Raw genomic sequence first — 72089 nt, forward strand, 5'->3', positions numbered from 1 at the left:
GCGGACCGCCGAAGAACAAACGCCGACGGACCGCCGAAGAAAAACCACGCCGGCGGGCCGCCGAAGAAACAACGCCGGCGGACCGCCGAAGAAACAACGCCGGCGGACCGCCGCACCAACCGCCGGCGAACCGCCGAAGTCCAACGGAGGCGGACCGCGGCAAACAAACGCCGGCGGACCGCCGCAAACAAACGCCGGCGGACCGCCGCGCCGCATAAAAAATGCCGGCGAACCGAAAGGAACGCCGGCAACTAGAGCCAACAGGCAGAAGCCTGCAAGAAACAAGGGGGGGGGGGGACAGGCAAAGGGATAGAGGTCCCCCGAGCGCCCGGCCCGACAGGGAGCACGGGACACCAAGCCCAGGTAAGGAAACCGGGGACCACACAATAAAACTAGATAAACGGAAAATGAGTATAAAAAGAGATAAATAAATAAATACAAGTATAATATGAGAAAGTAATAAAGATCAGGAATACTTATCTGCTGTCTGGGAGCAGCAAAGAAAGAGGAGGATTTTGGGATGTGTGTCCCTTTTATGGGATGCATGTTATGTGGGAGGGGTTATTATGTGTACACTCCTACTGGTTTTTTCTTTTTACTGTTGTATGTTTTCTTTGCTGCTGTGTGGGAGTAAAGAAAGGGTTAATGCACAATATGAGTCTCCGTGTCTTGATTTAAAATTAAGGATTAGCTGAACAAAATAAAAAATATATTACATATGAATTTCCAAAGTCTACTGAATAACACAGTACCACATGTAATTAACATTACATAGTCACAGGGTCACAAAATGTTTTGGGTGTGCAAATCGGTTTCAAGCCAAGAAGTTTTTACAGTTGAACTAAAAACATGCATATTGTGATTTGGGGGATATAATATCAAAATATTCTTAAATATCAAAATATTCACTCTACTTACCCATTTAGGTCACCCATTTTTCTCATGTTCCAGGCATATTTGAGGATGAATGCTGTACCCTGGCCTACCTAGAACAAGACAGAAAACACAAATAAAATCTCCCAAGCACATATGTGTGGTAAGTTAGCATGACATGTTCAAGAAATACCCCAAATTATGAGTGCTTGAAGGTTTTAAGCACAGGTGAATAAAAAATACCCATCTCTTGATTTTAAGGGGGGTAACTACCCCTAAACACCAAAATAACACCCACAAACTGAAACTACATCGCCTGAGGATATCAAAGGTTCCTTTCTATGTGGCCCACCACAGACACAATTCTACAGGGGCAAACTGGCCCAGGGGGCAGGGGGGTAGTTACCCCCTGAGCCAGCCCTTTGAATTTTTGACCAGCCTAGACAGGCAGGGACACAATGTGGTCAAGTATGTTATGTGACCCCGCAGTAAAATTAAGGCTGCTTGCACACTGTGAAAGGAAGAAAGCTGTGGGTGATATAAGGGGGTGAGGGATGTAGTTAATATGTATGTTAGAGTGAGCAAATCTAACGGGAATACAGAATTTCTGTTTTTTGTTGAACATTTACATATGTCAGGCAAGTTTTGTGATGGATGTTGCATGCTGGGCTACCTGGAATAACAAATAAAACAAAAAAGATGAATCTACCATTTCTCCTGAGCACATAGATACTACATACATGTGGTATGTCAGCATTACATGGTCACAAGAGACCCCCAATTTGTGAGAGTGAATAGTGGTTTTACTTTTTTACAGCTGAATCCAGTAAGTCACACCTCATGCTTTTGAGAGTAAGACTACCCCTAAACTCCAAAATAACCCAATAATCTAAATGTTCCTTTAAAGCATATCACCTGATAATTTCAGAGACACCCTACTTAGCTTTCTATGTGGCCCACCGCAAACACAAATCTAACGGGGACAGAGAATTTCACGTCATGCAAACTTTGGGATGGATGCTGCAAGCAGGGAACATGTAACAAGAAAGAAAACCAAAGGGTCACTAATAAATGATTACATAGTAATAAACAATGTAATAAAATATAAATATATTAAATATAAAAAGTACTCACAGAGTACTTGAATCTGCATTCAAGTGTGTGTTAGACTACCACTTTAACAATCAAACACATTATCAAAACTTTATATAACACTTCTTGGTTTTAGCTAGAGTTCTTTTTGATTTTTCTTCCGGCGTAAATTCCATCTTTAACTATATCATTTATCTGTCTGCCATTAACCTTCCACATTCTTCTAACACTGACCAAATTAATTTACAACTAACTTAGATTAGCGGGATCTATATCTTCTTGGTTTGTTTTTCTTGACCCTTACGCTGCCATAAATGTCTTACTTTAAATGTTTTGTGTTTATTGTTACTTTGTATATTATACTAAAAATAAAATGTTTATTATTAAAATGTATTATCACAAGCTACAATACTCATTTTTCAACCTACTTATTTATTATTGGTTGGTTTGGTCAAATTTTTCTAAGCGGAGAAATGAGGTAATCCTAACACAGAAAATTATTTAAATAACGCTGGTGGCTTCATATTTAGAAATCTCAAAGTGTCATGAGCAGACTAAAATAATGATTAATATAAATCAATTGAATAAATCATAATATTATACAGAAGAAAGCACAAACAGCAATTTGTAGGGTAAGACTTGGGATAGTATTTATTATTTTGGTGTGCTCTGGACATTTTATGAGATGTTTATCTTCACTGTAGTTGGACAACCAATAGTCTATTGAGCATCATTTTCTGATTTATGGTGATCCACTTAAGATAATGGTGTGGGTTCTGTCTTTTGATATTGTCTAATTACACCTCATTTAGTAACAGGTCAGTTTTCCTGAGGTAAACGAAATATCTCCATAACAACGATACAAGTTACAATTAATTATTCGTTGTGCTAAAAGGCAACAGTTTCCCGTTAGAGAGTTTAAATGCAGCTCATTTGCAATCTCACGATCCAGTGATGAAACCTAATAGACTTATGCTAAATTTTTAGTTGGATACATCTTACGACTCTGTGGGTCAATGTCCTGCTGATATGTAAATTTCCTTCACAGTTCCCAACCGAGTCTTAACTGACACAAACAGGTTTTCTTTGGAGATCCACCTGTACTTTGCCCTGTATTTTCTTCCTTCTTGTCTTCCTTCTCACTCAGACTGGGTTGCCATTGGAATGAAGGCTACAACTGCAATCTAGGCCAACAATTACATTTTTCTGTACAATTTTACAAAATTTTAAAAATGAACCCCTCTGTTAGCCCTCACTAAAATTTTCCTTCACCTTCTTAAACCCCCTCTACAAATGACACAAAACTTTGCAGATTAGGAAGTAATAAGTGTGGTGTTTAACTGAGGAAATGGAGGGAAAATATATTTAACCAAAGGGGTCAAGGACTAGTTTGGGCCTTTGTGCAGGGTGTTATCAGGACCCTACTGGAGATGTTTCTGACCTTTCAACTTAAAGCAGGAAGTGAAAGGGAGTTGCTTGCCACCTGCTAACATTCTGTTCAGTATGGAGTACTGAATGTGCCTACATTTTCTTTGATATATATGTATGCATTGTTCATATTATATTCTGTTTTCTGTGACTGCACTTGAGAGATAAAAAAAGTGTATTTTTATTCTAAAATTATGTTAGAAATACATACAAATGGTATACATTTACATTGGAATCTCCTTGTTGTGCTACATACTTCTGTGGTCAATGGATGTCACTTATGTCTTTACCTCAAACTAGTTGTCATGTTGTGGTGACATGAGTGCTCTTCTACCAACCCATTTAAAAATGGCCAAGGATATGACTTTTTCCTTTACCAAATACGGTAATAGACTTTATATGGCACACAATCACCACCTTACCTGCATTACTTGATTTTTTTTAGTTTCTCTATTGAGCGCACTATTTATCCAGCTATGGGATTTCCTCCATACCCTGAACACAAAATCCAGTTGTCTCCATCACCAACAACCGCTGTCTATAAAGATCCAAAGTCTGTATCAGTTTTTTTGTTCTTTATTATTATCTCTGAGCCACCAACTTACTTTACCTTCCTCGATGATCAGTGTTTTCGGTTCAGGTCTCGATACTTCTTTTTAATCATGCGAAGGGAGGATCTTGTTCTAAGACAGTAGTACATTTCAAAATATACTGAAGTAGGCAGGTTGATAGTGCCAAAGTTACAAAGGGAGTTAGATGGCTGTTAAACCTAATGGTGGTGTCAGGATAGTTTGTGAATGAGATCAAAATAAGAGAAAGAAAAATAAGGAGGTAGGATGGATGTAAAATTCTGTCAAAGCAGATGTTTCACAGTGAAACCTAGGAATCATTTTGGAAGGCGAAGAGGTAAAAAGGGAACAGTGGAACCTCAGTTGAGAAGCACCTAAGTGACAGGACAAGAGGGAATCGTGGAATCCTGTTTCAACATTTGGTTTAAACATGGGGTTTCAGATTTGTCTTAAAGTAGAAAGTACTTGTAAAGTGAGCTTCTGTACAATAATACATATTCCGCACATTGTTCTGCTGTAAAAACTCTGAATATTTTATTATTCTATGCTTAAATAGATATTTTTTCTGTCATTTTTGTATACAAAATAATAAGAAAAAAAAAACACAATTCTTAAAACTTTTCACAACACACAGCCAATTCTGCCTAAAAACGCACTAGCCTTGCCCCTTCTGTGCAGGGAGAGGAGCCTGCAAAGTGTTGCATTTTTTAAACTCACAATCGCACACACATAAAAATGCAATAATTTACTTTCTTTCCCTTAAATAAAACTAGAATTAGCGTTTGACAGCTCCCCCAGCAAGGGAACAAATGGTAAGGGGAAGATAGAGTAGAAAGTGAAGGGAGTCCAGATAGCATGGACAGGCTCAGCCAGTCCCAGAAAAACTGATTACATTTGATTTTAACTCGCATGAGAAAGTAATTTAATGTGATGTTTAAGTGCATGTTTTGTTTTCGAACAGCCTACAATATACTAGAGGAAAAATATAAGCAGCAATACAGGCACAAGGATCACTGCCTAAACAGGGCCACCCTTTGCAGTAAGTAACCTGTTAGGTCACACAATGTTCTGTCTCAAGAGGGTATCACACTTTTGGGTGTCTAACAACTGGAACAACTAATATAGTAATGAAATGCATCTCTCAAATGTTCAAATTTGAATTAGTAGCAATTATATCCAAATGGAGGTAGCCAGCAATAAAGGGGTAACGTTATGTGATGCCATTGTCTGCATTAGTTAGTGTGATTAAAGGTACATTCCAGCATATGCTTATGTGTTTAGGGATTATACAAGTGCATTGTTTACCTGCAGCCAATCTCACTGATTTACAGGAGATGCATTTGGCCAAATGCAAATCCTGCTTGCCAGTGAACATGCATGGATACTCACTACCAGCCAGCACTGGCTTGTATGAGATTTACAGGGGTAACATCCCCCCAACATGCATGGACAATGGCAAATGCCAGTAATAGGCAGCCAAAAATGGTGTATATTGGAGGAGGTGTCTTCAATACGTAGCAAATCTACGAATGCATACTTTAATATGCATTCATCGCTGGTGAGGCTGTTAGGTATAGGATATCGACCCTTAATACGGTGGAAGTTTTCCTTCACTACAAAATTTACATATATTTGTATGCATTTTTTCATAATACCAAGATTATATATATATTATACCTTGGGATGGTCCTGTATAAACCCCTGCTCTATCATAGTGAGTATATGTTACTTTGGAACACGGTATAGTGAAGCAATAAGAAACCGTTGTTGAGGTTTACGGTAAAAAATGTTTGAGGTTTCAGAATCCAGCTGGGGGAATGTAAATAAGGGACAATCATCAGTAACGTCTTTCTCCTTTATATGAAGTTATGGGGTTGAGTTTTTCATTGTGTCACAATTTAACACTCCAGGATCTTATTATTGTTAAGGTTAGGGTCTTTTCTTCCCAGAGCTGGGTAAATCTCCTGGATGGCAGCGGCTCCTCTGATTTGGGATAAAGTCTCCTGATTTTTGGGATCACAGGAAGAGCTCGGCTCCAGGCCCTGTCTCCCCACCTGCTCCCAGCACATCTGCCCCTGCCCCGCCTCCAGTAGCACTCAGTAGTTTCTCATAACGAGCCCTCCAACCATCCCTCTCACGGGTAACCCGAGCCACTTCTTGCTGGAGTTGCTGAAGCTGACGTGAGAGCTGACACTTCTCTGTCTCCAGGACATGGCGCTGCTGCACCCGCTTGTATCTACAGGATTGGGCATATCCTCTGTTCTTTAATGTGCGGCGACGTTGCTTCAGCCGCAAAGCTTCTTCCTTGCTGAATCCGCGGAGTTGGCGATTCAATTCCCTCACAGACATTCCTACTAACTGCTCATCAGAGAATCGTTCCGACAACGGAGAGAGCTGGGGAATGAGAATATAATGTTACAGCTGATAACAGTAAAATCGCACTATGATACAGTTCTCTACATGGGTACCATATTGGTAATTAAAAGATCTATGATAGCCAAGTGCTACAGGCCAATGACCCTAGCTAGTCCAGCCATGTTTATGAACAAAGAAAGAGTTCAAGCCAAAGCCAACCTATTGTGACCAAATAACCATGGAGCTTTCATTGTCATATGTAGGATTTCTCACTCAACATCATACGTGCAACAAAAATGTCACTAGGCTTAACAAAAATGTCCAATGTGAAAATGATATTCATTGATTGAGGGTAATAACAACAATACTCTGTTTTGGGTTTTGTACTCTGGTTTTGTTTTTTAGGTTTTTTTTGGGGGGGTTGCATTTTGTAAGGTTTAAGGTACACAACTACAGGCATATCCTAAATAAACATACGCAATGGGATCTAGAGCATGTATGTAAAATAAAAATATACTTAAAGTGAATCCATGTACTCATTCAAATGTATCATTTCCAACACAAAACATGAAATGCTCAAAAGACGCTAGAAAGACAAAATTACATGCTGGCGTCATGCTGTTATGTGTGCTATATCCTTACTTGTGAGTGTCCTTAAAGTGAATGTCCTTAAAGCAGGGTATGCCTGTATTTAGGGACACTTTTTGCATAGATGTGCAGATTATGTAATGCCAAACACTTGTTAATGTTGCTAAAAATATCTATGAAGCGTGAGGATGAAAGCAAAAGTCTCAGATATCTTGACTCTCAACCTCTTCTTCATTTTTCTGCTAATTGTGCTTCATCCCTACCACCCATTTTCCCTTCATTATTTATCTCCTTCCAATGCCCCTTCCCTCTCCCTCTTTTCAATCTCTTGATATTAGCAGATTAAGTGATCAGTGACATGTCCGGCTTTGCGGCTATAACTGTACTGACAAATCCTGTCACATAAAGTGTGACACATGCCCTGTAGATAAACACATACTCACATGGTTCCAGATCACAACTCTTTACACCCCTGTGGTCACACACGCTAATTACCTACACAATATATGTGCAAAGTCCAAATTTAGTGTGCTAGTTGTGTTGAAAACCAGTTAGTTTCTTCCTACACTATGGCAGGTTATACGCTTAGAAGAAAACCCACAGTGTAGGAACCATAGTGGTTTGTGCCATATACACACTTATTCTTAAATAGTTTAATTTCTATGGTTGTTTGTTCCATACTTGATGTTGTGTGATATACAAACTAACAATAATGAAACACAGACAACACACACCTTATACGTAAACAATGAAAAGTAGCACCAATAAAGATCAGCCAAGGGTTCTTCGCTGAAAGATGGACCAGTAAACCAATTATGGAATATCCCATGGTGGTCTGTGTGTCAAAAAGTTGTGAGGACCCATGTGGTTATGACTCTTCTGGCACATCTGTGAGTCATACTGACTGTACCATTAGAGCACCTAGATCACTACATAGGACACTACATATCTGGTTTAATACACTATGTTTAATCAAAGAAGAGTTTTATTGTCCTTTCAATTTGTTTTGAGTATACTTAGCACAAAGCGGTGAATCTGGCAACAACATGGTACCTACAGTTTTAAGCAAAGAACTTTTCTTTACTTCATTTCCATGATATATTCCTGTCCATTTGCACCAATGTTCAGTCTCACTTTTCAGCACTTGTCACAGTTTTCCAACATCTCCCAAATAATCATAGAATTGGATACCAGGTAACACCTAGTGGCCCATCTACACATATATGTAAATAATAATTATTTCAAAAACATAATTCCTACCCTTCCCTCTCCTTACCACTCTCCTTACTCACCTGGTGCTGCTGTGCATTCATTTCCTCTGGACTTAAAAGATAAGCAGAAGGGTGAGAATTATGTGGGTGCGGCCCTGCTGTCCTGTACCCACCATCCATCCCTGGAAGAGTAGGTGCTCCTCCACCTCCCATTAGAACCTCCACAGCATCTTCAGGAGTAAGTGGCAGTCCCTCCCCACCCATCTGCTGCTGCAAAGCTGCCATCCAGTACAGCTCCTCCAAGCTGGGACGAGGGGGTCCCGCAGACTCTGGAGGGTCACTGAAGGTGGGTGAAGGAGGCACTGAACTGCAGGGTGTAGAGCCAAGGGAGGGAGGAGGGACCATTCTGGTGGCCCTGGGTTCAGGGGGCTCCCGCTTCACCTCAAACTTCATTAGGTCAAAATCATTGAGGTATTCAAGGGCCAAGGGTGTGCTGGGGAGATCAGAGAGTGCCATCTGTGGAGACAAAACATAAGAGTAAATCAGTATATTCTTCATGTACATTCAGTATAAGAGAGCACCTAAGAACAAGGAATGTTATCAAAGTAGCATGGAACTGTTCATAGTCATGAGAAATTCAAATTCATGTCAATTGAGAACGTACAAGGAGAACTATAGAAATAGGTGGGAATTTACTACATTAACAGTTGTTTGAAAATAACCCATGGGGGTACAAACTGTTTCATAGGTAACACAAAGGCAATCTAAGAAGGGGAACAGAGCATAAGAGAATTGTGCAGCGCAAATGATTATTACAGTGATCTATGAACGAGATAAGGAGCAACAGTAGGAGTGTGAAGATATCTCTTTCCAACATTTTTATCTCGGAAAGATAGAAGAAAGAGGGATAAAGGAATTGTGAAAATTCAAAGAGTAAAACAAAAGTAACCAAGGCAATAGCAGGTCATGGGACACAACTTGAGCGTTAGAAAGAAATCAACAAATACAATTGTAAAGTGAAAGCAATAACTGGAACAAACATCAACTAATAAGGTGTGTTAGATATGCAAGATAATCCGGTGTTATCACGAAGGTCTATATATTTTCAGTCTATGTTTTGAGGTAAGAGAGACACAAATTATTAAACTAAATAAAGACCGCAAGGCCTCTTCGTATGTAAAACTAAACTTTAGACTCCAACGCTTTTAGCATCTAGATAAAGACCTCTTGAGTTTGAACCATCAACTGTTCCATTCCAGGGAGGCACAAAAACTATCAAGGTAGACAATGTAAAAGAGCTGTGGTCTTGTTTTTTAGCATCAGACCCTCTTTGCTTTACTCTGAAATTATTGTTTGGTGCACACTGCCATTTTTCTGATTTTATTCCACAGAGTAGCTGTGGCAATCGAGAAGTTTCTCGCATGTCACCACATCTCAAAGATGCTTAGCTCATTGCCCCTTTTACTCTGTCTTTGAAAGCAATGTGACTGAAGAGAACTAAACTGTGATAAGTTCCTTTGCAGGGATAGACACTGTTACAATATAAAACAAATCATACCCATTGAATTCTATTAAAAAAGCACCCATTTAAGGCATAAATATTGGGGATTCTGTCACACTATATAGCCATATATGGCTTAGCCCGCCATTTCAAAGTACCTGAAATTTGGCGAGTCCTATAGAATTCTTCATGGCTATATTTACCAAGGAGCTGAATCAGTGGGATTGCACTGCATTTTAACCCAAATGAGACACTCAAGCAACTTTAAGACTTCTCTGGACACCATTAATGTCAGAAACTGCAAATACGCACAGCCAAAAAATATACAAGAAAGGGAGCACCCAACCTAGAAAAGCATAAAAGGCATAATGATCATGTTACAATATGTTACAAAAAGTTCCAATATGTATAGAAGAAACATTATTTTCAGAATCTAATGCTGGTTACAGGAATCTGAGATAAATGTGCAAATATAATTAGATGAAAAATATCTCATGTGACATTAGACCAAGTCATTCTAACACCAGGTTATATGGGGTGGCGTAGGTCAACACCTCGTTAATACACAAATGTGTTCGTACTTTGAGTGGATCGTGTAAGTTCAATGCTCATACTGCGATACATTTCCAAAGACCTCTCTTGTCCCATAAAGTGGAGATAATTCTGTCTCTGAGCTCTGTCTTATCCTGGATTTATCGCTCAGCTTTGAGTGATACTGTCTGACAACTCCAGCTACCCCTACCTTGCCAGATCCCACAACTTATACTTCTTGAGCGGACAGAGATAAGAGGCAAATGCAGGTAAGGCTAGAGAATCGGAAGGAGAATAGTATTATCAAGGTGCAGGGAGAAACAGCTAATGCGCTTCTTCGATATGACAAGTGGTAGGTTAAGGAGGACATCTTGCCCTGGACCCCCCAGTGGGTGTGACTAAAACTCTTATATTTCAAGGAATAGGCGTAGCACATAATATCCATATATATATATATATATATATATATATATATACAGTATATATATATATACAGTATATATATATATATCATTTAGAAGTTTAGGGTCACTTAGAAATTACCTTATTTTTTTATTTAATTTTGTCTATTAAATTTACATGAAATATATCAGAAATACAGTGTAGATATTGTTAATATCTACACTGTAGATATTGTTAATATTGTAAATGAATATTTTTGCTGGAAACAGCAATTGTTTTAATGGAATAACTTCATAGGTGTACAAAGGCCCTTTATCAGCAACCATCACTCCTGTGTTCCAATGGCACGTTGAGTTCGCTAATCTATGTATAAATTTAAAAAAGGTTAATTGATAATTTGTATATATATATATATACGACCCCTTTTGCAATCTCCTATTTTTTGCCCTAAAATCAAACCAATTTATTTTCATTCACAAATTCAAAAAATGAATCGATTGGCAATAATCATCTATCATATTAAGAAACTGAAAAAGACCGGCACATTAGAATTAACCCCGATGTGTTTAAATAAATTCATAATCCAACCAGTATATGTGTAGCTCTAATTCATACACTTTAGATGTAAAAGGTAGGCATTTGACTTGTTGATTCACAAAGCTTTTTCGTGAATGGCATTTCTATGTTAACATAGCTAAGGGTCTTTTCTCCAATCGATGGCTATGTAGGGGATTCAAGTACAGATTCCACCTATGCAGTAGGTAAGGGTATAGCGAGCACATTATATAAAGTAACAAAGTTCACAGCAGGAGGCGTATAAAAGGCACAAACTGGATGATAACTTACTCTGAGAGTGTTTAACTGAGGTCAGCTCCTTCTCTGCTCTCCCCTATCACAGATCCCCATACGAGTTCTGGGCAAAGCCTGCTCTGCCCTCGTTTGACAAATACCGATCTACCTGGCCTTGTGTCTTCCTCTCTGCCACTGAGTGCTGCTTGTGCCCTGGGTGCAGGGGTTAAATAGCGGGCCTGTGAGCTCACACTTATCTCATTATGGGCTCTCCAATGGCTGCAGCCAGGGGATAGATGGGGAGGGTGAGGGCAGAGGGCAGGTGGGGGGGGGAGGGTTTAGAAAATTATTCACAGAGTGTTGGATCTGTCAGAGCCAGGGCTAAATCTCTCCAATAAGGTTGCTGAAGAGGGGGGCGAGGGGGCAGAATGTACGAGTTAGGGGGTGGGGAGCTTGGCACAGCCTCTGCCCATTATACATTAGTGTTCTGCCCAGTAACAAAGTATAGATAGATAGATACACATACAGACAGACATTACAATACAGATGTAGATGGATAGATGAATTGAGACAGAGTGATTAACGATAAGTACAAACAAAATTACAAACAGACATAGATAGAGACACAGTGAATGACAGGCATAAAAACAAAAATTGAGTTGAGTTGCTTCTTTCATGAAAACGTGCGCAAGCCACACAAAAAGGTGTAGTTAACTTGACTTCTCTGCCCAATATGACAGCCAAGTCCAGATGAGTTAGGAGAAAAATATTAACCACCAAATGGCAGCTGCACTGAAAAGAGGTGTTTAGGTAAAAAATTAAATGCAGAAGGGCCCAGCCTAATGCCTCTTCTGAATATATAGGCCTGGCAGTACACCAAGTCCCCTGAACTAGTAGAAATAAAATGGACCAAGCCAAGGGCCTAATCTATCACACAAAGGCACATCATCTGAATGTTAAAATAAAAGTAAAATTAATGACCATACTTACTAACGCAACCTCTAACAAGAACAGATAACGAGGACCAGGCTCATTCATCCTGTGAAATAGCATCATTTGATTGTCAGGTAGGGAACTGTAAAAAAAAAAAAAAAAAAAAGGATCCCGATCTTAAATTTTCAAACAGTCAAGAATCAGTCAAGAATCTTGAAGTTTAAACACATCTTGCATTTGAGTATAAATCAGAGCTCATTTATAATCACATATCAGACTGCCATCAATTTATGTTTGGTACAGCTATATATATATTATATGTTTGTTGAGTTTTCTCATTATTTATTTGGTGTTGCTTTTTTTAGATGGCTCCTTTCCTTAAGCTAAAAATGAGGATTCAAAGGTGTGGTTTCACAAGATCAACATACAGTGTATGGATGCTTTACAGGCTGTACCTTTGTGTAATAAAATGTGGACTGTGATTTTCTACCCACAGTAAAAAGGATGAAAAAAGAGTGAGTGGGTGGAGGAACCCCGGAACCCTCATTCTGTATATTAACTCTAATATGTGACAGGTTCACATCTGGTTAATATATCTGGTTTATTTTTTAATTATCATTATTATTATTATTAGTCAGTGTTCTGCATAAATCCATGCAGGGCAATAAGCATATAAAATAATTACTGTCTATCTGAATATCACATGACTGAGCTTAATGACCCATTGCTATTAAACATTGGTGCCATGGATTTGATTAGCCAATATCAAACACTATAGCTCTTTATGTCTATTTTGACTTAATAAATGTAGCAAGAAGGTTAAAAAAAAATGGTTAGTAGAATTTGTGTCTTCCACACTCATAATGGCCCATAACAGGAGCAGAGTTCTTAGATGCTTATTTGTTTCTAGGAGCATCTTATTAAAATTAACTAAAAATTCTAATAAATTAGTAGATTTTTTACTACACAGTTATCAGTCAGGGTGGATGGATAGATAGACAGACAGAAAGACAAACAGGCAAATCTGGTGACCTTCCTAACTGCAGTTCTAGTTGCTCTCCCTGATATCCTGTGTATATGCTTTGTACAAACATATTGCAACACTGCTAGCCATGCATAGCATTGCATGTATATAAGATACTATACTATTCTTTATCCTTGCTGTACAGGTGTTTAGTTTTTTATACCCTATATGTACTCTTCTATATTCTTAGACTAGACGTACATGCTATTGATGTCTTGCTCCCTATAAGGGCATAATATCACTTTCGTGATGCAATTAATTAGCATTTATACTAATTAGGAAACTAATGTTTGCGGATGGCCCATTCATTTTCATATTCATGGATCTTTGTCTTTGTATTTATTTTCTTAACTAATCTTGGTAGGACTTATATACATTTCACATGTACAGCGCTACCTTATTGGGGAAGTAACTCACAAAAGTGGATTAGTTACTTAATTACACATCCCGCGTACTGCAAGGTAGCACATTACATGTCCTGGTCATCAACATGTAAAATGTTTATGGTTATCCCAGAAAATGGCAATATGGTTGCCCTAGTCTGACTAGGAGCTTCAATGAGCATTAATCTGGCACTAATACGTAGTTTACCCTCCAATAAATAAACAGTGTACTTAACAAGAAAAACGTTAATGATGAAATTAGCCTAAGTGTTCTCTATGTTTCTCAAGAGCTAGGAAAATCTCCTGCTGATGTTGTAAACTTAATCCCCTCTAGCAATTCTGCTGGAAAGATATACGGGTTGTTTCCTAAGTGAACTTCTCTGCCATTTGATCCTACAGCTGGTATTAAAAAAAAAAAAGTGATTTTCTTGAATCTGCCATATTTGTTGTGCATCAAGCATCAGAGTACCAGAGGAGTGAACTTTTTATAGATAAAGCAGTTCACAACCAAAGAAAATCAGCACAGTGAACAAGACTCAAAACATGTACATCTAATATGTCCAACATGGAAAGAGGGAGTATGTGTTGGCAATCAGTGTACATGTGACGTAGTACACTAATTTATTTACGATACATACACAGAAACAAACTATTTGAAACCGGTGCTCTAGGTGTTTGCCTTGTCACGGTGTGTTATATGTGTGGGTTTGTCATAGTGTTTAATAGTTGTCATTGTGTGTCTATGTGTGTGTGTGCGCGAATTCACCTCTAATCCCCCTGTCACAGTGTGTTAGTAACAGACATTGCTTCTATTGTTGAGTTAGTACGGTTACTCTGGGGTCACACTGGCTAAACCCCCCCTTCGCCATGATGTAATGGTGCCTGCTCACTCCCCCCACCCTGTACCTCGTTCTCCGGATAATTAGCAGAATGAAGTGTTAAAGGGATTACACAAAACAATCCTTTAAAGAGAGATAGGATTAAACACACGCAGTGACACACAGACTGTGTATATACTGAAGGGGGGGAGGAGGATACAAGAGGGGGAGAAAAGAAGAAGAGGCAGAGAATGAAAGAGGGAGGAGAGGCAGACAGAAATAAAAATACACATTGTAGGGTAATATCGTGCCTGAGTAGAGATTGATGTCAGGTGAAAGACAGCAGGACAATGTAAAATTTATCAGCAGAAGAATTCAGCATATAAAGTTGATGGAATGTGAACATGTTAATATTTGGAAGGAGAGCAACATTACGGATAGTACCAGTGCAATATCTGCTTAATGCAGAATTCAAAATGTTGCCAACCTGCAGGCATTGTCACATGATCTCAACATCCAACAGCCTGCATCTGTATGATAAGAAAGGTGTGTGTTGTCTGACGCTACACTCATTCTGAAAAAAGTACTGCGTTAGCCGTAAAAAGAAAAAGACCAAATCTGGTAATAATATAATTATATTTAAAAGCTAATAATATATCAAATATAATAATAGTATAATATACCTGAAAAAGAGACCAAGATAGTCTATTATACTTCAGTTAGCTAATAATGGAATTCAGGGCCAGACTTGGGATAATGAGGCACTGGCACTTTAAGGCCAGAAGCCACCTATTGATGTAAGTTTGGCCAGCGACTTCATGTGACAACCCGTAGATTACATTTTTATGCTTACGTAGGTGGCCACACCAACAATTTTGGGCAGTGTGCCAGATGGCAAGTTCAGGCCTGATGATATCATTTTTTCCATAGTGGAAAGAGTTTACATGTAAACATCTGTTAAAAATAAAAACATACAATCACATATCCTAATAACATATATTATATGGGGTTTTATTTAAATATTACACAAAAACAAACAAGAACACGCTATTTCAAAGGCAACAAGAATACAAACAAATATTAATTGAAAATGCCCTAAAAAACAGAGTGGCTTCAAAATGCTTGCCCCAGTGACAGAATTGGTCAGGTAGGGTATTGGTCATATGTAGGGTTAATATAAATACATAAAGGAGTATTTAAAACCATTCATTTAAATTGTGTCATTATGTGTGTTTGAGTTATGGTATCAACTGAATTACTGGTAGTATGTTTGATACTCCTATAAAAAAAAAATAATCATTAAAAATTAATTATATCCGATTTGGATTTTGCAGAGGATTTTGGGAATAGTAGGATACAAATGGAAACTGAAGCAGTAAAGGTGCAAAAGCATTGCAACCTTTAATTGGTTAAACCCAATTGAACAATTCTGTGCTCTTCTGGGATATTTATTATTATGAACTAAAGACAGTAACACAAGTTATGCAATAGCCTTTCGCACTCTGTGACTCTCGGGTTAGTCTGGCTGGTTTGTTCTGGAAAACGATTCATTCGAGGGTGATCCCACCCCCTCATACACACCACATGCGAGGGAGAAACTTCTGTAAAGAATAAAAGGCATGACCCTCACAATGATCCTCATGCCGTAACACTCATACGGACTCAAAAAAATGAAATAAAGGGGTGTATAGCGCACAATGTGCTGGATATTCAAAGAGACACGCACCCAGTATTATAGTATGACTGCCGGACTGAGGTGATGAAAGGCACAATGTCCAAGTTTAAAGGGGAACATCACCACCACAGCTTTAGAGAAGACCTCCTACCACACAATTTTGTTATTACTAGTATAACATTAAAAGTAAGTTTTCGAAAATAGTGGTAAACAATAAAGTGGCATGGTCTTAATCACCTAGTCGGACTAATGAAAGTCAATGGAGGTATGGACTTCATTAGAATTTCCTCAAGGTCTACACATAGAGAAAGTTTATTGGAACAAAACAAGATAAATTTGGGTTCTTAACAATGAATTTCATGCTCAAGGAAAAGATTTCCCCCATGGCACTGGAGCCATAAGTAAATAAACTACCTAAACTAAAACTGCCTATATTCTTTGTTTGTCAACTTAGTTTACAAATTCACCCATGGAAGCTGAGATTGACAACAGCCTGATTGAAAGAACTACGGTTGTACTAAAGAGTATCGCTTTGCATATATTGTGAAACCAAATCATACTTTTTTTTTATTCTGCTTGCACACTACGAGAGAACATAAAGTCTTTTGGCAAAGTGGTCATCCACACCATATTTTTTGGAGTCAAGAAAGGTTGGTTAAGTCAAGAGGGTGATATTGCACACCACAAATCTAACTCATAGCCCACATATCCCTATCAGTATTTTTTTGCCTGGAGACCTGTTGATGAAAATGTCATAATTTATTTATTAAAAAGCATATATTACAAGGACAGAGGCTGTTATTACTTATTTGATGCCTACTATACATTGCCATCCGCCAGCACTGCTATAAGCAAGATTCTCAATATGAGATATGTGTACTCCACCTGGGACTTAAGAGTGGGCCGGAGGATACTTAAGTACCTGTGTGGTCTGTGAAACGAATGATTTGGTTGGCTGGAGGTGTGCCTAGGGGGGAGGTTTCAAAAACACTTTTTATATAACTTTGTGACCTACTGATAGCTATTTATGTAATCAGTGTATTTTGAAATAGGATATATTTTACATATATATTCCCTTTCGTGGGGTAATTGGAGAACAGACTGAAAATCTACGCTGGGTTTGAAGATCAAATCCAAGATCCTGATGAAGCCTGTAACAGGTCCAGGAGATTGACATTTAAAGTCTTTCAGGCCATAGAATCAGGGAGGCTTTTTGGGGAAGAGGACGTTCCTCTGAGCTATATGGCAAGGAGGGGTGCCAAAAAAGATAACTGAGATAACTAAGGTATTAGCTGCTTGCATTTGTGTGTGCGCTATCAGCCATAACATCATGACCACCTACCTAATATGGCGTAGGTCCTCTTTTGTCGCCAAAATAGCCCTGACCCATTGATGCATGACCTCTGAAGGTGTGCTGTGGTATCTGCTTCTCCAGGTAAGAGACGCACACATACCCAGCTATTCACATGATGTAAACGAAAATGTGATTCATCAGACCAGGCCACCTTCTTCCATTACTCCTTGCTCCAGTTCTTAAGCTCACGTGCCCATTGTAGACACTTTCAGCAGTGGACAGGGGTTAGCATGGGCACCCTGACTGGTCTGTTACGCAGCCCCATACGCAACAAACTGCGATGCACTTTGTGCTCTGACAACTTTCTATCAGAACCAGCATTAACTTTTTCAGCAAGCTGAGCTGCATTAGCTTGTCTGTTGGATCCACATGGCCAGCCCTCGCCGCTTATGTGCATCAATGAGCCTTGGCCACCCATGACTCTGTCGTCGGTGCCATACTTTTCCTTCCTTGGACCACTTTTGATAGGTACTGACCACTACAGACTGGAAACACCGCACAAGAGCTGCAGTTCTGGAGATGCTCTGACCCAGTCATCTAGCCATCACAATTTGGCCCTTGTCAAAGTAGCTCGGATCCTTATGCTTGCCATTTTTTTCTGCTTATAAAATATCAACTTTGAGGATGAAATGTTCACTTGCTGCCTAATATATTCCACTGACAGGTGCCATAATAACAAGATTATCAGTGTTATTCACTTCATCTGTCAGTGGTCATAATGTTATGGCTGATCCGTGTAGGCCACATATGGCTCCAATGAGAGTTAGGCTTTTATTTTATATGCCTGAGGCCACTCAATGTGGTCCATGAGAATTGATGAGAGATTTTCAGAAACTTTTAAGCCATGGAAAAATATGTTTTTCAAGCAGAAGTAAAAACATGGCAGCATTTGGCATTGGTAGGGACCATAACAAAATATATTTGACCCCCATTCAAAAAAGAGACACCCTTCCCTTATCTTCTCTGGGAAAGAGCGATCTTCATTCATGGTAGTCTACAAAATGGATCAGTAGATCCATGGCGCCATCTGTACAGAAATATTTAACCTTGCTCCCTTGTCTAGTGTAGATTATGAAGATAGAGAGTACTGGTGCTCATTATACTCTGAAGACCTATAGCACACATTGAGCACCTTTAATTTTTTCTATTTAAGAAGAGGGATACGTTATATATTTAGGAGTGGTGCAAGGTAACCCTCTGGAATGAAAGTTGTCAATCGACCCTTGCCATCTTTGTGATTTCTATGCCCCATGACATTGTGTCCTCCACTACTCCCACGTGAATTTCTTCATCCCATTTTCTCTTTCGCCTTCCATTGCGGTTTTCCCATCCAAATCTCTTCCAGAGCCAGTTTACAACTATTTCTTCCCATACAGCAAGGGATTCCCATAACTGGAACTTTTCAGCGTAGGCTGACCAAAGCTATCCCTCTTCTTGTGGAACGGTTTCATAAGGGGTAGGGTAACTACATGTGGGGCCAGGGCAGGGCTAGCTACAGAAATGTTTTTAAATATTTTGATTTTTTTCCTTGTATTTCCCAAACTCTCTACTGGATTATTTGGAGGTTATGGCTATGCACATTAATTCAATTCATTAAGTAGCAGTCTGCATTCAAATGGATAGCAAACCATCCATTATATCGCAAACCCAGGGATAAATGTGAAAAAATTACCTGTCAAACACAAGATGTAACTGTAACTGACGAAACAATATTTTCCTGTGTTTTTTGAGGGGACATTCACGCCTAATTTGTTTTCAGGGAACAGTGATGCAAACTAAATTTACATATCATGCAAGCAGCATCTGACAGGCGCATTCACTCACTCACAAATTGAAGAGGTTTCATAATATTAGTTAATACTCCTGGCAAGAAAGCCAATGACCTTAAAAAGTGAGATTTATGTTCAGAAGTTCAAACACAGGCAACAAAAATAAGGTATTAATCCAAATAAGTTAAAATATTACGATTTATTGGCCACATCAATATATAACGTGTGTTTAACATAATGAAGTATTTTGTTAATGGTTATTCGTTCGCTTGTTAATGAATAGTTATTAACAGATTTACACACTTGTTTACAACACTTTCACCTTGGTATATTCTTGACCATTTGTGGAAAAGTGCTTTAAGTGAAAGAATACACTAGGTGAGGTTAATAATAACAGAGTGCAATGTATGTAAAATTGGAGAACAAATCTTACACCAAATAGGGTAAGAGGGGCATGGCTGGTAACAATGCACCCTGCTCAGAATATTTTTTCTTTATTGTTGATGGCTCATTTAGATTATCTGCAACACCTCAACAACCCATACATGCCAAATTGAAGAGCAAGGGAGTCTTGGCATCCCAGTTATTTTGTTGTTGTTAACTTTAAAGAAGATTGTTCATCATGTTTAACATTCAGGTAGTTACAGACCAATTGTGGCTTATAAAGGGAAAATGCATTCCTTGTAAAAAAATTAAAATAAATCAACCAGCTCACATTTAGAGGTCCACTCTACAAAAAAACCCAAAAAACATTTTGCTGCTTTCTTCAAGTCTAAATGGATGGCCTTTTTGTCTTTTATGCGGTCATTTAAATAAATAGTCCAGTAGAGGAATCACACCAAAAAATCTTCAGAAGATAACATTGGAGACAAGTTCTTCAGGACACCTCACTTGAACCCTTCATACAGTCATTCTCTGTTTGTTGTAGCCATATTTTGCAGAACATGCCACACAGGCAAAGGCGATACAAGACTTTAAACTAATTGTTTAAGCTGCAAATTATTTCCGTAGGGTTTCTTCTGAGTATGATCCATAGGGTCATTAAAATAAGAGGATCCCTCCACCAAATGATGGTTCTCTTAGTGACTTTAGCCTCTGCCACATAAACATCAAGACCCAGACATCATGTATGCTGCATCAAGAGGAAAATGATTCCTGGTTCTCTTGAAGAGAGGGAGTTGTGAACTGGGAAGGTCTTCCTGGAATACCCATGAAAAGGATCCTCAGATTTAGCATAGGTTTTTGCCTTACAGGCTGCAGATACTAAATAAGTTAGCTTGCCACTATGTCGTCTTCTTCAGAATGTAAAGCTTTAAATGACAAAGCATCAGTTCCCGAAATGTGGAGTTGTATGGAACACGGATGACTATAAGAAGACACCAATATACTGGTACTTATTTTTAATCTGATACAAGTAATAATAACATGGTGAGTGTTCAAGCTTAAATGCTCATTTAGTGTCATCTCCCTAATTCAACTTGGGATAGCCCAATCCGTTCATGATTAGAGAATATGTGCTACATATTTAATATACCTCTTCCTTGTCTCTACAGGTTTTAATTTTTATTATTTAAATAAAAGTGCTGTGCATATTATCACTGAATATTTGTTTGTTTGTTTTTTACTTTGCAGCCTCACACAAGTAGTTACAAAAGTACCCGCACACTATCTTACATACGCTTCAAATTTCTAACAAAGGACATAAAGATCAGATTAGTGGAAAAGATGCCTTAACTCTTATGATGTTGTCGAACATTTGAAGCAGCGCATTTAATGTATATAAACTAAACTTTATTTAATTTTGCTCTACTTGGAATTTCGTGTACTGTGACTGATGCACATACTATATGTGTTTTTGTCTTTAGTATGTGTTGAAATAACCCTTTCACAGTCTTTTCTGTTGCTTTCTTCTCTGTTCTCTGTCCCTCCTTTGTTTTCACGCTCTCTACCCTTTCATGTGCTGCTCACCTTCTCTGTGCCCGCACCCCCACCCCATGTTCACGCTCTCTGCCCCTCTTTCTGCATCTTGTCGTTAAATTCCTAGGATACAGAACCAAACTTAACAACGGTCTCCTTGGTCTCTTCGTTCTGTATCGGAGATAGTGGCAGCCAGCTGTTTCTGGAAGTGTTTTTATGTACTTGGATAGGTAGTGCATTGATAATTGAGTTTGAGTGAATGTCTGACATGAGGAATCATCTGATGAGTGGACATCTCTTGAACAAACTACTAATCTCTGCAGTTTTGAACAGCAGAACTTCTAGTGTATAGTTGTCTCTCGGGCACCTAAACTGACTTTACACTGTTTAGTCACCTGGACTACTTTCACCCTGTTTTCAGGCTGCCTTTCCCATGCACTACTACCTCTTCAGTTTGTGCTTATCTGTGGTCGCATGTTTTTGCTCCTGTATCTGCATCCATGATTCTGTACAGAGAGAGACCACAGTGGTGTCTCCTCCAGCCTCCTTTCATCATGTTTCCAGACTGCATGCCCGTGATGCCCCACTGGTTTCTCGTCTTCCTCTTAGGATCACCCCCTGGTATCTTCCAGGTGAAAGTGCGCTCATCACCCCAACACAGAGCAAAAAACTTCAGGCGGCAATGAAAGAAGTGACTAAGATTGTCTCCAGCATACTGTCAGGTAAGAGATTGGTTGATAATCCATTGATTAAAGATGCCCAGGGGTACATCAAAAGCATTCAGTAAATCACTTTAAATATGTTGGTGCATGATTAGTAAATACTGCCATACTGTGCTTGACAAAGATTCTCCGGCAGGATGTAGATTTCAGAAGTGTCCAGTTTTAAATAGTTGATTTGTCTGCCTTTTTAGTGCGGAGGGTGGGTGGTCCGCTCCTTCTGAACCGAGATACTGAGAGATTTTGTCATTCTATATGGCGGAACAGCACACTTCCAAACTACAACAAGTAAGATATTATCCAAGAACTTTTTATAACTCGTTAATATGAAGTTATGTTTTGCTCTTAACTCTGTAATCCTTTTCAAGGTGTGGGTCTTTGGATAAGTCTTACCGTGGAGAAACCTGCCTTGATGTCACAGTAAGTTGAATGTAAACAGAATGTGTCCCGTTCCCTGGTTACCCCTGTCATCAATTTAACTATAAATGATTTTCTAGATACCGGATTCCCACCTGCGTGGATTTGAAGTGTGGGCAGAGTTGGGACAAGAGCCAAGTCATGTGACATCAGATGGAGAAGGTGTTCCAGATACAGACTTCTTGCTGTATGTGAGGGTGGCGCAAACAGAAAGGTGTGCAGCACAGGTAAGAAAGAAGCTGTCACAATTGGCAAATATATTATTGAGCTTGTGTTGGGATAGGGTCCAGTGCGCAATACGTATTTGTAAAGTGGTCCACAGAATAAGAATAAAAACAAACGCTATAGAGAACCATTTATAGAAGATGTTCCGGTATGTAAAATCAATGAGATGGAAATTTGTCAGTGTGGAAAAGTGCAATCAGTACACAGAAAAAAAGGCAAATGAGAACTAAGTGAGAAGTTTTGGGACTAATCTGATTGGACAGCCGGAACCGTTAACCTCATGAGAATGCACTAATATTGACAAATTAAAAACGCAACCAATAACATCTGCAATAGCATCGTCTGCAATGGGGAAAACATTTACATTATATTATAATACAGTTTGTATATGTAGAAACGCCGGATGTAGAAAATGCTGAACAGCCTTTAGGGACCCAAATACATTAGCTGAGCTCTTGATGCATTCAAGAGATATATAACACTTTGCACAGCTATGTACCTCTGAGACACAGACAGTATGTTCAATAGTTGCTGCTTCTGCGCATAACTTTAAAGAAAATGTGTTATTTATGTGACCAGAAAAGCAGCATTTGTACATATTCTGATTATCAAATAATACTGGAATACAACACACTAAGACATATACATAGCATTTCTTGCTAGCCCCCAGTAAGACATGGGGATTGTACCTGATGTATAATTATCATCACTTCACCAATACCAGGTAACTTTACAGATGTTGCCAGAGTACAACTTCCCTTGATTTTTAGCAGCCCAGGATGGCAGATTGTATTATGGGGGGGGGGGGTGTACGGTAGTTTAACAGCTGCTGAGGAGCTACCCTACGTCTGTGCTAATCTAAACCATTACATTTTACGATATTAATTAAACATGGATGGCTTAAGAGATTAATGTATATTTAATTTTATTCTTCGCTACATTCTCACAGACATATGCCTACGATAAAATATGCGAGACAACTTTGCCTCTCAGTATCGTTTAAAACACAGACTATATGCCTATAAAGGAATGAGTGATTTGGGAATCATAAACACATTTTAAAATGAGGTCAGAGGAATAGTACGACATAGAGAAAAGGGGTGGGCCGGAGGGCAAATTAGAGTTTATACGTACGGTCCCCTAGCATGATGTGGAGAAAAGTAGGGGATGCAGATAAGATTTTATACACATGATCTCTTTTGCCAAAGTTACTTATTTAGAGGATCATAAACATGATTATATGGTAATTGTAATGACCAAGAATGAACATGTTTTAACCAACTTATCTTATGAACTATCTTCTCATCTTGGATATGTGCATATACGCACATTCTTGCTTCATCAAGCACATTGATATAAATATACTCCAAAATTTGATTTCTCCACAATAATATTGTACCTCCATTTTTTTCAAAGTAACGTATGTTTTGTAATCTGATAATCCAAGCCTCGCACTCAAAAGTTAGAGTCCTCTGTCCTTAAAGAATCAATTATAGATACAAAATTCTCCCCTTTCAATTAGCATGTAAATGTATGTATTTTTATTTAATTCTGTTATATCTTCCAATATTATTATTTACTGTTTTATATCACACCATATAATTCTGGAGCGCTGTACAAAAGGTAGAAAGGACATAACAATTAGTATTTCAAATAAGCAAGATGACCTACAGAAACAACAGGTGAGGAGGGTCCTGCTCAAAGGAGCTTACAATACTAGGCTTATATATATCAAGGTTACAGTAGTAATTGCATGATGATTGCCGTCATTGTTTGTGCTAGAATTCCAGTAATCACATATTTAAATTTGATTACATCAACTTAATTAGCTGTGCAACGCATTTCTCAAGCTACCATAGAGAAAATTACATTTTATTTTGCGTCTTCTTTCATTGCCTTGTTGATGTATTGCTTCAAATCAGGAAAACATCAAAACACCAAATCTTAATTTACTTCAAGCATGGACATAAATCTATAGCAGCGTCAATGCTTTATCTTAATTATGGTTAATTGCAGTGTTCTCTTAGTGATGTAAAGAGACGCAGAGAACTGGAAAGGAGGCAAGTGGGCAGTAACCCCTAACGCCAATGTTACAGATACTGGGTCACTATCTGAAGCTTTCACTTCTGAGCTTTCTGCAATTCCACATTTATCCACTGGGGTATCTAACGTAAAAATGTAAAGGACATTTATGTGATAACTGGATCCTTTCCTTTGATTCTTTTAGTTCCTTTATGTAAATACATTCAGACAGGAATCCATTGTGCACAAGAGCTTGTCCTCTGGGCTTAATGTAACCAGCCATCTAGTGGTGAATAACCAAGTATTTGTCTACACTCTTGATGTACATTTTTGTTAATGCATACATTTACAACAAAATAAAAAATACAAACATAAAAACTTTGAATAAATAACAGCAAAAATATCCTTTAGTACACAATATTTGGTGTATAATTCATCTCAGAGCTGTTATTGTATATGTACTTGTATAACCTTTGGTTTATTCACTAGTACACATTACAAAAGCCCATCCCCAATAAGCCCTTGGCTGGCCCTGTATAATGTACAGTTAAATCAAAGATATTTTTACAAAGTCTCCCCGCTGTGACAGTGTAAACCCCAGGGAGATGCTTAGTGTGGCATTTGGGTACAGGTGCTATCCAGATCGTAAATATGGGTTCCTGGGGTGCAGCAATTGGAGAGCAGGGTGGGCCAATGCTCCGTTTCCCCATTTTGTGGAAATTCCATGCCGGGTTTTCCAGGAGGCAAGAAGTCCGCAGGATCCGGTCCGGGATTACTATGGGGCCGGGGTCAGGCACAGGTGCTGGGCATTAAAAACCCCTGGATACTCAGAGAGACTGTTGGGGGAAGAGGAAGCTTCCCTGTGCTCCCAGGCTGGTGTTCCCGACTCTGATTGCCCTAGAGGACTGTGCTTAGGACCCCTAAATGTGACATGTATGGCCCTCATGCAACAGGGTTTGTCACATATGGTGGTAAAAAAGTCTGATGTTTCACTCCAGGAAAATTCAGCAGAATCTCTCCATGTCTTTGCAAGAGGGACAACATGGAAATTTGAAGAGAGCACTAAGCTGTCAATGCCATTAAAGAGCATATGATGGCTGTAGTGTCCCTTTGAAGCCACAACTCTCCATTTAGTGAATAGACCATTTTGGTGCAAATATCCAAGTGCAGTTGTATATGTGTGACACAGGAAACTTACCATGCCAATGTCATTGTCTTCAAGACATCAGTAGTCGCTTATGCCTCCTACTGTCAGCTGGACCATTCTGGGCGGCCACTTGCTGGAGTTATTGTGTTTTGTCCGGAGCATCTAAAGGAGGGAGAGTATCAGCACAGTCTCGTTGTACAGGTGAGATCTCTTAGTCATCTTTCCTCTATTACAGCCTAGTGGTTAAGTGCACCATCATCTAGTATGTCAGTATCTTTATTTAATAATAGGTGTCCCTACATGAGCTACTCCATGCTCTTGGATTCTCTAGAAGTCTTTTTGCTCATTGGATTGACTGCAGCCTTTATGAAACAGGTAAGACTGCTGTTGCAAAATCCACCTTCCCTACCTTTGGTAGACCCTCCCTGAGACCTCTCCTGCCCTGTCATTAGCATCTTATTATTGCACTCATAATCCAAAAGTTTGACCCATTGCCTGTCTTCTCTCTACCCCCTCCCCAACACAGGAGACACCTGCTCATTTCGGTCTAGAGTTGCAAATACAGACGAGTATGGTCACCATCGCATCTACACTCCAACAGTTATGCAGAAAATGGGAGAACACCTAGGAGCTGGACCTGTGGGTGCCCCACTTGAGAATAAGGTTATTAATGATGTATTTGTATCAGTCAATAAGGGGTGGTGTGTAAATCTTACTTGGGGAATTCTTGAAGGTATACATAAATGTATTGAGCAACATATATAAGCATAAAAAACAGGCTTTGGGAATACAAGGTAACGGCTGTTACATGAATTTACTATGTTGCTCTGTGCTCCTTGGTATAATATTAAAATATGCTACTAGGGTATGATTGCTAACATCAATTTAATCTTGCAGGACTTTCCTTTATCTGCCTCCTCACACTGGGAATCACGGCTCCTGCAAGGGTCTATCCTCACAGCTTCTCTAAGCCCCCCTCACCTCACACACCTAGACATCATCACACTGGCTGCCTTCAAAGACATGGGATGGTATGAAGTCAGTACAAACACCAATGATCAACTTTTGTGGGGCAAAGGTAAGAGGATCCTTATGAGCTTAAAGAATCTTACAGAGTTATAGACCTCCCCATGTGCATTTTTTGTAAAATGCAAATCAATTTATAATTTATTTGAAATGTGTTATTTTGGATTTTTTGTTGTTATTCTGTCTCTCACTGTTCAAATAAACCTACCATTAAAAATTATAGCCCGATCATATCTTTGTCAGTGGGCAAACGTACAAAATCACCAGGGGATCAAATATTTTTTTCCTTTACTGAATGAAGAGAATTCAACAGAACCGCAACTTCCCCCTAATTAAAATGAAATTGAAATGATTTTCTCATTTGCAGGGGCTGGGCTATACTTTGGTCTCCCCTCTACATGCAATGACACGTCTACTGGATTCTTCTGCACAGGAAGGTATGTGCTGACATACTGGGCAATATTGTAATTCTGCAAGGCAATTTTAACATTTTTTGTAACATCTCAGTGATATTGGCTGCCATCACCTACATTTGGACAAAGGCATCTGCTCCACTGATTCATTTCTAGACGGTTGCCGGATCTACAAACCACTCCCAAGTGGGGTAAGCATTTATGTGGAAATCAAACATTCTTTACTTTGCATTATTATATACATTAACTATTTTTCACTGCAGTCCTTAAATTATCCATTTAAATCTTAAAAGTTATTTTAAGATTTAGGTAGTAATTAGACATTGTTACACCACAATGTAATAATCCAAATATACTATTTTGATATTAACAACTATTATAGGGTGAGTGCTGGATAAAACAAGAAAATGAGGAACCAGGGGAGATATATGGCCACCAGAGCCGTTGCTTCTTCTCAAACCTAACGAAAGAGGTGAGTTGACTAAAACTATTGTTTGTTGTATTATCCTGTTAGAATAATATGACAAAGGATTGCAACAGTTACTTAGAGCAACACAATGGCACCTATAAATGCTTAGCAGGCATTTGGCTTATGGTTTCAGGTCCAACTCCAGAACAAGGTGAAAGGTCACTGTTATCTACATCGTTGTCTGGCTCCAAATAGTTTCCAGGTCAAAGTTCAGGGATCAGAGTGGACAGACTGCCCACCCGGAGCATGGATACAGGTAAATTACATAGGAGAGCTCAAAGCACGAATTACTATTCACTATTTTAACCTGCTTTGGAATCTAGGTTATATTAGTGGTACAGATGGCATGCCTGTTAATTAACGCACCTTTTTCTTCACTGAACAGGGTCTCATTTTCACAGAAGTACCTATGGTATTATTGGAACTGAAAAACACTAAACTGAGGAATCATATGACATCGTTTATTATTCCCCCCACAGGTGGCAGGCTTTGATGGCTTGATACTGTGCCCATCTGGACGACTCTGCATGGAATTTGATCATTTAACAACGTCAACAGTTAGCTCCACACCAGTCTCCACTATGGTCTCCAAAGAGGGCACCATCTTTCCCACTGAAGAAGGTGTTGCAGTTAGGGTTCAGGTGACTGTTGGAAAAGGAAAACAATGGAGCCTAGACAAGACAATGATTCTACAGGAAGAGGTTCTGGGAGTCATCGCTCAAAATGCAGGCATGCAGAGGTGAGTCTAAAGCACACAATACATGAAAATAGTATTCTCAGGACCCTTACAATGTATATATCAAACAGTAAGAAAGAAAAAAAGGGAGGCTCACAGAAAATGAAAAGATTTAATAAAAAGATAACAATGCTTTATAGTTTTATAGAGAAAGGCTGCTTGACTGCATTAAAAAGAAAAGCACACACTAATCTTAACATACAACTTCAGTAAGGAAAATAAAATAGATTTATTTGTACCTATGCACCTATAACAATGAAGGTAGACCTAGCAGAAGCGTATAAGAAAACTGCTTATATACCAACGTTAAGGAGGGCAGTAATATTCCTCGCTATAAAAATTTCTTACCATATACAGTACATCTCGTTGTGGTCTAAACATAAAAATGCAATCATATAACCCTCTTGAATCCATTGACAGAGGTCATATTTCACCCCAAACAACTTTTTCCCCAAAAGAACATAAAAGGGCTTTTATCAGACACCATATTTATATATTTGGTCCATCATATAGTATGAAAAATAGAGAAATAGCAGGAGAACCTTTGTTCTATCTTCTAAAACTGTTTAGGCAAAAGAGGAGGGTGGGTATTTTTTTTATACCCAAAACTAATCCCTCCTAATAATCCCACAACCTACCCCACCTTAAAAACAAATTTCAAAGCAAAGAACTCTCATTCTCTCCCCGCCTTGCATTCAGAGTAATGACACTTAACGCTGATCATGTGACCTGGGACATTGCTACTGGTTTCCACGGGACTGCCTCGGTTGCCAGGAAGCACCCAGTAACAGCAAGCACAGATGCACAGTATTAGTGTATTATTTAGTATTTGGAATCTTAATATATAGGGATGGCAAACACATTTATATGAATGGAAGGAGTAAATATTGACTGATAGTTCCCCCCTTGTTAAACACCAAACACTTTTTTATTATTATTATTATTTACGGCTTATTATTCAAAGCAAAATTGGATTGATGGTGTATTTTGTGTATTAGAATTCAGAATACTTTTTTTCAGTAATGTTAAAAAGAGCACTTGAGTATAGTTTAAATGTCTAGAACAAAAAAATCCCTGGGTAGGATGAAACACTAAACGATTTCTAGTTAAAATGAGGTCCAATAGCTCACTTAGGGTGTTATGTTTAAAATGCAGTTCTGGTTTAAGTTATTACAAGTGATCTTATCACCATGGCAACTAAATGAATTTAGTAGTAAAATTCCATTAGATGATAAAGTCATACGTCTTTTGAAACACTGAACAAGAACAGCTTTCTTCCCCCACCCCATAAATAACCCCTTTGTCTGCAGGCACTGACTTTGTTAAATTGGGAAAGATAGCCTTATTTCTGTTTTGTTTTTTTATTTTGTAGATGTTCCTTGCATATCATTCCACAGAACAATACAGACTTTTCTTTCACCATAACAGCACGGCAGTCCAGTGACTGCCCTGGACAAGACGCTGAGACAGACTTTAATTTGGCTTTCCTCAAACTGGCCCATCCTGGCACTACACAGATTACCTATAACTCACCCCAATTTTCAACAGTACTCATCAGGTTAGATATGTGCAACCTCATCCACTCCACAACTCATCTTACATTTCTTTGCAATCAATTTGATTTAAAACCAAATACGGCCCACCTTGTAGAAATCGATTCTTGTTCTGTGTAATCACTATAATGGATCCTTGTTCCTTTGGTATCTGCAGGTTTTTGGAGTATGGTTGTCCCACACCCCAACCAACAGATGTTACAAATACTCCCCTCATCTGGGGCTCCTTAAGTGCTTTGATTTCTATATGCCTGATTCTCATCATTGCATGGAGAAGACACAGAACACAGTCAATGAGAGTGAGGAATCAATCCCAAGAGGTAGATATAGAAGGAGCACTCCCTTACCATAGACAGCAGGATGGAGGATTTGCTGCACATGCCGTGTGAAAGAGGAAAGAGCAGCGTGATAACCGTTTGCCTTTTCAACTATCGTATATTCTTATATACTAATAATTGTCAATAAGACATTTTCTATAGTGTATCGGAGGCCTAAGGACAAAATAGCAAGGTAAACATTTTCCATAAATGTAATATATCCTTAGATACTACAAGCTGGATTCACTCACTGTTTAAAGATGTCAAAAGCATTGTACAGGGATTTTAGTATCATTTGGAATTTGATTTTGTGATGACAACCCTATTAAAGCTTTAAAAATTTTATTAAATTTTAAAGGGTTGTTCCATAACAAAATACATATACATATACATATGAACATAAACCAACCAACAACTGCATCCAGCAGTATGCGGTGAGATGCTTACTGGTGTATCTTTCATGACAACCACTTTTTTCACCCAACTACTAGTTGACATGTTCCTTACTGGGCTATTTTCTTAGTCCTTGCCTGCAGTTCCAGCCACTTCATGGTAGAACTTTGCAATAAAAGCGGGATCTTGTTGCTCTAGGCGGTGCAAAAATTCATTCCTCTCATCCTCATCCCAACCCTGGAACCATTGATCCCAGAGCTTCATCTGACACTGGAAAAGGCTGGGTGGGGGCGCATTGAGCTGCAGGGAGCCCAGCCCTTCCAGGAGAAGACACAGCTTCCCCGGCACAGCTTTGCAAAGCAGATCCTCCAGAAAACGATTGCGTTGTCCCTCTGACCAGTCAGAAAACCAATGCAGAACACAGCGCATTTCTTGAGCAGGTATATACGAGATTGGGTTATTCTCCTCCGATGTCATCTGCAACAAACAGAAGGCTCTTTTAATATGTGAAAACAAAAGCCATGTAGACAGCGGTGGATACTTCTATCCATTCTGTTATTCCTGGCTCAGCTGAGCCAATGGACTGTTCTAGAACATAAAGGACCAGACCAGTAGCAAAAAATAATTTCAATAAGTGTCAACTATTTGTATTATTTAAGCTACAGAATCAAAGCAAAGTCAAAAACTGTCAAAAGGTATGTGTTTTTCCCCAGAAATGCCCAAAAAAATGACAGCGGTTTTTATTTAATTAACAGAAAACAGGATCACAAGATACGCATTACTTTGTGGAAAGTACCCCCTCCAAATGGTGGTTGATTAAAAGGGGAATTCAGTTACAGTAATAAAGTTACCTATGAAACTTAACACAACTGCAGCAAACCAGACATTTAAGAAAAAAGTGAATTTGAGACAAAATATGTGTGGGAGACAGATCTGCTTGCATGATGTATTCCACAAATAAAAACATTGCAAAACATGCAGCCTTGCGTTTTACTGTAACTCACTCAGCTAATGAATGCAAGTGACTGAATTACCTTAAAAAATCCTGGGTTTTGGGGGTTATTCGATAAATGACTGCAGTTCCAAAGAGCTCCACTAGGTGCCTCCAAACGCACACAGTTCTAGTGATCCGGAAAAACGCGACCAGACGAGAGCGGAAAGCTCAAGGTAGGCGGGGCTTCACTAGAGTTTACGAATGTGACGTTACAGGAAAGAGGCGGAAGAAGAAGAGGTTTTCCGACACTATCCGAACATAGAGGCGGAAGTGCCCGAGGCTGACGTCACGCAGCGGAATCGGCCGAGTTCGGTCGTCTAGCGCCCCGCGGCCGGTGTCTCCTTCTTTTGCCCCAATTAGTGGGGATTCGAGACACGGATCATGTCGGAGCTGGAGGACGTAACGCTGGACGGGAGACCGCTTGACAGCCTTCGGGTTACAGACTTGAGGGCGGCACTGGAGGAGCGAGGGCTAGCTAAAAGCGGCCAAAAGAGCGCACTCATGAAGCGACTTAAGGGGGTAAGTTAGCAAACCACCTGTACCTCCACGCCGCAGTATAACGGCACAGGCCGCGGAAACGCGCACTCCCCACAACAACCTCCCCGCGCGCTCCCGCCGCCCCCTCCTCTTCCTATCGGTTGAGCGGCACCACGCATGCGCTGGAGATTAGTGCGCGTGTGCGGTTAGCCAACGCTTGGCGTAGAGCATGCGCAGTTACTTAGGGGAGGTAGGCTTCGCGCCCTTTCCCACTTTGCGTTCGTGACACGGGCACGCGCGCGTCTCCGAGCAGCACGCTCCGCCCCCATGTTAGCGCACGCGCTTCTAGGGTTTATGGGCCTCCGTGGGAGCTAATCTATTTTGTGTATAAATAAACACACACAGCGAAAATAACTATTATCCCTGCGTGTTGTGTATTTTTCAAAAGTTATCGGTTTATAAGCCTGACTGCGTTTTAAGAGTACGATGCGCTGCCGGTGACTGCCTGCAGTTTGAGGCCTTCTGGTTATCTCTGAAAACTTGGAAGTTTTTTGCACTGTGCTGCTTGCAGATGTACACTTAACTCGTTTCATTCGGTACGATCGGTTTACGAAGCTTCAGTGTAGACGATACGTTGCGATATAGATACGATTCCTGTGTTCCCGTGCCCCCTTCCCCCTCTCCTACGAGTACGAGCAATTATAAGCGTTAAGCTGCTTCCACTTATCCCTGGTCACCCTCCCTCGGTGCTACAAGCAGAAGGGTGTCATGTTTAGTGTTTTATGGGGATGAGGGAGAAGCCTCACAATAAACAGGTGAAACCCTGTGTGACTCATACTTGATCCCATGCTGTCGATTGGGTTACATTGTTTGTACACTGTATAAAAGTACATTCACCAGCGAGTTTCTTATAGAAATTGCTTTTTGAGAACCTATATATTTTCATTTCAGCTGTTTTGCTTTCGGTGTGCACACGGTTACCAATGGAGCGTTGTCCGGGGGATCTAATGAGCCTTTGCGTTATTTCATAATAACTTGGCAAATGCAGAATGACATGGCTTTAAATTTGTATTTTCAAACGCACTGTTACAGTTTTTATTCCAGTAATCGCTACAGTTGGCATGGCTTGGTAGCTTTCCGTACCGCTTGACAAAGGTAAAGCTGATAAGATGACCTTAAGATCCCCTTTTTATGATTATTATTAGTTTATATTATATAGCACCTTCAGATTCCGCAGCGCTGTAATTCTGCTATTTAAGTTCTCTTCGGGATCATCTTTCTTGTAGTGAGTTTATCGCGATATGACAAAAGTTAATATTCTTCAATGAGATTAGTCTAGAAAGCATGTACACCCCACTGTTTAACTGTAGTTCCCGATTCTTTGCCCAGTTTAGGTACCGCTCGTGTCACGTGACTTGTGCCATGCTATGTTTACTGCACTGTGTAGTATGAACTTGACAGTGAGCTACACGGTGTTGAAACCCCCCACACACACACGCACGATGACGGCAATCCAAAAGGCTCTGCCAGCCTTTCTGTTTTCAAAGTTTTGTTTAAAAGTTTATTGTATGATTGACGGCAATCCGTATTATGTGACCCTTGAGCAGCAGTAGCCAAGTCTGGACTGTATTTACAGGATGATATGCATGGCTGGTGGTAGGGTTTATATATATATTTTCTGTGAAGCTTGAGTATTGTATTGTCCTTCGCATTATTCAGTTATTGTTGCTTTTGAAAACCCCTGTAGAAAAAAATATAGAATCACGAAAGCTTTCAAGACCTCAAGAATCTTCCTTTAGATGTGACTTTAAATGGTAGACCTCTTTCGGTTGGTATGATGGTCAAGGCTCTTTTGATGGAGCAGAATGGCCGTGTTCCATAGCTATCTAAATGCCAATAATGGATATGAGGTGTTTACTTCCAATCCACACATAATTTTGGTAGATAAACATTTTCCCTCATCTGTGAAGTAACAGTGGCTCCAGCTTGTTAGGAATACGCAATATGTTGTAAGACAACTTATCCCGATGTACATCCTGCTTGTCTGCTATTGACTGCGTGCTGTTATAATTCACAACATGCCAACAATTTCCAGTGCTTCATACGCTACATATATTCGAGGGAATGACAAACCGATATATTGGGTATGAGGACCCCAGGAATGCTTCGTAACACTAAGCCGCCATTGGTACAAAACATACTACATGATCTTTCTTAAAATCATGGTTTCCAGTCTTTACAGGAGATAATTCTCAGAAACGTTAAAACAAACCAGATCAACGGTATTATGCAATAATCAATAAGCAAACCCTTATCGGGTATAGATTAAATTTGAGGGAGCGTGCATTCCCAAATTCCCTGCTGGATAGGTGTGTGTGCAGGTTTTAGAGTTTAAAGTCGGAAATATCACAACAGAAGGCTTACTTGGAGCTCCGGCACTGACCCTGATGGGAAGCCGATGTATATTATAAATACCCGATGCACCTATGTATGTAGAATTTAAAGGGACACCCCGGCCTGTGTCGCCTTTAAGTTAACATTTTTGTTCCCATGCATTCCCTCTCTGCATTTGCACCGTTTCCCTGCCACAGCTGACTGGGTTGCAGGAGACGTTGGTCTTGTGCGGTAATGCGTGCGCAGACACTGGTCGCTCGCCAGCCAGCCCCATCTCTGCCTTACATGAGATTTCCAAGGGTCCAACAATACAGTCCTTGCGCATGGACAAGCAACGCTCCTCATTGAACTAAAAATCAGTAAAGCTTGTGTCACAGATACCAGGAAAAAGATAACATTAACATTTTTGTCTTCGTTTTGGGTGGTGCTGGTATCTGAAAACAATGCCCATAAAATTATACAGCTTCTTGTCTCACTAAAGGCAACAATACTAAATGTCTTTTGAGTTGGTTGTGGTCACTTGCCAGTGCAGGCACATGACATCATACAGTGGAATATTCACATGGAATACTACCAGAACTTACAATTTTCTAAAGCTGAATTTGAGTTTTATATAGTGCATTTTATAGTTTGTCACACATTCCAAATGCATCCGTTGTGAGGCTGTCCCTTCCACCAGGAGCCTCCTATCTTAAAGGTGTATTTCCACATTAATTGCACACAAACCCTAGTAGCATTTAGGCATTTTATTTTTTTGTCATATGGCTTAATCAAACAAAAACAGCCTATCAGTGTTTGCTTTTGTGTCACATGATAGCTTAGTGTTCCAGGCAAAAAATATTAATGAGTGAAAATTTGACACAAAAGGAAAGTATAGTGTCCAGGGCAGCCTCGTCAACAAATAATGCATATTAATATGTATTATTTAACCCATAGGAGGATACACATAAATTGGCACCCCTCTTACAGGAGGTGCTGGAGCTGAGGTGGGTTATACCAACTTAGTGGCTGGGGATCAGGGAAGGAGGCAAATACATATAGGGGAAGACCACACAATTTAAAGGGGCCACTTGGCTTTTGTACGAATTGGTGTTATAGTTGTGTAGTACTTGGTAATGTGCCCCTAGCAGGAATGTTGTAGGTGAGGCTTTACACTGGAAATCTTACCTTAAACTTTAAATGCTTCTTGGTTTCCTCTGCGTGCAAAGCATCTTCCGTGCTTTAGCATCGCCTTTCCCAGCCATGTTTTGGACCAAACCAGGCGCTATCCTCCACTGACGTCTGACTCCCTATGTGTGTATTGCTTTGAATAAGGCCATATTGGACTTCATTCACGGCATGTGTATATAATAGATTGCGTCTGATACTACGTTGTGTGTGTGTGTGATGTATCTGCTGTAGTGTTCCAAGCTCTTGGAGGCTTCCAGAATGTAAGGGTAGAAGTTGGAGAGGGCCAGAGGATTAGGGGTAGATGAGGAGAATTCTTGTTAAATTTAAAAGTAAGTTTAAAAAAATAAATAAAAATTAAAAAAGGTAATTTTTTTTTTTAAAACATTGTACGTTGTGATGGGAGTTCCAGTTTAAGCACTGTTACTGCACATTAGAAATACTGTAATTACCTTGACCTGAGAAAACATTGCTTTGATTTTCTTGAACCGCTGTATTTTGGTTATTTATGTTTGGGACATTTGATCTGCCTAGGTCACTATCATCAGTAGAAGTATTCTGGATGTATTCATCCTTTAAAATGTTCTTTTAAAACAGAAGAAAGGGAAGAAAACTATGGCTTATCAATACATAAAAGCAAGTTTAACTTTATTCTAGAGTCTCACAAATTGGTGCTTTGAAGCCAGGCCTCCCCCACATTCATGAAGCCGGGCAGTATGTGAGTAAATACACCGGTTCTTGATCTTTTTGGGATACTCCCATTTTTGCGCCCCCAGGGTAAATACATTCTGGAATGTCGCACGAGCACTGCAGAGTATTATTTCTACCAGAGAGTTACTTAAAGGGGAAGACCCATAGAATAGTTTTTTCCCTTTGAGCATAAAATACTGTGGCATATACAGTAATGTAGGTTAGTATTGACAAAAATGTGGCTTGCAGCTCAGTTTGCTCCAATACATGGACCTGAGGGCTTTCACTGTTGTCAGTGGTGCGATATTTTACAGTTCATCCCAAACATGTTCAGAGGAGTTAAGGTCAGGGTTCTGTGCAGGTCACGTGAGTTCCTTCACACTAATCAAACCATGTCTTTATGGACTGGGACAGTCGTGCTGGAACAGGAAAGAGCCTTCTGCAAACTGGGACCACAAAGTTAGCTGTCCCATTTATATTACCCTGCACTGAAAGAGTATATTTCCCAATCCCTGAAAAACCGCTGATGGACCACTCCAGAGAACACTTTTCCTCTGCTCCGGAGTCCAATGGCGATGAGCTTTACACCGCTCCAGCAGATGCTTGGTATTGCACATGGTGATCTTCGGCTTATGTGCAGCTCAGCCATAGAGACTCATTTCATGAAGCTCCTGATGCGCAGGGCTTGTGCTGATGCTTCCGGAGGCAGTTTGGGACTCTAGTGACGGATGCTATGGAGTATTCAGCTTTAGGATTCACTGTAAGTTTATGCAGAGCATTACTCCTTGACACCTGCAAGGGAGTCGATAGAGGCTCCAGTGAGGCAATCCAGATGGTGTAGTTATATTGCAATATGAAAAGCATGCAATGTTAGTTTTATGGACTTTATTAATCTACTTACGTGTGCTTTTTGTTTTAGTCTATGGAGGAAACCTATGTAATTACCTCCTGGTCCTTGGCTTTTTTCTTTTTGTAACTCCTATAGTGCTGGTGGAATAGGCTAGGAATTGGTGACTAGAATAAATCTTGAAGATATTGTAAAAAGAGGAGCCTCTCACTCGCATATATAATGTATGCAGACTGCACATTTTATAGAGCACTAGCAGATTCCATACCGCTGTTACATTAGGGGAGGGTGACAATTAGCATTATGGCATATACAAAAGGAATAACCAGCATCCAGCCCTGCACAGCATTAGGAGTGAGGTCCAAGTTGGTGGTGGAACCAGACCTCTTGCTGGTCTATTAAAGTTTGAGGCAGGACATGATTACATGTTATACGAAATCCTAGGGGATATTCCCAGGCATGCACAAAATCCCCTGTTTAATAGCCTTCTTTCAAAAGTGGGCCAATTATCCTTCAAATTCTTTAATTTTGTAAAGTACATAAAAAAAAAACCCATTATGTGCAATAAACAGATTGAAGATACTGTTACTGTCTAAAAAAGAATGTGTATTGAACAAAACTGTGAGATACTTCAATATGCATCAGAAACTAAAATAAGACACTTGCGTGACGTAGAAACTGCAGCTGCAGTCGCTGTCCTCCTCAGTGGTCTGACGATTCTTGCCACTGAAGCAGCCAGTCAATGGCAGAAAGCGCCCTTGTTGAGATCAGCGGGATCGCTATGAGCGCAGGGGTCTGATCAAACCCAAGCCAGTGCTGGAGCTACGACTGGCTGTAGGTATATTATGTGCCAGGAGATGTGGTCAGCCTGGCTGGAATGTCTGTTTTAAAGTAACTTCAAAAGACAGAGTAGTTATCTGTTTTTAACCTAATAACCCATAAAATCATAGCACTGGCTGAGCAGAAGAATATTGTCTGCTTTTGGTATTTTCATGCAGCAGAACTAAAAGTCACATTTTGTTTTTGATCCTTTCAGGCTTTGATGCTGGAGAACCTCCAGAAGCATTCTACTCCTCACACTGGATTCCAACCAAACTCCCAGGTCTGTACCTCCTCCTATTATGATGAGTGCATCTGCAGGTGTGAAAATGTCTGGATATTCTTATGTGCACCGATTAATCTGACTACCTATGCGTCATTGCACTATAGACCAGATCGCTGGTTTTACAATTAATAAGAAATGTTTTAGTTAAATTGTAGTAATTTTGGCAAGCCGGAAGTTCTGCCAAGGTGAATTTAAAGCAGCTGAATCAATTGTATCTTTTATTCATTGTCGTTGTTAGCCGGGGGTTTGAGAATTGGAATGTGTTAGTGTGAGCTTAGTTGTGATAGAGAAAAAATACAAAATAAAAGCATACAAAAAGTTAACTGACTTTGGCAAACAAAAATGGCATCAAAAAGAGTGGACAAAAGGTGTCTAACAATGCATCTGATGAAATACCCTGGTGTTTTTTTGTGTGTCTATGAGTACATATATAGACCTGTATCTGGAATTGTGGATACATCACAAAAACTTAATTGGTATTTCATTAACTTGTCACATTTGAAAATGTGTGTTTTAGAGACCCTGATGCACAGGTTCCTGTATTGGTGTATGAGATTTCCATGTATTGCAGAACTAACCCAGGCTTAGTTTTAGGGTATCCTATCTTAAGCACTGGCATCTCATAAAAATGGTTGTAACAGTTTAAATCACTTTTGTTCAAAGGAAGTAATTACAGAAATTCCATTAGTGGCCCTTGAGTTTGATGCCTCTACATTGGTTGCAGCATGCGATTTAGTATTGGGTTAAAGTTTTGGTTTATTTTGTTTTTAAGTAGGTTTTTTGTTCTCCATTTAATTCTATATTTCATACTGAATAACGGATCTTAGGAAAATACTTAGGATGTGATGGGGTTAAGTAATGCCTTTTTCTGAATGTGCAAGAGCAGAACTATTTATCAGCCAAGCACTATAGTGTACCCTTTCATTAATATGTGCTGCATCCACATAACTCACAACTAATTTAGGTCCCAGCAGTACCTTAGTGGTAATGGCTTCCAGTATTTGTTGAATTCTACACATTTCCATGTTTACCTCTTTTTGTTAACTCTTTGCACAAACTATTTTTTTTCATGTTTCAAAAATTTCATGGCTTACAAGAAATGTGATATTGGTTCCCACTTTTACATTCTGAGAACCAAATAAAGCTACATATCAAAATCTGTATAATTAAAAACCTTCTTGTTTCATTTTATACATGACAAATATAATTAACTTTTTGAAAGCCTTTTGTCTTTGCAATTGGCTCTTCATTTGAATTTTAACCCTGCCAAGTAAAGCCATTTATATGTTAACTAGAGCTGTTCTATGCCAAGATGGCAGAAAATGTGCAGTATAACCTTAGGTCTCCCCAACCAAGGGCAAGTTAAGTGGCTTTGCTTTTGGCCCATTTGTTCACATAGGGTAAAGTCTCTATTTCTTGTGTGTTCTGTTTGAGACCTCTCTTGTTCGCTAAGTTCAAAGGACCCCCGCGTTCTAAGGGAGTTAAGTAATGTAATAGACAGACCCCTATTTCTAATATTCAAGGACTCTATAGTGACAGGGTCTGTTCCCCAGGACTGGCGCATAGCAAATGTTGTGCCAATATTCAAAAAGGGGACAAAAAGTGACCCGGGGAATTATAGGCCTGTTAGTTTAACTTCTGTTGTATGTAAACTGTTTGAGGGTTTCCTAAGAGATGCTATTTTGGAGTATCTCAATGAAAATAAGTGTATGACTCCATATCAGCATGGGTTTACAAGGGATCGGTCCTGTCAAACTAACCTGATCAGCTTTTATGAGGAGGTGAGCTCAAGACTGGATCAGGGTGAATCGCTGGATGTCGTATATCTTGATTTTTCCAAAGCATTTGATACGGTGCCACATAAAAGGCTGGTACATAAAATGAGAATGCTTGGGCTGGGGGAGAATGTGTGTATGTGGGTAAGTAACTGGCTCAGTGATAGGAAACAGAGGGTGGTTATTAATGGTACATACTCTGAGTGGGTGACTGTTGCTAGTGGGGTACCACAGGGGTCAGTTTTGGGTCCTATTCTTTTTAATATATTTATTAATGACCTTGTAGAGGGATTGTATAGTAAAGTATCAATCTTTGCAGACGATACTAAGCTCTGTAACGTGGTTAACACAATAGAGGACAGCGCACGATTACAAATGGATCTGCATAGGTTGGAGGCTTGGGCTGGGATGTGGCAGATGAGGTTCAACACAGATAAATGTAAGGTTATGCACATGGGGAAGAAAAATCCAGGCTGGGAATATGTATTAAATGGGAAAACACTGGGGACGACTGACATGGAAAAGGACTTAGGAGTTTTAGTTAACAGTAAATTTACCTGTAGCGACCAGTGTCAGGCAGCTGCTGCTAAGGCAAATAAAATCATGGGGTGCATCAAAAGGGGCATAGATGCCCACGACAAGGAAATAATTCTACCACTGTACAAGTCACTAGTCAGACCACACATGGAATACTGTGTACAGTACTGGGCACCAGTGTACAAGAAAGATATAGTGGAGCTGGAGAGGGTTCAAAGACGGGCAACCAGAGTAATAAGGGGAATGGGAGGACTACAGTACCCAGAAAGATTATCAGAATTGGGGTTATTTAGTTTGGAAAAAAGACGGCTTAGGGGGGACTTAATAACTATGTATAAATATATAAGGGGACAGTACAGAGATCACTCCCAGGACCTATTTATACCCAGGACTGTATCTATAACAAGGGGACATCCTCTACGGCTGGAGGAAAGAAGGTTTCTACACCAGCACAGACGGGGGTTCTTTACAGTAAGAGCGGTGAGATTACGGAACTCTCTGCCAGAGGAAGTGGTGATGGTAAACTCAATAAAAGAGTTCAAAAGGAGCCTGGACGTGTTTCTTGAAAGCAATAATATTAGAAGTTATGGATATTATATTAATAGGGACAGAACGTTGATCCAGGGATTTATTCTGATTGCCATATTTGGAGTCGGGAAGGAATTTTCCCCCTGGTATGGGGCAATTGGCATCTGCTTCATAAGGGTTTTTTGCCTTCCTCTGGATCAACACAGTAGGGACACAATATGTATATAGGTTGAACTTGATGGACTTTGGTCTTTTTTCAACCTTATGAACTATGTTACTATGTTACCTCTTAAACATGTGGTCAGTTTCAGCTGAAAGGCCCTTAATGGAAAAGCTTCCCCTACATTCACCCATGTTCTGGATACCTGTTATCTATCTGAGCAGTAGACAACAATCAATAATAAAGGAGACCTTAACTGACCTTTCCTTTTTAATTATACAAATCAGGAAATTCAAATAACATAAGACTAATCATTTTATTGGCGGTAAACTAGATACACAGGTTTTTCATCTGAAATGTTTGAATTGTTTATCACTTTTTTTCAATAAGGGAAAAGGTTCATGATTGTTCATGCGCTATATAAATAAAAGATGATGATAATAATGTACAGTACAAGCCTGCTTGATGGCGAAAGCTACCAGTGTTGGTGCTTCATAAAGAACAGTAAAGTGTGAAAGTGAATACCACAAGCTTTATGGAACACCTGAATTGAATGTTATAGACTACAAAGCACAGGCAAATATATCAGCTTGGAAGAATGCAGCTTATTATACATTGGTCTTTCTGGATACTTCTTCCTTTATATGCAGCTGTCAAGTTTACCTTGGCGTTTCACAGGCATTGGCAACCATAATTCAGCCGACACACCACTGGCTCCTAAAACTCCCAAGAGCAGTAGGAATGGTAATTCATATTGCTTATGAAAACCATAAGCAAGTGGAAAATGAAGTAACTGGGGTGAAATAGTTTCAGATATTGAATTTTTAACCTAAGGCTACCAGAGAAGAACTGCAAAAGCATTCTCAAGATTGAGGCAATGATAAAGACTAAACATGAGTACAATACATCTATATGTGATACTCCTGATATCTTTAAAGTATACAGCTATAACAAAAGGCCTACATAAAAATGGTATAGTTCCAACCGTGCTTTGACTGTCGTTAGTAACTGAATCCTGTTGTATCATCCCAAGGCAATGCGACAATGTCACATACACTCCTGACCTTATTGATGCGCTTACAGGGGAAGGTACCTTTTTGCCCATGGAGCAAGCCCCTACAAGCCCAGTTTTGTAGTGGGGCGGTTTTCAACACATTAAAAACAGACAATTGGTGTTGTATGACATGTACTATGCACTCTCCTCTTTAGCAAATCCCCCAAAAAGTTTGCAAACGGCATGTTGAGTACCTGAAAAGAGACACCCTAGCTTTAGACAAAATTAGAGGATTTGTTAAGTATTCAGGAGAGAAGCCTATAATAAATTAGCACATTTATTTTTAGAGGCAGTTAAGTTAATATATTAAAATATTGCCCGATACCTTGAGGAATAAACAGGGTTGCAATGAGCAGCAAATTGGATTCAAGACAATAGATTCATAGGTAGGTATATATATATATATATATATAATATATATATATTCCAATCATGATTCGTTTTCAGTCAAATAGAATAAAGATGGGCAGAAAACAGAACAAAAGAAGCTGTTTGTGTAAAATATTTGTGCGGGTGAACAGGTTTAGCTATGGTGCTTTATGAGTTATTGAACCAAAGAGTGTTTGCCCTGAAACCAAGTACCTTTTGTTTATTTTATCCATTGAATAGTTTTTGCCTCAAAGCTGGTTAATAATGCCTGTTATCAACATACAAAGTCTAAAAGTCACATTTTTATACACACACACACACACCTTTACTGAAGAAAGCATTGGATTTGGAATCTTAAATCATATTATTTGTGTGCTCTGTTTTTCTTTAGATGGGGGAGGAGATGGGACAGAACAGCTTTATTAAACAGTATCTAGAAAAACAGCAAGAGCTCCTACGACAGCGTCTACAAAGAGAAGCCAGAGAAGCAGCAGAAACTGAAGGTACACTCTAGTAATGTTTAAGGATTTTGGGAAAGGAGAAACCGGCTATGAAATTCCAGAATTCCTGGGATGTCTGCACACTTTGTAAACTGCATATCTTGTGTGAATTAACGTAAGTGCCTACGTGAGATAGGTTAAAAGGGATAGACCAGGGGTACCAACCTTGCACTCCTGTGTGTAGTGGGACTGCCTATCTGCTGTAGGCAAGGAACAGGGCTGCCAGCTCAGGTGCCAACGTCTCGCACGTCTCTATATGCAACACTTCCATTAAAGAGGAAAGCCTTGTGTTTACCCCACAACTGAGAAGACTGCTATTCAGCAAATCAGCAGCTTCACTGACAAACCCCCCCCCCCCAGCTTAAACCCTTCAAAACAGCCCCAGACTATTATCCCTCTCAACCAAACTTTACATGACATTATGCATTTTGATAGGTAGTGTTTTCCTGGCATGCTCCAAACCCAGATTCCTCAGACTTCCAGAGCGCGATTCATTGTGCAAGAAAGCACATTTACACTGCTCAAGTCCAATGGAAAGAGGACAATTACCCATTTTTACACAGCTTTTAAAAGAGATAGTGATGCTTTGTAAATCAACATATTTGTTAAGTAGCCTTAAATATTCTGCTAAACTGAGTATCAAAATTCAAAACGGTTGATAATGAGTAAGCTGGAACAAGCCCTTGACAATAATGTTGCTAACAAAGATTTGCATACAGTGTTAGTAAATCTTTCAGGTATTAAAGTTGTTATGCAATATGTTACTACCAGTGATTATTAAATGCCCTTTTTAAAGTGCATTCGAGAGGAAATTCTATAGCCACTTTCACTCTAGAAGAATTGACCAGTCCAAATACCTTTTCATCCGCTGGACTAGTAATGGCCAGTGTGTCACTGTGTTATTTTAGCTTCCTCACCCTCTTAACTTTGTAGAACACACAGCTGAGTCGGAAGATGAGGCTATGCACACTGAGATTGTCCCAGAGCCTCCGGATCTTTTGCGCTCTGTTCTGAAAATGCCGGAAGTTCCTGTGGAAAAGCGCACACCAAGTATGTATGCAGCCGTTGAAATTTGTTTTTCCACTTCTTTTTTTATATTACATCTCATCCTTCACTATAATAACAACTAGCATTATTTAGAATCAAACCATATGTTAGCCCCAAAAATAGCACATTTGAATTAAAAACAGGTTTTTCTTCAGAAAAATGTCGACCAGTTTTAGAAGATCCCGAAGATTCAGAAGAAGAGGTTCCTCGAAAGCGGGAGAGGAGATCATCCCGAGTAAAGCAGGTAAGTGACTTGCGTTTGTGGCTTGTAAGAACATCACATACCTTAATTGAACTTAACACTGTTCACCCTAACGTACCATTGCAGGCTAAAACCATGAAGCCACCTGTGTTTGTTGAGCCAGCACAGGAACAAGAGCAGCGGAGAACATCCACAAGGGCGCGCAGGTCTAAAGGAGATACACCAGCAGCAAAAGAAGAATTAGAGGGAGTGGGTGCAGAGGAGGAGGAGGAAGAAGAAGAGATTGAAGAAGACAAGGAAATAAAGGTTGCTAGAGGAGAGGAGGAGGTTCCCAAAAGGAGAAGATCTACAAGAGCAACCACACCTCAGCAGCACAAGAAGTCACCTGTTGTCAGACGTTCACCCTCACCACCGGAGTTAACAGAGACTGAAGCAAAATCCGTTGCCTTTGGTGTAGAAGTAACAGAAGACCGTGTTCCCCCAATGCTTTCCCTAGAGGATGTTAAACACCAAATATCTGCAGAAACACAGATATCCCCCGTGTCTGAAAAGGCAGGATCAGTTAAGCTTCTACAGACAGAGGGTTCTCACTGCCATAGGTCTCCACAGAAAATGGGCCGCCAGGCCCGAGAGAAAACAGAAGGGGCATCGGAGCAAGTTGCACGACGACACCCAGAATCATCAATTATCCGGCAGACACCTAGCTGGCACAAAGAACCTGAGAACACTAAAACTATGTTACAGGGTTCAACTAATGAAACAGATGGGATTACCATGAACATCATTGAAGGTGCTACCTCCAAGGATATAAAAGCAAGGTCTCCACTGGTTCTAATGAGGTCTCCAGTTCGTACAAAACCAGAAGTAATTACTTCAGCAGGTGAGCAAAGCCTACGTATAGTGGAAAAATCATCTGGGAGAGGCGTTCTTGCCATGTCAATATCAGAGAAGCAAGATCCAGAATCTCACACCACTAATGAAAAAGATACCCTTCCTTTGCAAACAGTCAGTCCTGCAGTGGAGCATTCAAAACAGTTGCATTTGTCTCTATTACAGAAGCCAGACATGGATAAGGTAGATGTAAGCTCACCAGTAGCCATTCAGGATTTATCTGAAACAGAGGTTCCTCAAGTAATATCTCCAGTTTCTTCAACTGGCTTAACAAGAATGAGAAAACTAAAGATTAGGACATCAATAGGAACTAATGATCAACCTGAATCCAGCACAGCAACACAATCAGCATCTCTCCACAGCCAGCAGGAAAAGCTAACGCTAGATAACACCAATAAGTCGCCTGAAATTTTGGTTCAGAGTAGCATTCACAGGTTATCTAAGTTGCACAAGCCAAAAATAACACCACATGAGGAAATGCAAGCACCTCTGCGTAGAGAGGCTGAAGTCACCTCTCCAATGATGGCACCAGATTTGGCCAGTTTCAAACATATAAGCACAGACTGCACTGCTCCTGATTCAAAAAAGCTAACTGAAAAAACAGACTTTGGTGTTTCCAATTTAGCCGTTAAGGAAATACCAGAGGGAAGGACTGAAAGCAGTATTCAAATCTCCCCTGATTATAAAATCAAGGAAGATACCCATACGTTGCATCAGTCAAAAGAAGAACAGCCATCGGTGATTACAGTTAGTAACACCGAAGACACTTCTATGGAAACGACATCCGAACCGGAAGCCAAGTCAAATATCCCCAAGATACCAGCCTTGGTGATATGTGAAAAAGTCAGCACTGTAGAGGATAATGCTCATGTGATGAAACCGGCTCAGGCAGTAACTGATAGAGTCCCCGAAGCTGTTGCGTTGCCGGTAGACATGACAATAGTTAAAACACTTACCAGCGAATCCACACCTGTGGCTCAGGTTCCTCTAATGCTTGATGAAAAAGTGGATGTGCCAGATTTACTCCAAGATGCATCACAAGATGGAGAGTCCATAACAGCGAGTGAAGGTTTGGGCATTCCTCTAAATTTACAAGATGAGCCAACAGAAGCATCAAGTGTTGCAAGAAATGAAGTACCGGTAGTTTTAATAAATGAACAGTGCATTACTCCTATCTTCCCAGAAGTGTCTCACAAAACAGAGATGTTTGATCAGGGAACTGATCAACCAATGCCAGAAAAGGACAGGACGTGCGATATTGTTCATGTACCTCAGGAGACTTCCATAATTAAGCAGATAGCTCCTGAACTGGAAACACAGAAAGACAGGAATTCCTCCCTTAGTGAAACACCTGACAGTGCTGTAATTAACAGTGTGCCTGCTATAATTGAAACAGCTGTTCTTATTGCATCAAATGCTATTACGGAAGATGTTGTTGAGGATGTCCCTGTACAGTTTCATGGAGTAATTGAAGGCCCCATGGATGTCGATAAAACTACTGATATGGATATATCAGAAGATGTATGTACAGATATTACCAAAAATGCAGTCCATACTGAGAAATCGGAAGAAAAATCTGCTGATACAGACAATAGAGATGAACAAAAACATTCTCAAATGCTGGTTTCAGAGGTTGTTCCAGATATACATGAACCTGCTGAACTTATCCCTTCTGCCATGCAGGATGCTCTTCGATTAGACAAAGGCAAAGACGACCATGTTTCGGATGCACTAGAGCATTCTGGAGTTCGAGATTCAGAAAACTCAGCAGGTGCCAAGGAACTTGCTGAACATGCAGAATCAGAGGAGGGGACCATATTCGCTTTAGAATTGGAAAAAATGGAGCATGGATCCTCTGCTGATGGACATGAAGATTTTGAAATGTTGGCATCCAAGATTACCACAGACGTGCCGTTAATCTCTGTAGTGCCAGATGACGCAAATTCAACTGCCAATGATTTGTCTTCAGTTGATCACCAAACAGTCACCCCTGTTACTGCCCAAACATCTTCAGAATTGGAGGAAGCAGAAGGTGGTTCTGCAGATGTAAATACACGCTCTAAACTTACTACAGGCATCCAGGAACCAAGTGAGCATGAAGCAGAAAAGACCCCTTTATCTGTCCAGGAAACCAGTAATTTAAATAAGAGAGAAACATCTGAGCAGGTAATAGCAGAGCAGATATCTTCCTCAGCAGTCCTGGAAACAGACAAAGTAGGTGTTTCTGGAGACCATAATGAAACTATTGAACCAGAAGGTTGCAGAGCAGTTGCATCCCCAGGACCAATCCTTCAAGAAACCCCCCAAAATGTTAGTTTATTTCTTCCACAGGAAGTGCGCCATGATGAGTCTGTCATACTTTCAGTACATGCTTATGATGAGGAAAATTCCAATATTGCCGAGTCTACAACAATCATGGAAGAGAAGACTGCTAGTATGGATATTACATTGGAACAAACTCATGTGACAGAGTGCCTTAGTGATACATCTACTACCCTAGAGTCTGGTCCTGGAGAACTAGAAGGGAAGACTACTGTAGCCCCTGATTATGCACAGAGTGAAGTTGTTTTAGACCATCGTAGGAGAGAGGGCAGTGTTTCTCCAACACACCCAACCACAAAAATAACACACTCTGGGGAAGAGCAGCAGGATTCTAGTGTGGTGGAAGTGGCAGAACCTGTGGAGGAGGGAGAGCCAGAGCTTACATTAAGAGAATCATCGCGAAGGAGAAGATCCTCCTCATCTTCCTCCTCTACCTCCACCTCCTCCTCCTCTTCTTCACGGTCATCACACTCTTCTACAGACACGTCGTCCCGCTCCAGGCAGCGTTCCCACTCTAAATCCTCTTCTCCTGAGAAGACAAAACTGAGATCACGCTCTTCATCATCATCTTCATCAAAGTCTTCATCGTCATCACACAGTGATAAGGTGAGGTATCATAGTAAATCTTTTTATTTTAATACCGTTTATTTTGTACTAGGGTTTTCTAAGCTGTGTTTAATACAAATAAATAAGAAGCAGGAAAGATTAATAAAGGTATGTACATGAAAAACATGTCAGCCTTCAGCAAAAATCAGCATCTTGATTCATGGGAATTAAGCCATATGCAGCTTTGTAAAGTATCAATGACTATATCGGCCCAGGGTTTATAGGCACAAGAGGTTATGCAAATCTAATATATGATATTTTCAAGATACAAAGAGTATTGGTGTAGATGCAGTTTAACTACAAAAAAGTCCCAAAATACTAGCTCTGCAGTTCTGTATTTTATGACTTAAAGATGACCAGAAAGAGAAGTGATATGCCCCCTTATATATAATATAGCTCTTTATTGTCACACATTTGTTCTTGATTTAACCTTCTATAGTTTGCTGCTCCCTTTATTTTGCTTGTTTGTAGATTGCCTTTATTCCCTTACCCCTTTACTTACTACCTCCTACTTTTTTCTTTAACTTTTCCTTTATTCCCTTTAATACCTGATAGCTCTGTTGCCTTTACGCCTATTTTGTTTTATACCATTTAAGCTTATTGGGCGCAGATTCCCATTCAGCATGTGTATTTTTGTTTTACTTTTCACAATTTTTTTCTTGCCCCCGAGAGTTTTTTGTTTTTAATGCTTTTAAATTCTGAGCGATGTTATATCTGGCTTTTTATAGACCGTTGGTAGTCTGGTTTTCTTTCTGTCTGTGTCCTAGTTTAGTATTTAGATTTATTTTACTAAATATATGTTTTCTTTTCCTGTCCTTAAGGCGATTTCTGGCTGTCCCACACAAATGCAACCTGATGATTTCCAGCCTCCAATGTCTATGGCCTCCCCACTCCCAGAGACATCTCAAGTTCTACCAAGTCCCTCTCCACCTCGTCCCTCAACACAAGTGCAGCGTGAAGCATTATCCCGATGGGACTCGCCCTTGCTGCCAGTCTATGGGGAACGCAGGCAGTTGCATGACCCTTCTGAGCAAGTGAGTAAAACCCCCCCTTATTTTGCCTAAAAGGGGTATTTAGGCACTCTTTAACAAAAACAATTTTTAGCTAATGATTTGCGCACACTTGCATGTACAGGCAGGGGCTAATAGGTCCAAGGATACAGAGATGAAACTGATGTCAATGGTTTAAATCATGCATATAGTTTATTATCCAAATCAGAATACATACATAATAATTGGCAATAAAGGGGAATGAAGTAGACTATGCTTACATCCAATACATCGCAGCTTCACAGCGAATGAAATATCTATACAAGATCATGCTTATTAACTATTGTTTATAAATTCTGTGGTTAATTTAAAAACAACAAAACAGGATTCTCATGCTATACTCCCTATTCTGTCAGTCTGGGTTCATCCTTGAGATGTAGTGTGTAATGTAACTCGGCTGCAGCCTGCTATAACAAGTTTTACCGCATCTGCTTTATATTAGAAAATTGCAACTAAACCCATCAGACAGGCTGTTGACGTTTATATTTGTGATGTATTGCTGAATCCATTGGATCATGTCAGTATATGTTAATAAGACACCTGAATCATGGGTAGATTGACAATCTGTGGCAAGGGCCCCCCTGCTATCTGCTTACTTGCTGTAGTGTAACTTCAGTATGCGCTTGCAATGCACAGAATGAAAACAGTACTTACTGTGCTGGATGATATGCCTGCCCAGACTGGGGCCCTCTCTTTTGCTGCAGTTATATTTGCAGAGACACAGACAGACTCAATTAAGGGCATTAGTGATAGCAGAATAGGCTTCCTACTTTCTGGATCAGCCATGAAGAAGCTCCTTTTGAAGTCACATGGTACATTCAATAAGTAGAAGCTGCATGGTCTTTATCTGCATTATGCCTTTTAATGTCTGTGTATGTCAGCGTAGCAGCACAAAGACATATTGTAAATAATTTTTTTAACGCCTTATCTGATGGGTAATTGGTTGTGTGGACAGTGTTAGCTTAGTAACTTCCATGCAGTTTTGTGGGAACAAAACTTGCTTCACATGACTGCCCCCTCACTGTGTTTGTAGTTCCTGACCCCTAAAATGTGATTCCTGGACCTGATACTGTATGAAGCTTTCCAATCCCAGGGTATATTGTGCTCTGACTGTCGTCACTGTATATATAATTTGTAGAAAGGAAATCATATTGAGCAATCGATGACTTGCTAATGCAAAATCTTCATCTAAGTTACAATAATGAACAATCTGTTCTAACTAAACACACAAATTACTGTATTGTTCATTCAAACATTCAGTGTGGGTTTAAAAAATATGTGAACCCCTAGGCTTATTACTTCAACGAAAGCTAATTCGAGTAAGGAGTTAGCAAAGTTTGAGTCCAGTTGTTGAAACCGTATAGAAGTTTTTTAGAGCTACTTCCTCAAGAGGCATCTGCTGATGTGAACCATGCCTTACAAAAAAACCCTGAAGAGCTACAATCAAGAATTTTCATTTGCATAAAGCAGGAAAGGGTTACAGTGAGTTTACATATCATCAGTCCGCAGACAAATTGTTTCTAAACGGAGACTAATTAATACTGTGGCCACTTCTCCCTAGAAGTGGATACCCAGCCAACGTGACGGTCAATGAGGTAAAAAAAAAAAACCCTACGGTAACATCTAACAATAACGCTAGTTTGAGGTTATTGATGCCAAAGGTGGTTCAACCAGTTATTTGATCCAATGGTTTTCTTTCTTTTACCACCAGCACTGTGAATGTTTAATGGGTGTGTTCAATAAAGGCATGACAGATTATCATTTTGTGTGTTATTGGCTTAGGCACATTGTGTTTGTCTATACTTGTGACTTAGATGTCGATCAGATCATACTTTATTAACAATTGATGCAGAAAACCAGGTAATTCCAAAGGGTGAATTTGCTTTTGTTGGCACTGTATGTGTGTGTGTGTGTATTTATAAAATATATATAATCGTGTGTGTGTGTGTATTAATAGCAAATAATACAGTGCAGTCTTATTCCCACTCACTCCCTTTGTCCTTTGATATGTTTGGCCATTATCCTTCCTACCAGCCCATACACCTCCTTCACAACCTTCTGTATAACTGTTTTTACTTCCTATCCCCATTTCGTGTCCCTGCTCAGGTGCAAACTAAAAAAATGAGATTAGAGGAGTCTGAAGAACAGGACCAAAAATGTCCGGTGTCAGGAGGGGAACAGGAGGTGGAAGAGGTGCAGAGCCCCGGAGAACACATTGTGTAAGTAACAAAAGGTGGTGGTGAGCAGAGTTGCACACATGCGGTCACACAAGGTTAAACAATGCACACGATTTCCACACACCCGCGTCATCGCACGTCGTATCGACAGTCTGCGCGCACACCACAGATCTTCATATTCATTGATGTTTATATTCGTCTCATACACGGTACATATGGTATAAGCAGCAGCAATATTCCATCCTACATACCATTGTGTAGCTCAATTACGTTCTGAAACACAGGACAGATTTCACAAAAAAATCATAATTTCGAGAGAGTTCCTACTGAGCGACAAATCCTTTAACACATTTTAGACTGATGGCACCGTTTCACAAAATGGTTAGCACCAACACACAACACTTTACAACTGCACCCTAATCTATACCCTGCAGCCACACTTCATGGCACAGCCAAGTCTAGTAGATTACACTCAGCAGGTGATACACCTACATCCTTATCTCTGACAAATTACGCTTGCAGTATTGCTACATATACGCTCAATGGACACACCTATATCATATATTTAATAAGTTGTCATGTTAACACTTTGCAGCCGGCACAGTAACCGTTCATGGAATGTTGCAATTTATCCATAATTACTAATCACTCTGTTGATATCCTTTCTTTAGCTAAGGTGGGTACATTAGTAGGGAACAATTGTGTTTGCAGCAACATCTAATATACACTTTAGCAGTTGTTCATTTTATTTCCTATTCCAAAGAGTCTGGTGCATTCTACTGGCGTTTTTTTATCTTTTAATTAACGTACAATTGTGTAAAAGCAAATATACATAATACAAAATAAATTAACACGGATTTACAGATCACAGTAGGTTCATCACTATGCCTTGGGGTTCTCAACATACCAAACATTTCCTATTGGCACAATCTGTAAAAAAAAAAAAATAACAAAAATATTTTCCCAATAACTAACAACCAATTACTTTTTTGGTTAGCCATTTATGATTACTCCAATACTAGGCTCCACTTGTCAAATTAAGGCCAACTCTATAACTTGTCTGTAAATAGAGTGACCATGTCAAACATCTCATGGCAATAATCTAAATATTCCGAGTGTAGCTATCTAGCAAATGGAACAAATGGAAATTGTACCCAGATTACCAAAAAAATCTCCAGTGTGGGATGGATACAAGGATATAGTATATTTATATATGGCATATTACAAGGTAAGACTAGTAAAAAAACAAAAACAAAAAAAAAAAAACCCTTATTAAAGGGAATAGTTTGTATGTTTCATAATCCCAAACAACCCCCGAGCTGCTGATATTTAGAGCCCCACTAAAAAAAATGTATTTTAGTACCATGTCCAACATTCACTTCATTGCAACAAATGGTATTTATAGTAGTTTAATACAGACCTTCTAAGAACACCAGGAGAAAGCCAGCATATTATGGGATTTTGATACAGTCGTTGTGCTAATATAATATGTGGATAGTCTGCTGAAGCAGACACATTTTTCACACAAATGCTACATGCTGTGCCAAAGAGAATAGTAAAGCAGACATTAAGCTCCAGATGTAGATGCATTCTAGAGGTAGTGCTATCTGGAAGAGCCTGCCACCCTGTGGTGGTCAAACATTCTTTACATAGCTCCATAGCAGTTGAAAATGTAACTTTCCTAGATGCAAAAAAAAAAAAAAAAAGTCAAACAATAAAATGGGTATCGTGTACTAGAAGAACAGTTCAGTGTGTGTATACATATAAATTGTGAGTGAGTTTACTTGGCACGTACATGGTAGTAACAGGTAATAATACAGCCTTGCTAAGGTAAAATAGCTCTAAACAATTATACTGTGGGGTGGGCATTTAAGTCATAGCTCATTATGTGAAATTAATAATGCCCAATTGCTCACAATAGATAAAATATTAAACTCCAAAGTTCAGCGTCCCATACTACAGCTTTACTGACTGCTGTATAAATAGCATCATGAACTGTACCTTCATTTTCTACAGCCCTTTTACACAGCCCTGTAGCATGCACGAATGACCTTCCATCACAAACAGGGCTTCATTACCATCACCATAAAGAATCAACTCGGTGTGGTGATTGAGCAGTAAAGTCCTCATGAGTACCGCATGGCTGCAGACCTGTAGGTGGCTATTGTACCTAAGGTTTATAGGAGCCAAATAAAAAAAAAAAAAAAAAAAAAAAAACTTTCTTCAGTGCTAAACTACATGACTGTATATTGTACTTTATTTATTGGTGTATTTTTTCATGGTTCCCTTTTAATGCCCTAATGGCAAACCATGGTCAGAAATATGGTAGTAACAGAAAGGTGCTTAACCCCTTAACAATGGAGGTTGCAATATTACGTCCTCGCAAAAACAGCATTGAAAGCTAAGGACCTCATACGTCTTCCCATACTCCCCCATCACGGCCACCATGTCTGTCAGGTTTGCTGCTGCTGGCTGTCTAGAGACCCTGCAGATAGGAGGAATTTCCATGCATGTGAACATTGGCCTTGACAATGATGAGTTCCCTCAATTAAAAAAGAAATGCTTTTTGAGCTCACATAACACGGTTATTATATGCCTCATGATCGGATTGAGGCAGAGAGTCATGGAACCGTGAATATATACATATACATATATATATATATATACATATATATATATGTATATATATATATAAGGTTCATAAGGTTGAAAAAAGACCTAAGTCCATCAAGTTCAACCCTTCTACCTAACCTTCCTATTCTTGATCTAAAAGAAGGCAAAAATAAAAAAAACCCTAATTAAACTACTTTGAATTCTGCCATCAGGGGGAAAAAAATTCCTTGACTCTAAGAGGCAATCTGATTTCTATAGTTTGCGTGGGTATTCTTAAAAACAAGATAGCAAACATGCTAAAAAAAAAAAAAAATTGGGGAAATATAAACTTTGTCCTTAATGGGTTTAAAATAAAGGCAAAGTTGATTGAAAATCAAAAAGTTTAGCAATGAGACTTTACATATCCTAGTTTCCTGCATTTGGAGCTGGACAAAAGCAATGATATGTCTGGCAGTGTCCATTGCTTATTTGAGCTAGTTAGGACATTATGACACAAACCCTGACTGCTTGGTTGAGAACAGTACACTCCCTAGGAAAATGTACTATAAAAACTGCATTTTATATTTTTCAGCAGCTCATATCTGCTCAATAACATTTCTTCCATAGCATTGCTGGAGCTTTATATTTGAAGTTTGTCGATTTGATCACTCTGACAATAAGGACCTATATGAGTTTGTTGGACATCGCATTCCAAAACCCTGGGCATTAGTAAGGTGTTGCCACCCACTTTGCTGCTTCGTTCATGTTGGAAGGCCTTCCACAAGATTTTGGAGTGTGTGTCTGTGGGAACTTGTGCCAAATTTATCCAAACGAGCGAGTGTGAGGTCAGGCTCTGATGTTGGACCAGATTGCCTTCATTATATAAAAGGTGTTAAGTGTGGATAGGGTCAGAGCTCTGTGCAGGCCATGTGAGTTCCTCTACACCAAACTCATCTAACTATGTCTTTATCACTACCCCTTAGCTGGGACCACCAAGTTAATGTATCGTTAACATTAACCTTCACTGAAACTAAGGGGCCTAGTTGACAAACAACCCCTGGCCATTATCCTTCCTTCACCAGTAGGCACTACATATTCCGGTAGGTAGCATTCTCCTGGCATCCTCCAAACCCAGATTTGCCTATAAGACTTCCAGAGCTATGGATATGGCTGCCTATGTTCTTGATTTTATACACCCGCTATCACTGGGTGTGGCTGAAACACCTAAACTCAATATTTGAGTGTTCACACGCTTTTGGTCACGTAGTTGATATAGGGAAACTACTGACATATTACTAACCTTCTTACTGTGGTTTTGGCCCATGTCTCCTATTGCATTAAGACAAAATGGATTCTGCTTAACTTTGGTATGTATATGTTTGTGTGTGTAATTTTCCTCAAACCTTTCCTAATACAAGTAGGAGGACTACTTGCATTCCAAAAAAATCCACTGTCAAACCTGCAATTAGTAGGAATTACAGCTTTAACCCCTTAATGACAATTGCCGGTCCTGGCACGACACGGAAAAGCATGTGCTTTACGACAATTGACGTGCCAGGACCGGCACGTCTTTAAACAGGTACAGAAAGCGATCTGTTTTCGCTTTCTGCACCCAAAAAACGTTGCTGAATGCCTCGACCTCGAGGCATTCAGCAACGCCGCGATCGGAACGAAGGGGCCATCTCTGGCCCCTCCACGGGGCGTCAACATCCGCCATACTTTGTATGGCGGCGGACGCCCGTTTTAAAAACTTAAGTGGTGTCGCTGGAATGCCTCGATCAGGAGGCATCCAGCGACACCAAACACTTACCTTTCGATGGGCTGTGACCGCTCCGGAGAGCGGTCACAGCCGCAGCTGCCGATGATCTTCGCCATCAAGCAAGATGGCCGCTGCCCTGTAACAGGAACCAACAAATTTTAAAAGTTCGCTAGATGGTCCAGACCATCTAGAGAACTTTGGCTCCACTTGCAGGTTGAATACAGGTACTGCATTCACCATGCAAGTCAATGGAACCTAGCTTTCTAATCACAGTGTGATTAGTAAAAATAAATTAAAAAATAAAATAAAATTAATAATAATTAGAAAAAAAATAGTAAAAAACTAGTAAAATGTAAAAATCATTTCCCACTGATGTCACTATCAGGGGAACCTCCAAGTTGAAAAAAAAAATATATATATATATATAAAAAATATATTTTTGTGAGCAAGTCCTAAAATTAGCATATTAGCTTAAAACAATTCTCGCATGGAAAGAGTTAAAATACTGGCATATTAAATGCCCGTGGGGTGTCTACTTTTAAAAAAGGTATGATTTGATGGGGTAAATTGAATTGGCCAGGTTCAACAACGTCCCAATTAACACCGGGGGAAGGATGGCCACACACCTAATTTCCAATTAGAAAAATGCACATGTACCAAATGTGGCCTTTTAGTTCCCACAAAAATGACAAACCCATGCATGTGGGATATCACTGCACTCAGGAGATGTTGCTGAACACATTATGGGGTGTCGTGTGACAGCGGCATATACCAGGAGCTGTAAATTCATACATAAAGTAGGTGTGTGTGGGAAAAATACACACACAAAAATACTACTGCAAACTTTGAAAACATGCTGGTGGTAAAATGTGTGCATGCAAAGAGTTAAAATACCAGCATTTAAAATACCCTGTGGTGTCTAGTTTTGAAAAATATATGGTTTTGTTGGGCACACTGAAATGGCCCGGCTCAAAGATGTACCAAATAGGGCATAGGCAGTGGATCCCCAAATGCCAAAGTTCAACATTGAAAAATGCGCATGCCCCAAATGTGGCCCTTTTGCCCCCAAACATCCAGGCAAAATCATTCATGTGAGGTATCGCTGTACTCAGGAGATGTTGCTGAACACATATTGGGGTGTTTTGTGATAGTGACATAAACGAGAACCTTTTAATTCATACCTGAAGTAAAATGTGTGTGACAAAACAAATGCAAAAAAATGACTACCACAAAGTTTGACAAAAACTGGTGGTAGATATGGTGCATGGAAAGAGTTAAAATACTAGCATTTGGAATACCCTGGGCTGTCTAGTTTTCAAAAATATATGATTTGATGGGGTAAATTGCATTGGCTGGGTTCAAAGATACCCGAAATGGCACATGGGGGGAAGAATTACCAGATTTGGAAAAAATGGCCTTGAAATAGCAAAACGCTACCTGTACTTATTGCCCCATAATGTGTAGAAAAAAGCAAAAAAACATAAAAACATTGGGTATTTCTAAACTCAGGACAAATAGTAGAATCTATTTAGCAGGTTTTTTCATTACCTTTTATAGATGAGTAAAAGATTTTTCAACTAAAAGTTAGAAACAGTCATTTTTTTCTAAATTTTTCACCATATTTTATACTTTTTTTAGTAGTAAATAATATGATACAATCAAAACAATGTCATCTAAAGAAAGCCCTTCTTGTCCTGAAAAAAACAATATCTAATGTGTGTAGGTTCAGTAAACGGGAAAGAAGAAAATTACAGCTAAACACGAGCAGCGCAGAAATGTTAAAACGGCCATTGTCACGAAGGGTACAAAAAGTAAAATCAGCCTTTGTCACGAAGGGGTTAAGAAGTTTGAGGAAAATTCGTTTTCCCCCAGCCAATAACAAGCAATAGTGCAAGAAAGGGATTAATAGTTTTTATATGTATATAATATATATATATATATATATATATATATAAAAAAAATCACGATGCAACTTTGCATCCTTTACATCATTTTTTAGCTTTTTCATTTTGGTTTTCAATAAGTACTAATTGTGTTTGAGAACTTTAGTTTGTGTTGGCAACAGAGCTAAGCTCCTGTTCTGATATTCTCACCGTCCTTCCAAAAGCTGCCTCAAAAACAACAAGCAACTTATCAATAGGACAGATATAGCTTAATGAGAAGGCAAAATCAAAAACATCAAAGGTTTATTTTGTGTATAGAATTAAAAAGCCTGGGATTGTGAGAATAAAGGGCTCTAAACAGGCCTGCATAATGTGCCCTTGCTTAAGGAAAAGACTAAAGTAAAATATTACTTTTTATTAAGCCATATTTAAATTCAGGGTTATACACTGCCCCAGAGATAATGTGATATATATATCTCAAATAGTATAGCTATTAGCCAAAGGATATGTAGCATACAAAGTGTTGCATATTAGGTTAGGGACGGGAGCATGTATACGTCCAGGTATCGAAGTAAGCACCCCGCCAGTCCCAAGTTGAAAGCCACTGTTTGATCAGCAGCAAGCAATCCGTGCATTATATGTGTACACTTATTGAAAAACACATTCCAATTAGGTCCAGTTGTACACATAATATTTATACAGACATTATGATTGAGTATGAGTGTATTATGAAAAGGAGGTTCCTGCCTGAAAATGCTTACAATGTTAAGACCTGAATTCAGGATTTACCACCAGCCGACCCGTATGCACTTGATACAATGTTGCCAGATTGACCGTATAAACAATATAGTAACCATGACTATTTGGCGTTATTAGCGGTAACAGCTTTTACTTTGTTTATGAAATTACTCTTTTTATTTCAGGACTTACTATGTGGGCCTGTTTTGTATAAGCTATTTTCAAGCATCCCCTTGCGTCAAAAGTTGTGGGTTTTAAGCTGTAATTTAACGTTTTAGACTAACTACTCCCGCCGACCTAGTAACGAAAGGCTGCAATCCCATGTACGTGGTATCTGAAGCAAAGGTGCTTGGAGCTGTTTGTTATGTAGAGTATCGGGCCTTGGGGACTTTAGCAAACAACAATGGGATGGACGTCTGGTATTTCTGTAACTAAAAGGCCTTTATGTTATCATAGCAGCTGCTATGTTTTGCAAGCAGTTTCCACATAACCATACTATCAATAGGTTTTCGCTTGCAGTATACTGGAGAATGGTACTTGGAAGCTTAAACATGCTAACTAGTTCCACATGCCTGGCGTTTCTTATGCCCTCCGTTCATTTAATATGCGGGGGTGGGGTGTTTCTCGTTGGGTTGCGTGCTGAAACATTCACCTCCGTAACCAGGGACACTTGGTTTCACGAAGCCTTCAATGAAGGCTTCTCGTTATATTGAAATTCATGTAAAGCGGAGTGTATTAAATGCAAGAACAAAACCGTTTGCTTGTGCAAGTGTAGTGTTTTAATGCACATTTAGTCTGTGTTGTATTCGTCCACGGCGGCGTAGGGACACTTACCCACACCCTCGTACGGCAGTAAAACCAAGGGAAACAAATATTGACCTAGACGGCATTAGGACTTCCGCCAGGATAATCTTCTGGGACTAACCGTGGAGAAGTGTGTCAAATTGTTGAGGGCGAAACCACTTACTCTTATTTTGTCTAAAGTGTAACAGCTGCTTAAGAAACACACTATATCGCTGCTGGATTGTTTATGAATCCGCTCCCAGGTTTATGTTAATGTAGGCCGTAAATCGAGCGCTGGGCCGAGTGGGCCTACACTTGCATTGATGCTGCTCGTCTGTTTCCGGTGTGCCGTGGGTATTCGTGGCAGGTTAGGGGTTAACGCTAGGTCTCTGTACAGTAATTGTAACGTGAGCAGGCCGTCTTGCCTTTCCTGATCCCTTCCCCCTACCGCTGTGCCTCAGGGAGCCTTCCTCCCCCGCCTCTCTCTCCTCCCTGCACCGGGGCCTTCTGGGTAGTTAGCAAGATGGCGGTTGAGCATGTTTAAGTGTGGCTCCCCTGCCGGAGAGTGAACAAGCACTGGCGTTATCGGCGAAGGAGACCAGGCCAGAGCACCGCAGCTCCTCTTATTCCTAGTCCACAGGCAGCTCGGCGTCTTTTTCCTCCGACCTCCCCCTTCGGCATTCCCGGGTACCCTTTCATTCCCAACATCCCCCTTCAATATTCGACCTCCAAAGGCTCCCTTCTCTCCCTCCTCCTATCTCTCCCCTCCCTTTTTCCTTTCAGCCGGCTACCAGGGAAATGTTATCAGAAAACAAAGACTGGTAAGGACATTCCGTTTGGGTTCTGGTCATGGTTGGGCAGGCCTGTGCCGTACGCCTTCTCTTCGTTTGGTGACAGAAGCGGGGAGAGGTGGCTTTTGTTCGGCAGCCATGTGATGAGCAGGAGGGGGTTGGATGTGGTGCTGCCGCAGTGTGTGCGTGTGTGTCTCAGGGCAGCTCCAGCCTGCTATGTGGGTGCAGCTGCCGCTCGGAGGCAACAATGCGCGGTAGCGTGCCGGCCCGCTAATTATTTTATATCGGCCTTGTGGAAGTGCGCCGTGTGGCCTGTAATGTGTGTGCCGAGATAAACTATTCACGGGGGGGGGGGTACTTTACCAGAAAAGTGCAAAGCTATAATGGAACGAAAGAGGTTGAACCCCCTGCTTGGGGATGTGATGGTATCTACCTGGAGCTTGTAGGCATACTCACAAATTGTGGATTGAAGTGTATTTCATGCAGAAAATTGGCTTGTGGGTTTTCCTATTACGTGAGGTTACTTCCATTTACAAGTGACTTTATTCAAGTGCGGTGGGTTTTTTTTTTCTGCTGAGACTGTGTGTATTTGTCTAACTCTGATATCGTGTGTAGTCTAAACAAGCTGATCTAATACTTCAGTGTTGGTGAGCCCATTCTATATTTATAATCCAATGGACCCTTGGTAACCTATTCAACGCATCTTTTAACTTGTAGTGCGCCGGAGACTGAAGACTCTGTGATGGAGGCATCTGACAATCAGACAGAAGGAGAGCTCCAGGAACCTGCGTCTTCTCAACCTTCAGAGGAGTCTTGCGACGTGGATGACAAAAAAGAGGTAAGTGGACCACGTGCCGTGCTGTGTTGGTTTATACGGGGCAGGGGCTGAATAAGACAGGTTAGGCATGAAAGGGGTAGCATTACTTGTATCAGATCTCACATCTTGTCCAAATCCAAGCAAATGCTTTAGATTTTTTTTCACTTGCTTTGGGGAATGTCCTGCAAAAATCCATTCAAAATCTAGTAACTGGACACTCCTGATCTGATGGTATTCTCTGATTTAGTTGGTCGTTATGATTTCATGCTAGGTTCCCCATAGAACCAATCGGGGTGTGCTGTTGCCTTTTTGAGTTCAGTTATTTTAGCCAAACTATATATGCTAAAACTGCTGGCACTGTGGGGGTCCTAGACATGAAATGCAAATCCATGAAAGGAAGAGGTGTGTTTGGTAAAACAATGTTTATGTCTTTGAGAATGATTCCACACACCAAACATAAACTAGCACTAAATTAACATCAGTCAGACACTATGTTGTGGACTATTAAAGTAATGTTGCTCTCTTCATGAAGGGGTGAGCAGATGGGGTAAGATCCCATGGTTTGTGGGTTTCAGTGGGAGGGGGGAGATGGTGTTATAAGGTGCTCCCTGCTCTCTCCCACCTCCCTTGTCCACCAGCGAAGCCTGTATAAGTGTGTGTGCCGTTCCTTCCTCTGTAAAGACTCCTATCCCATCGCCCCAGCACTTCTACCAAAACCCTACTGGACTACCAGACGCCGCAACAGCCAGTCAGAGCCCAGCATTACTGGGGCAGCCCCGAGAGTGCCGAACAGACGCTGTCTTGAGCAGAAAGCAAAGATGGTTGAGTGGGCATCATATCCCTCTCATCTACTTCCAACTGATCTGGTATTTTACTGATGTCACATAGGCAGACTGCCGTTGCATCTGGAACCAGTGACTGTCCAACTCTTTTTATGGAAATTAAAAAAACGTACATTTTGAAGAACACTCAGCTTTGAAGTGATGACAGAATGGGGTTTTGACATGCCGAAGCTTTATTAAGCATGAATGAAGAGAATGCACTTGGGCACCCCCATTGCCTCTGTAATTGGAAAAATGTTTTGTCTTTCATCCTGCTATATCTTCCAGAGTAAGGACTCAAGTTCATTCAAAATGGTTTACATACCTCATGCTGTGACACTGATTGTGAGAGTTCTTTACAAGCACATGATGTACAGGGCAACATAATATTCCAGCCCGTTACTGCCACAATTTCAAGAAACACTAAATTTGCTGCCATGTTTGAGACTGTTTGTATGGTGCAGGGGTTTCCTGTTGGACAGTTGTGGAAACTTTATGAAAGCCCCAAAACTTGATACATGTTTTCTGCCAAGAACTTTAAATTTGGTCGATCAAAAATTATGGTGGAACAAACTACAGCGAAGGGAAAAAAGTACTAGGTTGCCCTCAAGCTCTGGGACTGGACAGAAAAGACGTTTTGGTTACAGAATCCCATGGTCTATGACTAAAAGACTCTTGTGGCACAGCAGTTCTTCATTACTCATCCTCATTCCAAAACTGAGGTTTGTGTGTTTTGAAAAACATTGCATTTGCACGGCCCCCGCTACAGGGTCTTGTTTTGGGAAACCCTCTGACTTAGAGGTGCATTGTAGCGGTTCAAGCTTCTATCTGAACTTTCACTTATACAGACTTTATTCATCTGACTCATGGAATTAATGAGGTGGTCTCCCTCACCCTACTCACGGCTCACCTCTTCCCATCTCACCTTCCAAAAAATATACGACAAAACTAATTCCAAAATAGGCGGAGGGGCATCGGCTGGCCACTCCTGAGCCACGCAGGAGAGAGACACAGGGTACCAGGACACTTCACTCCTCTGATTAATCGTTGGTTTCTTTTTATCTATTTCGATTTCTTTCCTTAGTCTGTTTGTTTTTATTTATACTTCTGCCTTCACCTTGTTCCCCTTTTAAGTTCCTCCATTAGTTCTAAAATTAGTTTAAAGGAAGTGTCCCTGTTTTTATTTTATTCCACACACACACCTAAAGTGCCTTAACAGAGCTTGCTTTAGGAAACCTTTTCCTAAAGTACTCTTTGCTGTTGAGCTCCATACCTGAGAGCAGCTGCCACATTTGAAGTTACACCTAAAATACATGTATTGGTTTTTAAACGAAGAACCTTGGAATTATTTTCTTTTGCATGAGTTTCTAGTGCAAATTGAAATCTCCACTGAGCCTTGTGCCCTAAACCTTTTATGGTCTGGCACACTAGCCTTTCCATCAGATTTGCGAGCCTATGGCAAGGGTCTGTCCTGAAATGGGTCACTGCGGATGTGTGCCGAGCTTCCACTGCCTCTGCAGCATGTTCAAAGTGACAGGAAGCAGCCACAGGGAAAGTAAATAGGCAAGAGGCGTTTCTTTAGTGAAGCCTCTTCTCTTACTTGAAAGATCAATCAGTAAAGCAAACTGCTCATTAGACATAACTAGCTACGCAATGTCAATAGCTACCTCATCTGAGGCAGCTGTTCCAGAGTATGGAAGCTTCTATCAGCAGACAGGCATTATGTTAGATGACTCAAAGGAGAAAGCTCTTGTTTTTAAAAAATGAGGTATGTCATTTTAGGAGAAGCCGCTTATAGAACATAGCTGTATTCTACCCCTATCGTCATTTCACCAGTTATGTTTAGGGTATATATGTGTGTCCATATGTATATATAATACTGCCCGTTAAGTCAGTCTTCCTAAGCAGAGTGAGGGATGTTAAATGTGTATATACTTTTATAAACTGTTTACACTTTAATATGTATCGGAGGAACATTACATTACTTTTTATTTATAGAAACATTAAAATTGACAATATATACCATGAACCGTATCATTGACACGGAGAGCCAGGGTCCCTGTCCTTGCAAAGTTATAATCTTTGATCTTTCTGGACTTCTTTTCCTGGATTCTTATAGAATGTTCAGTGGTTTGTTTTTTTTATTCCATGATTGTTAGTATAGTTTAGTGAGTTATGTGGTCGGGTCCATATTTGTTCCAGCATAAGAGCTTTCACATGAAAATCTACAGTGATTTTTGTATGTGTGCTCAAATGTCTTGTAGGAAGATTATAGCTAACATACAAGAGTTTTTAGATTTAAAAATCCCAGGCTTCTTAAACATCCTATGTTCTATAAGCTGCTTTCACCAAAAGTAAAGGGTTTTTATATTGTCCCCTCCTACTTTTTATTTCTCTTTATATATTATATTTTTCTCATTTTTAAATGGTATAATAACTGTCCTTTTCCCCTGGGGTGCTGTCACCACTACCACCCTTCCCTCCTTTTTGTCTACCTGTTTTTCCCTTTTAGAGTACAACTACACCAAGAACTTTCAAGAGGAAGATCTCTGTTCTATGTAAGTTAACTTTCCATATTTTGCTGTGGCTGTTCAAAAAGTCCATTTAGTTCAGGTTAAGATTTCCAGGAGGTTACAGGGGTATGGTGTGGAAATGGATGTAATTGTTATTACTGTATTGGTCCTTGACCTTTTTTTCTTCTGACAGCTGCTACTAAAAGTTCCAGTCATCCTCCAGCAGCATCGTCCGCAAACAGCGATAGTGAAGGAGCTCACCCTGCTAGACGCAGGCGCTGGGGTGCCAGCACCGCCACCACTCAGAAAAAGCCTTCTATTAGTATTTCAACGGAGTCTTTGAAGGTATGAAGTTCATTCTGCTGTAGGGAATCCATTTATCAACAAGTGATACCTTATTGCTGCTTTGTCTCTACCTTTACTTTTTCTGCCGTCATGCTCCCTGCTGTAAGCTTTTTTTTTCTCTTTAAGCCTAACATTTTACTGACAAATTTTACATCTTGAATAACTGTTTTTTATTTTAATTTTTTTTTAAGAGTCTTATGCCAGAGATTAAAGAAGTCAAACAGGAGGCAGTAGTGGATCTTCATGCAGAAGACACACACATTTCAGAAGATGAGGTTGAGAGGAATGGAGATGATGGCTCCCATGATAAAGGCCTTAAAATATGCCGGACAGTCACACAGGTATGCCGTCTTCCATCACACTGTTAACAAAGACCAGTAGTATCCTTCGGGTTCCACTATATCGTCGCATATCTACTTTTTGTCATAGGTTGTGCCAGCAGAAGTCCAGGAAAATGGTCAGGAACCTGAAGATAGAGAGCCAGAGGAAGCTGCTATTACAGAGCCAGAGTCTGTTCCCATGGAGACAGATGTTGTTGCTCCCATTATCGAGCAGGAAGTGAAAAAGCCTCTTCCAGAGAGCCCAAGTCAAGCAGAAGTCAGAGGTAAGGAAATACTATACCCAACAAAACTGTCTTACTGGTATTGCATTAACAATTAGTTGTATAAATGTAAGCAGTGTATTGTAAATGTTGTAGCCGTTCTAGCCCAATCTACTAGACAAAACACCTTATCGTACTGCCTTGTGGTAAACAATAGAATGGCTCGGTCCGAATTACCAGACCATGAATCGCTAGTTAGTCTATGGAGGAAAGGCTCTTATGGGGCCATAGTGGCTTATTTGACAGTGCCATAAAGGACCCGCTCGTTGTAGTGTTGTAAGGTCACCCAAAATATGGCATGATTGCCTACAATCGTAGTAGCTACGAGGTCTTATTTAATGCTACAATGGTTTTTTCCACTTGCTTTTCCTTTAGTACTTTTGCAGAGATATCTGATATACACCTGTTTAGCTTTTATTCTTGCATTATCTGAGTTTGATTTCTTATTTTCTATGTGATAGTGACGTTGGGCGATACCCTTCTGAGGAGATCGATCAGTCAACAAAAGACCGGAGTCTCCATCACTATAGATGACCCTGTCCGTACCGCGTGTCAACTTCCATCTCCACCTCGACATAAAATAAGCTGTATTGTACATATCTGTAACTTGGTGAGTCTAGTTATCTGATCCCAGATAGTAAAAATAAAAAAAAAAATACCGTCTGGTTCTCTAATCAAGCACTTATAAGAGGTTAAGGTTTAAAGTCCTTTATAATCAGGACAGCTAGATGTCAGGAGGATACTTGTTTGTGGAGGAGCATAGGATAACAGTAACCAAGACAGGCTTTGAATCCCTTTGTCTTGCGTCATTTGGCAGTAGTAACCTTTTATTTCCCCACAGAAAATGTACCTTTTTTTTTTTTCTTTTTCTTCAACCAAAATGACCAGGGTATGTAATTGAAAGAAATTTTGGGAAATCAAGTGTTTTTAGGTCTTGAGGTGTTACTGGTGGCACTTTCTGTATAGGAAGAACCTCTATTTTCCATTTGCGTCACTGGTTAAGTGATGACACACATGGTATCACTTTTATCCTATTTTTCCTGCAAAAGGCTAATGTCCTGAAAAGATATGAGATGTTTGACCCTGTTTCATTCTGGTGACCCGCATTTCTTCTGTAACACCTTGACTATTAGAAAAAAAACTTAAGGTGTACGAAGCGAAGCTATCAGATTACCAACACAACTACAAATTTCCGTACATTTATGCCTTTAACAAGAAGTCGGTCTCCTGGGGGGGGGGGGGGGGGACTGGAGTAATATTACAATTATGCCACTTTAAAGAGCTAATGCATTTTATAGTTAAGGTAAAGAAACATGAGATGATTTTGTTTTTCTATTGAGCACTGATCCATGAAAGCGTGGAACGAAAATGCTTTGACATGCTACTGGTCCACAACCCTTTCCATAACGTCTGGGTGTATAGTGTTGTGGAATATGATGGCGCTATATATAACACTATTTAACCATTTTTATACATCCTTTAACAGGTCCGGCCTTTCACTTTGGGGCAGCTGAAGGAGTTGCTATCACGCACCGGTACTTTAGTGGAAGAGTGCTTTTGGATTGATAAGATCAAATCTCATTGTTATGCAACGGTGAGCAAATGTTGAGTAACATGTTTCTGATGCTTTTATAGTTTCCACCCATTTTGTTCTAAATTTCCTTGTAGTTACATATGACTGTATTGCACCAGCCTTCATGTAATTAAGTGTTTAATTTTTGTCTGAGACTTGTTCCAGCATTGTCTATAGTTTTCTCAGCAGCATACAGTTATCACTTCCGTATTTAATTACTCTACATATTTTGATTTACTTCTGTAGTACTCCACTGTAGAAGAAGCCGTTGCTACCAGAAACTCCCTGCACGGAGTTAAGTGGCCACAGTCTAACCCAAAATTCTTATCTGTGGACTTTGCTGAGCAAGATGAGGTAAGCATCCTGTCTAAGGGAATGATGCCTAACTTTCACATTATCAGCTTGTTCGGGTTTTTTTACTTGTGTGTGTGAGAAAATACACACCTCTATTCCTGTGTAATCGTTATTTTCTGCTTTCAAGCTGGATTTCCACAGGGGGCTACTTCCTGAAAGGCCCCAGGACCCCAAACCTGAAGAGCCGCCTCACTCACATCCCCATCCGCATATTCCCACCCCACGGGGCGAACATAAAGAACATGAACGAGGTGTAAGAGAGCAGTGGGCAGAGAGAGAACGAGAGATGGAGAGGAGGGAGCGCACTCGATCAGAAAGGGAGTGGGACAGAGACAAGGTCCGAGAAGGCCCTAGATCACGATCCAGAGACCGAAGACGCAAAGAACATGCTAAATCAAAAGAGAAGAAGAATGAAAAGAAAGGTGTGTCTATGCGCTTTTCCCTTTGGATTGATTATTTCCCCCCCACACATATCCCCTCAGCATTCATGAAAACTGCACTTTATTTACAATTGTTTTCTACTTTATTAACCTTATTTGCAGAAAAAGTACAGGAGGAACCCCCAGCAAAACTTCTGGATGACTTGTTCCACAAAACCAAAGCTGCTCCGTGTATATACTGGCTGCCGCTAACAGAAGAGCAGGTACAAAGTGTCTGTAAATTCATGTCATTGTAACTTATGCAAAGAAATTGCGTTATAAAGTAAAACTACCATTTTTTTTTTATATATATATATAGGTTTTAAAAAAGGTTGCGGATCGGGCAGAACGTGCAAAGGAGCGTGAAAAACGCCGTAAGGAGCAAGAGGAGCAGGAAGAGGAGGAAAGAAAAGAGCGAGCAAAAGAAAGGGAGAAGGAAGCTGAGCGTAACAGAGACCGAGCACGTGAAGCTGAGAGAGAAAAGAGACGAGAGCACAGCAGAGAGCGTCCCCGTGAGAGAGAACGACGGGATCCCAAGAGACACAGCAGAAGCCGAAGCAGGAGCACACCAGTTAGAGATAGGGGGGGGCGGCGCTGAGCGGGTAGTATTCTACCCGTGCGCCCATCACCCTGCAGACCTCCTGAATGCTTTGGGCATGTCCTGGAGAGGCAGAATTAATGGCTCAAAGTTCTGCAAACATGTACAGCGGCAAAGATGTTAGTGGAGCACAATGACTCTTCCATGTGGAAAATGTTTAAATGCAGGGGATTTTAAGCTCCTCCCAAAGGCATCTGGAAGCCTGTATTACGCTTCCAGATCCCGTTGGCATCTCTGGCTATGTAAAGCTATTTCCTGCCCTCCTGATCTCTCCTATTTCCAAGCTTTATGGGTGTAGATTTACAGAATGTGATCCTATGCTCAATAATGCTTCTGAACAGTTTGTGCAATGAGGGTCCCTCTTTGTTTACCCCCTGCCAAATAGCTAGGAAACCATTGCTAAGCTGGCAGGAATGGGGTTACTATTCCTCCTTTTTGCCACAAGTGGCACCTTCCCAATAAATCCTTTTTTTTTTTTTTTTTTTCTCCCCCCCCCCCCCCGTTTTTAATTTTTTTTATTATAAATGAAGTGGATTATCAGAAAAGAATAAAATTCTGCGTTAGTTTTATTGCTGTGTCTGTGATTAAATTTAGAGACCAATGTGCAGGTATACAGTGTTTCAGGGCCGGCCCGACAATGGAGCCGAGTGGGGCAACCGCTCCAGGCGGCACTTTTGAAGGGGCGGCACTTTTTTTTTTTTTTTTTTTTTTAAGAGAGAGAAAGGGGTGCCGAGTGGTTTTCGCTTACCAAGCTGTCAGTACCCGCTCGGCGCCCCTCTCTCTCTCTCTCCTCTGCGGCGAGTCTTCCTGTTCGGTCTCGGTGCCGGCTTGTAATGCTGAGTGCCGGAAGATTTCCGGCGCTCAGCATTACAAGCCGGCACCGAGACCGAACAGGGAGACTCGCCGCAGGACTGCTGAAAGGTGAGTACAAGGGGGGGTGGCAGGGACGGAGGGAGAGGAAGGGTAGATAAGGGGGGGGGCGGCATTTTAAAATTCGCCCCAGGCGGCATTTTGCCTTGGGTCGGCCCTGCAGTGTTTAAGTGGGCATACTTTGCCCTAATTGAGAATGAAGTTGTATGTATACTAAAGGCAGGATTACCAACACTGTTCCTAGTCGTCTTGAATGTCCAACATTCCCAGAAGAATATAATGGCTTATAGGTTCTTATGTGTAGTCTGCCAGGCTATGCTTAAGTACCCTATAACATGTGGTCACAGAAGATTTTGAGTTTCAAGTCTGCCGTTTGCTTCAAATGTGAGAGACCACAAATATTCTTGTGTTTACACATCTAAAGGCCTGGCTTGATGTCAGTTTTTTTTGTATAGTTGCAATGTAACCCCCCCCCCCCCCCCCCACTTAAGTGCTGCCTGGAAACTAGAAAGAACCATACACACATTATTGTGTATGGCCCTTCTCGGGTTTTAAATGACATGTTAGTACAAAATGCTTCCACAACAGCAGATACCTGTGGCAGAAAACATTTCATAACTGTTGTAAGGCTTATACAGACACGCATTACACTATTTCTCTGAGAGAAGATACATTTGGGTTTCTAAAATGAGTGGCGGTCCTTACAGCGAATGCATATACAGATAAATGAACGTGTCTATACACTACCAATCAAAAGTTTGGGTTCACTTAGAAATGCCCTCATTTTTGAAAGGAAAAGCAAACTTTGTCCATTAAAAAATATGAAATATATCAAAATTAATATTGTAAATGACTATTGTAGCTGGAAACAACTGATTTTTAATTAAGTATCTTCATAGGTGTACAGAGGTAACTTATCAGTAACCGTCACTTCTGTGTTCCAATGACACGTGTTGGCTAATCCAAGTTTAAATTCAAAAAGGCTAAATGACTATAAGAACAACTTTTTACAATTGCTACAGGTTTTCCATGAAAACTGACACCCAAACTTTTGAGCCAAAAGAAACAATGATTACCCTGTGAGCTCTTAAATAGGAAAAATATAATTCTGTGTTCTAGTGAACAAGAATTTAAATCAGATACTCCTTGTGCTTACAAATGCTGTTCTTTGTACTTGGAGCTATAATGTCTATCTTTAACAATATCACAGTTTGAGATGGGATAGATTTAAACACAAAATATCAGCTTAGGCCATGTGTATAGCTATTCCTTAAATGGTTAAACAGTTTCATAATTAAATGAAACATTTTCCTACGTGCTTCAATTAGCGAGTCAAGGTTTTGAGCTGTCTGTCCATATCTTCACTACTGCCTAAAATGGCTATTAAAATACTTTGACAATTACTCGAACATGGGCCTTTTGAAGATGAGTCTGTCTATGGGCATATGACCTCAGAAGTGAGTGGTTTCTTAATTAGAACTCATTATGCATTAGCAGCAGTCAAAGTGAAGGATGGAGTTGTAGTATGTAAAACTATCTATTTTTGTAATGATGACCCAAAACATAATGTGACATCTTAATCCCTATTGGCAAATATTTAATTTGTAAAAGTGACCTTTTTATTGATCTAAAATATTTCTGGTGTTTTCTACTTACAGCTGAAAGGAGTAAAATATTTGTACAGTAGGGCTATTTTTACTGGTTGGTAAAATGTTAGAATACAAAATAGGTTCGTTCTGAGTACATTATGGTTGGTCATCTTAAAGTGTTAACTGCTGATCTGCTGAGATAGAAACTGCCACAAATTAGAGTTGATCCCGAAGCCCCAAAAAACTTTCTGCACACGTCTTAAATGTCTGAACTATTCTTATATATTGTTTATTCCCTGTGATCTCTAGTTGGTGTATTTGGCAGTTTCAGCTACGTGTTTGACATATAAATGACATACAAATCACCCATGGACAAACATGGCAGTACAGTGGTTCATACATTACAGCACATTGACTTTCAATTGTTTATCCATTTGGCATACCCTCTTTTCCAACAAATGCATTCATGAAATGTCTGTCCTCCTAGCCTTTCCACTCAGTTGTAAATACTGTTATTGTGACGTAGAGGTCAAGGAGCAAGAGCTCAGCCACTTGTGAGGTCAAGACTCTTCGGGCTGCAACTGGAAATCACTAATGTGTTTGTTTTTTTGCCTTCTGGATCAACAAGAGCTGAACTTTACTGATCATTTTAGTCTAAGTTACAATTACAATTTTGTTAAGCTTGGTGTAGGTGGAATAATGGTCAAGGCCACATCCTTTAGTTCCATTGATAGCTGAACAACACTCTATATGAATCTGCTCTGCCCTTGTGAGAAAAAAAATAATGTAGCCCAATATACCAAATATAAAAATTGGAGCCTAGCAAAAATTTTGTTTGAAATTCTTCGTATTCAACAATTCATCCGCCCTTTTTGGTTTCGGAAATCCCATTAGTCTGTCCGGGTTGCCGTGAAAGCAAGAAATAAATGTGTAGAAGTTGAATTAAAATGGTGATAGTCTTCTCCTTTTAGTGTAGCTAAAATGGTGGCGGCAACAATTTTCGTATTGCATGCGTTCATTTTCTGTTTCTTTCGTCCAATGTTGCATTTGTTAACACAGGGTGAAACATCAATATTTGGCACAAAAAGCATTTGTACGAAAACAAATGCACAGATAAGTTCTTAGTGGAAATGCATAACTTTTATTGGGCTTAAACTGAGAAAGGAGTGAAATAATTGAAATATTTTCTGGTTTTTTTCCCCTCAATAAAATGTATCATCGACTAATGACTGCAGCTGTATGGCAACACTGAGGAAGGTCGGTCCTTATGCCTTTGAGTGACAATACCCCATTCTTCCGTACAGAAGGTGTTTGTCAAGATTTGTGTAAGAACTTCACATGCTTTTGTAGGCTTTCTTCTTGAATACAGCAAAGAAGCTGTACATGGTCTTTATGACAGGAAAATGTTAATTTTACAAGCTGAGATACTCCATTGCCCATTTGGTTGTATCAGCTGTGAATCTGTGGGATAAGAAATGATAAACACCTAACATAATAGCCTGG

The 72089-nt window shown here is 40.0% G+C and overlaps 3 protein-coding genes across 3 annotated transcripts; 1 reads left to right on the forward strand and 2 right to left on the reverse strand.

Moving 5' to 3' along the window:
* Positions 1 to 5978: 5978 nt before the first annotated feature.
* LOC149300464 (transcription factor MafA-like) lies at positions 5979 to 8632 on the reverse strand. The gene is made up of 2 exons (XM_089485164.1): positions 8198 to 8632; positions 5979 to 6356 (listed from the first exon to the last, which is right to left on the reverse strand). Exons 1-2 carry the CDS (start codon positions 8630 to 8632, stop codon positions 5979 to 5981), a joined length of 813 nt encoding a protein of 270 aa, XP_089341290.1.
* An 8887-nt stretch (positions 8633 to 17519) lies between these two features.
* CIROP (ciliated left-right organizer metallopeptidase) lies at positions 17520 to 30328 on the forward strand. Its single transcript, XM_089484983.1, has 9 exons — positions 17520 to 17524; positions 22300 to 22351; positions 22429 to 22575; positions 25785 to 25943; positions 26033 to 26117; positions 26269 to 26417; positions 28130 to 28389; positions 29759 to 29944; positions 30097 to 30328. The coding sequence occupies exons 1-9, from the start codon at positions 17520 to 17522 to the stop codon at positions 30326 to 30328; spliced, it is 1275 nt and encodes a 424-aa protein (XP_089341109.1).
* Positions 30329 to 30775: 447 nt separating this feature from the next.
* On the reverse strand, positions 30776 to 31126 carry LOC149300466 (uncharacterized protein C14orf119 homolog). Its single transcript, XM_089484985.1, has one exon. It carries the CDS (start codon positions 31124 to 31126, stop codon positions 30776 to 30778), a length of 351 nt encoding a protein of 116 aa, XP_089341111.1.
* Between the last annotated feature and the right edge of the window lie 40963 nt (positions 31127 to 72089).

The sequence above is a fragment of the Sceloporus occidentalis genome, unplaced genomic scaffold, assembly GCF_023333645.1.
Source record: "Sceloporus occidentalis isolate IW3139 unplaced genomic scaffold, rSceOcc1.0.p SCAF_24, whole genome shotgun sequence".
Taxonomy (NCBI): Eukaryota; Metazoa; Chordata; class Lepidosauria; order Squamata; family Phrynosomatidae; genus Sceloporus; species Sceloporus occidentalis.

Excerpts from the sequence above, each read along its gene's own strand:
- LOC149300464 (XM_089485164.1), bottom strand. The coding sequence starts at position 8,632 with ATGGCACTCTCTGATCTCCCCAGCACACCCTTGGCCCTTGAATACCTC. Across the intron at positions 6,357-8,197 it reads TGAATGCACAGCAGCACCAG|CTCTCTCCGTTGTCGGAACG; the intron begins GTGAGTAAGGAG and ends CTCATTCCCCAG.
- CIROP (XM_089484983.1), top strand. Across the intron at positions 26,418-28,129 it reads AGAATAAGGTTATTAATGAT|GTGGCAGGCTTTGATGGCTT; the intron begins GTATTTGTATCA and ends TTCCCCCCACAG. Across the intron at positions 29,945-30,096 it reads TTTTCAACAGTACTCATCAG|GTTTTTGGAGTATGGTTGTC; the intron begins GTTAGATATGTG and ends TGGTATCTGCAG.
- LOC149300466 (XM_089484985.1), bottom strand. The coding sequence starts at position 31,126 with ATGACATCGGAGGAGAATAACCCAATCTCGTATATACCTGCTCAAGAA.